This window comes from Sorex araneus, chromosome 2 (assembly GCF_027595985.1).
Source record: "Sorex araneus isolate mSorAra2 chromosome 2, mSorAra2.pri, whole genome shotgun sequence".
Lineage (NCBI taxonomy): Eukaryota > Metazoa > Chordata > Mammalia > Eulipotyphla > Soricidae > Sorex > Sorex araneus.
This window is the reverse complement of record NC_073303.1, coordinates 207,039,433-207,109,290: the sequence shown is the minus strand read 5'-3', so window position 1 is coordinate 207,109,290 and position 69,858 is coordinate 207,039,433. Positions and strand designations below refer to the sequence as shown.

The following is a 69,858-nucleotide window of genomic DNA, read 5'->3' as shown; positions in this document are numbered from 1 at the left end:
CCTTAGTTAGTTCAAACCATGAGCTTTCTAACTTTAAACAAGTCCACCATACAGACATCCTTTCAAATACAGAGAGAGAGCCTCCACCACCCCCCTTTATTTATTTATTTATTTATTTATTTATTTATTTTTTTTAAACCAACCTTTGATTTTAGCACAGAAAGAAAAAAAAAAAAACACTCAGACCATCAATGTTTATGGAAACATAAGAAAACTTTGTCTATTTTGGTGGTTTCTATACCTCTGTTGCTTTAAAAACAGCTAAATTTTTCATTAAAATTAGCTGAGGCTTGTAAGATAAAGCCTTGCATCCTCTGAATTGTTATTTCACTTTTTAGTTTTCTGGCTCTAGTTCTGTAGCTTTTTCTAGATAGTACAGATACTGGAATTCAAAAGAATTTCAACTGTTAATAACTATTATGTTCTTCCAATAAGAAATTTAGACTAAAAATTTCAATTTCGTTGTAGGCGCCACATTCTAATTAGAAATCTTTGTTTAACCTGATCTAACAAGTTCCAAAGATACCTAAATCTTTTAAATTGCTGGACTACATATCACTCTGACTCCCTTGATTTTGTTTGCTCAGTTCTAAGAATTAATGACTTCAAACTAGCTCTAACACTCGAGTGTTCCACAGACAGACAGACAGACAGACAGTCAGACAGACAGACAGACAATGAACTGACTAAAAAACACCACTACACGTGCACACATTTGCAGTTGATCGATCGATCTGACCCTTCAAAAACGGCAGGGAGAAAAACTGATAGACAGAGAAAGGAAAGAGCAGTCCCCAGGGCAAATTGAGCCCTGTCGGCCGATTGGGAACATTGCTCCCCGTTTCTCTGTCTGACCAGCCAGTTTCCTGCTTGTTAAAAACGGGTCAAGAAAGCGCTTTTGTTGATATAAGCTGGCAAAACAATCCATGACAAAGTTGTTGAAACCTAAGTTGTCAGATGTTACAATTTTAAGATCAAGACTACTTCTGAGGTGGATAGACCACCTTAGCGACACTCTTTTTCATTCCTGATATTATTAAACACTCAACCACATGATCTTGCATTTTCCTGACTTCTCTGCTGATAATAATAAGCATAACTAAGAGAAATATAATGAGACAAATATACACACACGCTAAAGGCACTCGCGCAAATCACACTCCTGCACTCATTCGGACCGGTCCTCTTTCATTCCGGTGCGCACCCAACACAGCACATTCACACAGAAATTCTTAAACCTGCCCTACGGGAGTCCACATTACCTTTGGTCTTGTCCCCCTGACAATGGGGTTGCTACAATGTACATCCGGCTCTTTCTAATAAGAAGCTAGCAATCTAGAGGCAAAAAGGGGGGGGGTCATCCTATCCCGGGCCAGTCTTTCAAGTAGGGAAATGGTATAATTGGCATTTGCCCCATATTTTCTGACCGCTTCTGCCAACTCTTTAATCTGATTGAATTCTACCTGAGCATGAACTCTTCCATTCCCATCTCCCTCAAAGACAGGAAAGGCTAGTCTCATCTGCTTATGTAGTTCAGCAGAAAGTAACGATGTTTGGGATGCATGGGCTCCTTCCGTTCCCCGTGCGTAAGGCGGGGGCGGGGGAGCCGAGGGTATGGGGCGCGGTAAGTGCGCTCTGCTGCTTCGGTTTCGATTACAGAGGTCAGGGGGGCGATAGCGTGCCGCTTCGTAGCGGTGTGCCGCTTTGTAGCGTGCCGCTTCCTGGTCTAGAATTTGCTCTTCTTCAGAACTCGAAAGGGAGTCTTCTGAAGAGCTCTCCTTGGGTTTCAGGCTGGCTGCAGCCATATCCCCCCAGGGATAGATTTTCCTCGGCCCACCCGGCCTAGAGCAAGTTGTGTAAACTGTGGGGGGAGGTGTGGCCTCCTCCTCTCCCGTCTCATTCTCGCCCCCTCCGGGCGGTCCTTTTTCCTTGGTTGCGAGAGCGGGGTGAGAACTCTCCCCTCCCCCTTCCCTCGCCCTTGCCTCCATCATCGGGCAATTTTTTTTTTTTTTTTTTAATCCCGGGTACCCTTTCATGCGCGCTTAATCTTTCCGACCGCTCGGTTTCTGACAGACTTTTAGTCTGCCTCTCCGAGTCACCCCTCGGTTTCTGACAGACTTTTAGTCTGCCTCTCCGAGTCACCCCTCGGTTTCTGACAGACTTTTAGTCTGCCTCTCCGAGTCACCCCTCGGTTTCTGACAGACTTTTAGTCTGCCTCTCCGAGTCACCCCTCGGTTTCTGACAGACTTTTAGTCTGCCTCTCCGAGTCACCCCTCGGTTTCTGACAGACTTATAGTCTGCCTCTCCGAGGCATCCCGTGCTGCAGTTCTGAACCCTCCCTTCGGAACGAAGGGGCCTTCCCCAAGGTGCGAATGAAACTTACCCGGCGTCCCGGGTTTCGGCACCAGTTGTTAATCGCGTTGTCGCAGTTTCCCTTCGCCAGCAAAGAGAGACGACACCGGTTGAGGGTCCTTCTGCAGCAGTTTATTGGAGATCTCCACACTTACACAAATGGGGGAGGAAGGCCCCGACCCTCAGAGCGATACCCTTTTTATAGAGAAGACCCCTCACTTCTGACGTGTTGCTCGCCAGTTGGCTGCCTTCCAATCACCCCATGGGGGGCGATGCCGGGGCCCGCGCTCTGGAGGTTATTTATTACCTAGGGCAGCCGGAGTCGGCGCCATCTTTGCTCCACGTGCTCTGGCTCCCTACAGGTGGGGTGCAGTTCCTCCCGCAGTGGGCGTGGCCGTGTCCTTAGTGCTCCAACATGGGAGACTCTTGGTACACGATCCGGAGCTTGGAAGAGATTCCAGAATCCAGCCCACGAGACTGGGGTCTGAGTTCCTGAGTTGCGGGTTCAGACAGTTGCAGCATCCACACCAAGGTGGGTGGGTGGGTGGGAGCAGCACCGCCTGTGAATGGGCAGGGGGGTGGGGGGAAGAGGAGACGAGCGGCATCAGTGAAGCAGGAGCAGCACCCAGCAGGGAGCACTCTCCAGGGAGAGTCAGCTGGGCAGAGACCAGGCGAGTGAGCAGGGCCGGAGTGGACGGCGCCATCCCACTAGGAGCGTCAGACAGAAGCTGGGTGTGCGCCACCTTTGGGGCCAGGGAAGACAGGAAGGAGAGGGCAGGTGAGGGACCGTGACAGCCGCAGAATGAAGGAAACGAAGCAGGGGGGTCTGTGAAGTCTCTTTCCTTGTGAGTGTGAAGAGGAGGAAAGGAGATGTTTTTAAGGAAGTGGCACGAACCCAGTCAGTTTCTTGAGAAGCCAGTGCGAGGCCGTATCCAGAATATATTAGGGACGGGGCTGGAGCGACAGCACAGCAAGTAGGGCGTTTGCCTTGCATGCAGCCGACCGGGGTTCGATTCCCAGCATCCCTTATGGTCCCCTGAGCACCGCCAGGGGTAATTCCTCAGTGCACAGCCAGGAGTAACCCCTGAGCATCGCTGGGTGTGACCCAAAAAGCAAATAGAACAATATATTAGGGATAATGGGGTCACTGGGGCTGGGGGCTCCCCAATTCATGGCTGCATCCGAAGCATTGTAAGTGGTGGGACCCCGCAGATACTGGGCTAACGGTTGCGTCTCTCGCTCAGGCCTGCAGCTAGCCGCGGACATGGCCAGCCTTCAGACCCGCATTGACCGGGGTCAGAGCCAGCTCCGGGAACTCCAGGAAAAACTCAGGCATCAGGAACTCAGGGCTGCACAGCCCGAGACTGCGGCAGCAGGGCAGTGACCGCTGTCCTTCACAGGACACCCATCTCAGTGACCACTGCCCTTCCACATGACCCCCCCCCTTGTCTCAGTGACACGGCTGTCCTTCCACATGACCCCTGTCTCAGTGAGTTATTCTCCCGTGTGACTCCCCCCCCTTGGTGACACGGCTGTCCTTCCACGTGGACCCCATGTCTGTAACATGCCACATGACCCGTCTCAGACGTCTTTCATATATTGTCATATCCCCATCCCATCTAAATCTCTAATGTTTCTTTTGTCTACACCTGTTCAACTTTGTTGAATAAACTTGAAAAGTTTAAAGACCAAGGTGGAAAGTCCTTATTATGGAACTCCTACATTTTTATTTTTCAGAACATACTTCTTTGGTTTTGGATTTTGAGTAACACCCAGCAGAGCTCCTGGCTCTGCACTTAGATAGGAGCCACTTCTGGTTTTGGGGGACTATATTGGGTGCCTGGAATTGTACCTGGGTGAACTGTGTGCAAGGCAAGTGCCTTACCCACTGTACTGTCTCCAGCCCTCAGGACACATGTGGGGCAGTTCAGGTTAATGAACAACTAGAACCACCTCCCAGAGGAATTAGCTATGCTTTGATTATGGGATGGATGGTGTCCACCAGGGCAAGGAAAGACAAAGAAGTCAGTTCTCATTTTTACTGGTTCTTCAAGACTGATTTTGGGGTGTAGAGAGATGGTACATCAGGTAAGGTGCTTGCCTTAAATGTTCATCGTTTATACTCTCCAGACAGGGCATTTAAATTCCCTCAGTACTCATATGTCAACCTTACGAAGCCTATCAACACCCCACTGTAGCACTGTCGCACTGTTGTCCCGTTGTTCATCGATTTGCTCTAGCGGGCACCAGTAACGTACCCATTGTGAGACTTGTCACTGTTTTTGGCATATTGAATACACCACAGGTAGCTTGCCAGGCTCTGCCGTGAGGGCAGGATACTCTCGGTAGCTTGCCAGGCTGAGAGGGACGGAATAATAAAACCCAGGTCGCCCACATGCAAGGCAAACATCCTACCACTGTGCTGTTGCTCCAGTCCTCAATAAAATTAAAAAATAATTAAAAAAAGGAATAAAAGTGGACATGGGGAAATGGAGAAACATCCCCTGCTCATGGATCAGGAGGATTAAAACTGTCAAAATGGCAATACTCTCCAAAGCATTACACAGATTCAGTGCAATCCCTCTAAGGATACCCATGACATTTTTCAAAGAAATAGATCAGAAGCTCCTGAAATTCAATAAACAAGAAACCCCCGTGGATAGCTAAGGCAATCCTTGGGGAAAGCAGATGGGAGGCTGTAGGATATTTGGTTTGTCCTTTCAGCCTTGCGTAAGGGAACTTAGGTTTATTGGGTTACACCAATCACAGTGCTCCCGAGTCACTCCCATTCCGTTCTTTATCTGTAAACTCTTCTCTGTACCCTCCTTCCCAACCAGTTAATCACCTTTTCCCTAATTAGATTCTGTAGCTTATAAGATCAAATCCTTCAGGGGCTGGAGCTATAGCACAGCGGGTAGGGCATTTGCCTTGCATGTGGCCGACCTGGGTTCGATTCCAAGCATCCCATAGGGTCCCCTGAGCACTACTAGGAGTAATTCCTGAGTGCAGAGCCAGGAATAATCCCTGTGCATTTTGCTAGGTGTGACCTGAAAAGAAAAAGAAGAATCAGATTCTTCTAAGGACAGTGAACTTGTAAGTTATATCTTTTGCATAGTTTACCTTAAAGCAATGTCCTTTCTGTATGGACACAGGAAGACAGTTAATATTATGCTTTTTAACTTGGGAGTTGATTGACTCCAATATTTACTCCTGGGCATCTGCTCTCTTGACTCAGTTGCCCTTAGTTCCTAGCACCCCAAAAGCAGTGTCCCGACACGGACTGAATGGACCCAGGGCAAGCTGTGAGCTACCCTTTCATTGAAATGGGCCAGGCGAGGGGTATAGCACAGCGGGTAGGGCGTTTGCCTTGCACTCGGCCGACCCGGGTTCGATTCCCAGCATCCCATATGGTCCCCTGAGCACCGCCAGGAGTAATTCCTGAGTGCATGAGCCAGGAGTAACCCCTATGCATCGCCGGGTGTGACCCAAAAAGCAAAAAAAAAAAAAAAAAAAAAAAAAAAGAAATGGGCCAGGCCAAAGCTCCACAATACTCAACTACAATTGAGAGAATGGACATGGACAAATGCTGTCATGATCCAAAAGTAACGACGAGATTAGGACCCTGCTGGGGTTAGGGAGACTAACCTGGCCTGAGGACTCTGGTCTGGAATATATAGTGAGATGTCCTCAGAAAGAATCAAACAAACAAGTCTGATATATTATCTCTTGCTGTGGGCTGGAGCGATAGCACAGCGGGTAGGGCTCTTGCCTTGCACGTGGCTAACCCAGGTTCGATTCCTCCATCCCTCTTGGAGAGCCTGGCAAGCTACTGAGAGTATCCCGCCCGCACGGCAGAGCCTGACAAGCTCCCCGTGGCGTATTCGATATGCCAAAAACAGTAACAAGTCTCACAATGGAGACGTTACTGGTGCCCACTCGAACAAATCGATGAGCAACGGGATGACAGTGATACAGTGATATCTCTTACTGTGCTCATAAAAAATGACATTGCTAGAAATATTAGAAGTAAATTTACTATAACTATTTAAGTGGATTACTAGCTGAGGAAAGGAGAAAGCAACACACCCTGGATGGGACCCCACCCTTAAGCGGATCTCCTAGTAATCCGGAATAATATCTTCAGATGATATTTTATTCTTGAGTTAATCTGGAGGGGGGGGCCTTACCTCTCTTTGTTGATTTGTTAATGTTCAACCCCACCTTTGTATCACCACCCTTTGTGATTGCTATATAAGGTGCGTGAGATGGGAGAACACAGAGATGGGTAGAGAGACTGGAAGAGATCAGAGGAGAGACAACAGAGACAGAGTCAGAGAGACAGACAGAAGAGAGCACAGCGGCACACACAGAAGCAGTGCATGAAGGAGGAGGTAGGGAGAGGAGAGCCAGTCAGAGGAGGGAGAAAAGGAGTCAGGGAGTCGTCGGAGGGAGAAGCAGTCAGAGTCAGAACCCAGGGGGTCAGAGTCAGGGAAGAAGAAGCAGAGAACGGGAAGTCAGAATCCTGAGTCAGAATCCAGAAAGTCAGAGACGGGGCCGGTGCTCGGCTCCGGCCGGCCGGGTTTTCGGCCCGGGTGCCCATGCCTCTGCAGAGCCGGTGGATGTGGAACGAGCGGAAACCAGAGACAGCTTTAGGAATTGGGGTTCCAGCAAGTGCTTGTACCCGTGTATGGAGACTGTGAACTAAGCTTTTGCCCCACGCTGGCTGACAGAGGAAATAACCTTCCTTCTTGGTCACTCTCCCCTCCGGGAGAAGGCGTGGTGTCCGACATTTTGTGGGTCCGTTCTATGGAGACTGTGAACTAACTTTGGCTACATGCTGTTCCAGGAAGGGAAATGATTCATTTTCAAACTTAAATCTTCGCGGACTTAATTACTATAATACAGAAATTGTAAACCGCAGTAGCGGCCGCGCGACATTTTATCTCTTCATTCTCATCAGTGGAAAACTTATCAAATATTTCCCTGTTAATAGAGCTGTATTCTTAGGGGATAAATTCCAACAAAAATAGAGTCTGTTTTGAAACTCTAACAGCAATAGTGAGTTATGTGTTGAAATCTGGAATGTAATCAAGGTAAAGAGAAAAGGAAGTGAAATTATCACTCACTACGGGGTGGGTTGGGGGGTGAGGGGTGGGATGCATACTGTTTGTTTGTTTGTTTGTTTTGTTTTTGCCTTTGTTTTTGTTTTTATTGGTGGTGGAATATGGGCACTGGTGAAGGGATGGGTGTTTGAGCATTGTGTAACTGAGATATAAGCCTGAGAACTTTGTAACTTTCCACTTGGTGATTCAATAAAAGAAATAATAAAAAAAAAAAAAGAATCCAGAAAGTCAGAGAGTCAGAGTCAGAACCTGAGGACCTGGGATGGAGGAATGAGGGGCTCGGAAGGAAGAGTGTGTGAGATGGGCGAGACGAGAGGTTAAATAAACGGCAACTAATCAGCAACCAGCTTGGTCCCTGTTCTTCCTTCGCCTGCCCACCGCCAACAGCCAGCCCGATCCAGCCCACACAGTGGCTCGAGAGCTTTCAAATTAGAGGGAGATGTGGCCGAGGGCTCAGTAGGCGAGTGGACAGAGGGTCCATTCTCGTGGGCTGGGGCTGTACCCAAGGACACGCGAGTGCTGGATGGTCTTACCTAAAGACTCAGCTACCTCAGTAACAGGCTCCCTCTGGAGGCTGTGGCGGAGAGGCTGGGCCCGCAGGCCGGGGAAGGGGCTGTTCAAGGTCTCTGTCTGGCCTGTAATCACCGCCCCCTAGCACCACAGCCCAAGCCACAACCGCAACCCGCCCTCCTTGGCGTTAGCCTTAGTCCGTCAGCTCTCGCGGTCACTGGCTCCAGATCTGCCCCTCGTGTCGACGTCCGCGTCGTGCACCCGTCAGACCTGCCGCGTGGGTCCAGGCCTTCGCTCCCCCCGCCCTCACAGCGTAGGGACCCTCCCATCTCGGCTCCACGGTCCCCACTGGATGGCGCCTGACCCACACCCGGCTGCCGGGGCTGAAACCGTGAGGTGTCACTGGCCCGTCAGGGCTGAGAGCAGCTCCCCACTGACTCAGCTCTTCCTCCGCCTCCAACGGGAGGAGGTACTGCAGCACCCACACAGGTTGCACCCCTGCCTCCCACTGAGCGCTGCGAGTGGCTGATCTTTCGCCAGTCCTGGCGGGTCCCTCCTGCCCACACCTGTGGGAAATCAGCCTCAGAACTTCCAGGAGTGCCTTGGGTGGGGCCTCCTGGAGCAGAGATTCATCCGTTGCGGCTAGTTAAGACTAGGACTCTCCAGGGTGGTTTGGTCAGGTGGGTTGTGGTCCCCGGGGGATCCAGTCACATTAACATCAGTCTCTGTGAATCAGATCGTAGTCTTTCGTTTATGGTTTTTTTTTTTGCTTTTTGGGTCACACCTGGCGACACACAAGGGTAACTCCTGGCTCTGCACTCAGGAATCACCCCTGGTGGTGCTCAGAGGACCATATGGGATGCTGGGAATCGAACCCGGGTCGGCCGCGTGCAAGGCAAACGCCCTCCCCACTATGCTATCGCTTCAGCCCCAGTCTTTCGTTTATGGAAGAGGTCTCGTTCCAAGTTTTACGGGCAGTCCGGGAAAACCAGGACATTATGTCCTCCTGTCTCTGACCCTGTGTCCAGAGTCCTTCCAGTTGTCTAGCTAGGATCTGCTACTCCATGAGCCCCTGGGACAGGAGTTCTCTCCCCAGAAGGCTTTCCCATGGGTTTGCACGAGGGTACCTGCCGTAAGGGAAGAGAAACTGACTGGTCTGCTGGAAGCGGGTGTGGTTTTAGCCACAACAGAGGATCTTCCACCAAAAATCTCCAAGAATGTATAGAGTTTGGCCCAGATGGTTATTAAAAACCTTTTCTTGAATTTGGGCGAGGGCAAATGTTCCTTCTGGGGGCCAACCTGTCTGGAACGTGGCCACTCTAATGGATACAAGATGGTCAGTTTTTCTGATAGACATTGTTCCCTGAGCCTTGAGTTGAAAATCTTTGAAATGTTGGGCGACTAAGGTCAGGGGTGAGAAAGTCCTCTTTGCGTTGGTCTGTCTCCTCTGGAAGATGATGCAGAGGAAGGCTGCAAGACAGACACACAGCGAACACCAAGATCTCTCTAGCGGGCCCACTCCCTAGTTCTCTCCCGGAGGGCAGGGGGGCGTCTCCTCTCCCAGCCCCGCCCTGGGAAGCAAGTCTTCCCTTTGGGCACCCGACGGAGCTCCAGACAGACAGACAGACAGACACCTTACTCCGGAGGATTCCCAGAGCAGGTGAGGCCTCAGCGCAGAGCAACCCCCAGTCGTGGAGCGGCTGTGCCCCAGCAGAGGGGAGCATGGCAGGCAGCCCCCTGCCACCGACACCCTGGGCTAGCACAGACACCGCGGCGTCCTGCTGGCTCCCTCCTGCCCAGACAGCCAACCTTCCCCAGGCCTCAGGAAAAGATAAAGCCCTGCATTTGCTCGGCTGGATCTGCAGGGGTTCGTGTGGAGTGTGGCCAGCCAGAGGGCACTCAGGATGGATGACCCCGTATGGGAGACAGAAATAAACTTCTGGGGCTGGAGCGATAGCACAGCGGGGAGGGCGTTTGCCTTGCTCTCGGCCGACCCGGATTTGATTCCCAGCATCCCATAGGGTCACCCAAGCACTGCCAGGAGTAACTCCTGAGTGCAGAGCCAGGAGTAACCCCTGTACATCGCCGGGTGTGACCCAAAATGGAAAAAAAAAAAAGAAGAAGCACACTTCTCAGAACATGAAAGGCCTAATGGACAGAAGGACAACCGGTTTCCAGTAGGAAGCTTGGCCCTGGGACAGGGGTGAGGAGGTGAGTTAGGGATGGGGACAGTGGGGGAGGGGAAGGGCCTGCCAGAGTCCGGCTGGGGACTGCAGGGAAAATGAGGACATTGGTGGAGGGTAGTGGGCACTGGGTGCTGGAATAATATACGCCTGAAACAATTACAAATATCTTTGGAACTTTGTAATTCATGGTGGTTCAAGAGAGAGAGAGAGGGAGGGAGGGAGGAGAGAGAGGGAGAGAGAGGGAGAGAGAGAAGCAGAGAGAGAGGGAGACAGGGAGGAGAGGGAGGGAGAGAGAGGGAGAGAGGAAGGGAGAGGGAGGGAAAGAGAGAGGGAGAGAGGAAGGGAGAGGAAGGGAAAGAGAGGGAGAGAGGGAGGGAGAGAGAGGAAGAGGGAAGGAGAGAGAGAGGAAGAGGGAGAGAGAGGGAGAGAGGGAGGGAGAGAGAGAGGATGAATTCCTTCACTAAGAGAAGCTGGAATTAGAATTACACAGACGCGGGTGTCTCTCAGAAGGGGCAGCTGAGAAGCAGCAACAAGGCGAGGCCTGACGTTCGTAGGAGACTCTTCCTGTCAGGACTCTGCCCACTGCTCCCGCCTGGAGCAGACATCACCATTCCAAGTCACATGACCTGATTTTTAAAGATTTTATTACATAATCTTTTCATGGCACCATCAGGAGTAACAGAAAACGTTATTCCCAGTTCCTAACCACGTCCTGAAAAATATACATTTGTATTTATATATTTATATCATACTCCACCCAGCCCATAATTCCACCACCTACTGGAGGTCTTCTGCTTAAAGCAAGAAACTATTCTCTCAGGTAAGAAAATATATGTGGCAGCTACGGGAGAGTTAGGGTGGCTGGGACGGCACGGTCGCGGGGGGAGGGCCAGAGGACGGTCACGGGGCTCCGGCGGAGGAAGACAAGAGTGTATAAAAAGGCAGCGTCGGGCAGGTGGCTCTGGCGTCCCTGGTCATTAGGAGATGGCCTTGGCCTCAGGAAGGAAGGCTTCCCAGTACTTGGCCAGCTGCAGAGAAGCAGGGACGGTGAGCAGTGCCCCCCGTGCACCCCGGGGCCCTGGGCCGCCCTGTGCCCCAAGCCCCTCCTCAAAGGCAGTGATGATCTCGGGACCCGCCGTTGTCCTGCCCCCGCCCCCGTGGGCCACGGAAGCCACGTACCTGCTGCTGCGAGGATAGGAGGGTCTCAAGGTACTTGATCACGTTGTTCTTGAAGTCCTTGGACTTCTCTTTCTAGGAGAGAGAACGCTGCTGCGCTCAGCAACCATGCGGGGCTCCGGCCTCCCAGAGCTGGGCAGGTGGGGCGGGGGCGGCGGCTGCAGCGAAGGCCCCGGGAGAGGCCAGGCCAGCGGGAGGAGTGGCAGGGCAATGCCCTGTGTCTGGGAACCCCTGCCAGCTCACGCGTGCCAGGTGCTGGCCCCCAGACCCAGGCGCACACCCTGGCCGCGGGGCCCTTCCTCACCTCAAAGCGGATCACTTCTTTCCGGACCACAGTCGAGATTCTCTCGAAGTCCCGTTCGTACAGAGTCACGCGAGACTCCCACTGGGAAGGGAGAGGGAGCAGAGCATGACGGCTCCCTGGCCCCGCCCGCCTGTCCCCGCTACGGGCACACAGAGTTCAGGCAGGCGTGAGACAAAGCGGGCTGGCCAGAGAACAGCCACGGTCCCGCAGTGCTCAGGAGCCTCAGGCAGTTCACTCAGGGTCCCGTGGGTGGTCTCTGCTCTGGCTGGGCCCGAGCGGGGGCTCACCTCTGTGATCTCGTCCTTGGCCTGCTGCAGCTTGTCGGGCTTGTTGGCCCAGAGCAGCCGGGCCTCGGCCTCGCGCTTCTTCTGCAGCATGGTCTGGGCGTCCTGCCAGCGCTGCCATGTCTTCATGCGCTGGTCAAAGGCGGCCTGTGGGCGACAGCACGGCCAGCGGCTCAGGGCCTCCCGAGTCACCAGCCTCACCAGCTCAGGCCGCGGGGGGCAGGGCCCACGGGCAGGACCCACGGGCCACCTTCAGAGCGCCCAGGACACAGCGCAGGGCGGCCCCAGGCCACTGGGGCAGTCGGGTCGCCAGGCCCAGCACGGGCCGGGGAAGAAACTAATCGAGGCCCAGCCCCAGCTCCGGGCCCGTGTCCTGCCAAAGTTCCGGCCTGCTTGTCCCCTGGGCCTCTGTGAAGCGCAAACCTTAGGGCCAAGCGTCGCCCAGACGCTGCTGCCTGCAGTCAGTCTCACGGCGTAAGGCAAGAGGGTTCGACAAGGCGCCTCCCGCGCGCACAGTCGCTCTCGGGTAGGGAAGAGCAGGAGCCACCGCTGTCACCCCAGCGGCCACATCCGAGAGCATTCCAGAGACCCCAGACAAGACCCAGTCCCCAGAGGGCCCTTCCCGGGGCTGGTGTCAGGCAGAGTCGCTGGCCCGTGCCAGGAGCCCCAACACTCCAGCCTCGGCCTGGTCAGCAGCAAACCAATGGCACAGGGAGGGGCACGAGGCTGGACGAGGCTCTCTCGAGGCCAGATGGGAGGGAAGCTCCCGGTGGGACACGCGGACAGAGGGGCAGGAGACCGGCCCACGCGGAGGCTCCCTGTCGGCCCCGAGCATCCAGCCGAGGGGCAGACCTGCGGTGACGAGCACTTAGCCCGGGCACCCCTCCGAGCACTGCCAGCCAGGCTGCCGGGGAAAGCAGAAGGGCAAGGGCTCTGAGCAGGCCAGCAGCGACACTCACTGCAGGCCAAGACAGAAGGGCCGAGGCAGCCCCTACTCGGACGGGCCTCGGCGTGGCGGCCCCGCCTGAGGCAGCACAAGCAGGGAGGGTCCGTGGGGGCCTCTCGGGAAACCCGACAGCGGTCTTTCCTCCAAAGCATTCGACAGACCGCTGCGGGTCTCAAGGTGATCCCGGCGTCCCCGGAGTTTACAGGGCAGGGTAGTGTGAAGAGGGGAGAGAGGGAGAAGGAGCGGCTCACCCGGACGATGGCCAGCAGGCGGATGTAGTCACTCAGGAGCTCGGCCAGGAGGAAGAAGTCGTTGTTGGCCTGCTCCTGATGCAGCTGCTCGATCTTCTCCTCCACCTCGGCCAGCTGGGAGAGGGCCCGCGACAGCGCTGTGTTGTCCTCGGAGCTGCCCAGCATGGCCAGGCTCTTGGCGAACTGGGCCGTGTTCAGCGCGAGCTCTGGAGGGCGGAGGACAAGGCCCCTGAGACTGCAGGGGACGCGCCCGTCACCCCCGGCGTGCAGCAGCCAAGGGGCACACAGCCCCGTCAAGGGGCAGGGAGAGGCCGCTGTTCTCGCGAGAACAAGGGGAGAGACCAGGGCCCAACTGGCGACACACAGCCCATGTACCTGCCCGGAGGCCCCGGACAGGCAGGGACCAGCTGAGACAGAGGAATGGTTCTGGCCACACCCGGCTGTGCTCGGGTTAAGCCCCGCTTTGTTCTCAGGGATCGCTCCCCGGTGCTCAGGGGCCTCCTCTAGTGGCAGGAATGGAATGTGGTCTGGTTGCACCCCAGGCACGCGCCCTCTCCGCTGTTTTCAGGCTTCTGCCCCGATTCTGCGTTCTGACTCCCCCTTCCAGACAGACGAGGCACGCACGCCTGCTGAGTCCTGCGTGGCTGAGAGCAGGACACACTCCTCTGGGAGGCCCCACACACTGGGGTTTGCAAACAACAAGTGATGTACTTTTTCTTTCATTCACCCTTTATGTGGGGGGAGCCGTACCCAGTGGTGCTCAAGGGCTACTCCTGGTTGGGTGCTCAGGGAATCCTGAGGTGTTGGGGATTGAACCGGGGCTCCCTGCATGCAAAGCATGTGCCCACTGAGCAGTCTTTCCGGCTCGCCGCTCACCCTTAGGAGCCACTCCTCCGGGCAGGCAGTTCCTGGGTTCGGCACTCGCCCTCACGCAGCCACCCCTGCCCTGACCCCAGCACCGCGTGTTCCCTAAGCACGGCCAGGAGCGAGCCTGAGGCAGCCCTGTCTGGCCTCAACACCCCTGCCTGCCCCGACAGAGCAGAAACCAAGCCTCAGCCTACCGGAACAGACCCACACAGGCGAGGCCCCGATTTGCCACACTTTACCCGCCCCATTCTGATGGCGTCTGACTTCCGTTTCTGATGAGGGAAGGAGGGGGTATCCAAACTGGCCTTTCAGAGAAGGGGAGGCCAGGAGACGTGCAGTTTTGCACACCTGCCTGGCACTGACTGGACCGAACCACATCAGGACTCCGAGCCCGGGGTCGAGCCGAGTCTGGGCGAAGACCCACTGCCTACCCGGCAGTCAGGGTCACAGCCAGGAGCGAGGGGCCATCTCTGGCCAGAGCTCCAAGGCCCAGTGCGCTGAGGCTGGGCAGGGCCTGTCCTGCTGTGGCCAGCCGTCCCAGGGCCGTTACCTTTCCTGTGGCTGACGAGTGTCTCCACGACCGTGTGCAGTTTCCGCAGGCGCTGCTCCTCGCACTCTACCTCCTGCAGCTTCTCCTCGAACCACTGCAAGAGAAGCACACAGCGTCGGCACAGCCGCCCCTGCCTGGCCTTCTGGGCAAGGGCCCGCACTGCCTCTACGTGTCACTGCTCAAGGGCCTGCGTGCTCTGTGTGCTCCCTGGGAGCGGAGAGGCCCACGCTACTCACAATGTCAGACTCGTTCATCTTGATCGTCATTTTGCTGACCGCATCCGTGGCTTTGTTGAACATCTTAAGGAGACCGGCACCACTCAATGTCTGGGTCCCCACAGCGCGTGGCAGCTACAAGACCAAGAAGGCGAGGGTGGCAAGTTATCTGCTGCCCTAGGTCAGCTTGGGAAGAACCGTTATCCTCCGGGTAGCAAAACAAGTGCCAGGTGCGCACGGGTGCCGTCAAGGCAGCTAGAGAAACCTATCAGCTACAGACGAGAGAAAGAACGGTCAAAGATAGACGCAGCAAATGGTCAGCTCTGGCTGCTGTGCACGGAAACGGGGCCTTTCCCCTGAGCTACAAGCACACTGCAGAGAAAAGGGTTCTGTGGATAAGCAGCTGTGCATTCCGCTGCACAGGCCTGAAGGCTTTGGAGCTCCATGCAGAGCCTTCCAGAACGAAGCCCGGGGTTTCGTCTCGGCTCCACACAGCACCACCACCAGAGACACCTGCAAAGCTAGTACAACTCCACTCAGGTGTTCCTTAGTAAACAAAGGTTCAAGGTTTCTGGACCAAAGTCCCAAGACAATTTAGTTTGAAGATATTTTTACGGACAATGCAAACACTTAGAAACTATTTGGTCAGTCTCATTATTTCTTTCCCACAGCAGGGACAGTTGCTGCATCTCCAGTCCACACAGTGCACCAGGCTGAAAAGGAGATTTGAATGCAGGACTCTCAGGGCAGTTCTCAGCTTGGGGACTCTTTGTCCCCTGTGGTCACTGGTCATGTTGAGATCATTCTGACCATTAAACCGGGGAGGGAGGGCCGGAGCGAGAGCCCCGGGGGCGAGGAGCTTGACTTCCACGCGGCCAGCCCGGTCTTATCCCTGGCACCTTATATGCTCCCCGAAGTCCTGCCAGGAGGGAGGCCTGAGTGCGGAGCCAAGAGCGACCCCTGAGCACTGCCTGGCGTGCTCCCTCCGCCCTCCTCCAAACAAATACCAAAAACCCAAACCTGCCCTCGCGCAGCCTGGCTCGGCTGCCGAGCATGGTAGAAATGACCCCCCCCAGCCCCACAGAGAGGGACGGAGAGACGAGGGTGCTGCAAGTCTCGTGATACGCAGGAAGCGTGTCTGCGTCAATCTTCTCTGCAGAGGAGCAGTGGGTGAGGGCGAAAGGAAAGCAGACATACCAACAGAGCAGGGGTAAAAACTGAGCACTATATTTTTAATTAAAATATTCCATTCTGGAGTGGAAAAAAAGCCATATATTTAGTGCCAGTTTTTCCTAGTAGAATAATAATTACTCTGTGCAGATTAAAGAAAAAAAATTTAAATGAAAAGCTTAGAAGAAAATGAGAGTCCTACTCTAGTCCTAGTCTTCCTTCCTGAAAGACGAGTGTTTTGTTGCAGCATTCCTGAAGCCACATTTACGATGTTTCCTTTGTCACTAGTCACAATTCCTGTAATACATGCTCCGGAAGACACTTTCTGTTTAAGAGTCAAGGGTCTGCTGCACTAGCTCCCTCGCCTGACTCTTCAACTGTCAGTTCAGGGACTGTCTTCGGCTCTCCCCGACTCCTGGCGCAGCCTCTGAACGACTGTCTACTTGCATCAACTCTTGCACTGCTTGGCAGCTCTGTGGCGTGTGGCTCTGAGCCCAGTACCCTCACCCTCGCGAAAGCAAGCACCAACTCGGTCCATCAGAAGCCCTTAGACGGGCCGGGGCTCGCTGAAGGGAGCATGGCGTGGACCCGGCCAGCACTCCGGGCTGGAGGTGACCTCGACGACTACCCACTTCTGATGAGGCTCAGCTGAGACAGGTGACAAACCAGGGCAGGCTCTACATATCTCGGATGTTCAAAACAGCAGCCGAGCGAACGTGCCCGATTCCACCGGGGCAAACTGCTGGCAATACTCACCTCTTCCTTCTCCAAGAACTCCCTGACATCGGGATCCTGTAACATGGTCGGGTGACTCACGATCCTCTGGAGGTACCTGCGGAGTCAGTGGTCACCACCTGGTTAGCCGACCTGGCCACAGAGCGGAACGCCACGCAGTGCTGGCAGGGTGCAATTTCTTAGAAATATCCCAGAAATACAGCACGACTCTGCTTCTTGTGGGGGACCAGTGCGTGTCTGAACCACACCCAGCGGTCACTCCTGGTGGTGCTGGGATGGAGTGGGGGTAGGACCCCTGCAAGGCAAGTGTCTAAGCCCCCCGCCCCGCCCCCCGCCCCCATCTCACTGGCACCAAGGCCCTGCTTTCAAGGTCACGCCGACTCATTCCGTGAATGACGTGGTCAGAAAGAGCCCCTAGGGCCCACCTGCTAATTCATAAAGGACACTATCACCCGCTCCCTGGGGAAGGAGCGGCGGTCCAGCTGGTCTGGCGGGAAGGGCTCGAGAGAGCGGAGACGTGGCCCTGAGGCCCACCCAGGCTCCTCTTCCCTGACCCGGCAGCCACGCCCCATCTCAGCCCCCATGTCTTCGAGCTCTGCAGGACGTGTGTGGGAGCACTCACCTTTCTAGCGCCGCCCGCCGTTTCTCAAGAAATTCTGCAGAAGAAGAATCTTCTTTCCCAACTTTCACTTTTGTCATTCCTACAATGGGAGTAGGAAAGGAAAATCAACCAGAAAACCATCAAGGAAAGAATAAACCTGATAAAAGTCCAAGTCCTCAGGTGGGAAGACAGCACTGCTGCGACACAGCCAGGCCGTCCCAGGGCGGGCGCAGGCAGCTGCCTCTCCACACACCGGGCACTGAGGTTCGGGCTCTCATGCCCGGAGTCAAAGCCAAAGCCACATTCCTGGATCGGGACTCGGTTTCTTATTTATCTGAATTAGACAGTTTTATTTAGAAAGAAAAGGGCAGGGAAGAGAAATTAAGAGATGGAAAGAGAAGGAGGCGGAAGGAGAAAGGCAGAAGGGGAGAAAAAAAGGAGAGGCAAAGAGAAGAGAGGAGAGGGGGAGAGAGGGAGAAAGATAAGGAGGAGAGAAAAGTGGGGGGGAGAGAGGGGAAAGGAGACACAAAAGTGGGGGAGGGAGAGAGACAGACAGAGACAGAGACAGACAGAGAGCATACAAACTGTGTCCAAACTTCAGAACTGTCTGCTTCACTGCGTGGAGGGCAGGCTAATCTGTTTCCGTCCAATTTTACAATTTTAGTGCAGGTATGGAGTGATTTTTTTTTTCTTTTTGGGTCCCACCCAGCGATGCTCAGGGGTTACTCCTGGTCTGCACTCAGGAATTACTCCTGGAGGTACCGGGGAGACCATATGGGATGCCGGGGATCGAACCCCGGTGGGCCGTGTGCAAGGCAAATGCCCTCCCCGCTGTGCTATCACTCTGGCCCCTATGGAGTGATTCTTAAAACTATGCTCAAAGTGACGCAGTTTCTGAAGTCCGGATTTGCCAAGCAAGGGGCCCTAGGACTAGAAGAACACGCAGCACCTGAGGAGACGGGACTCTCGCCTGCTTCCCAGGTCCAGGAAGACTGCGCCAGCACGTCTGACTTCCTCTGCAACTCAGGGCCCCAGGAAGTGCCGCAACTGTCCCTCTGGAGGGCGGGCAGGGGCAGGGCAGAGGTGGCAGCGGGCGGCGGGTGGCACCGGGCTTACCGATCAGGCTCTTCTCAGGCGGGGGCGGCACGATGAAGCCGTTCTGCGAGTGCTTCTCCGAGAGCTTCTCGTACAGGCCCAGGAAGTCACTGAACCTCCTCTTCACGGAGAACTGCCGACTCCGGAACATCGGCAGGCTCGTCTTAGGGCAGAAAACACAAGGCGGCTTCACTCCGGAGCGCGTGGTGTCTGGACAGCCGCCGGCGACAGAAAGGGGCCTGTTTCTCCCACCAGAGCTGAGTCCCTTCCCCCCGCCTGGACCCCACCTGACAGTGCTGGGGGCTCTTCCTGGCCATACTCGTGCGGCTCCTGCTCTCTGAATCACCGCCCCAGCCCCCCCCGGCTGAGACTCTTAACTTCTTTACAATTATTCTGCGAGTCTCAAGAGTCCTTTTCATAAGAATGATTATTTTTTCTCCTTTTTAAAATATAAGAGTACTGCTATAGTGACTGATTTTAAGTATATAAAATAAGAGATACAGGTTAACAAAGGTCATTAGACTCAAATACAGCTTCATTTCCAGGTTCAGAACCTTGCTTTAAGTGTCCAGAAACAGATGATGAATTCTAGCTTAACGCCAGACTCACTCATAACCTACTCAACCATGCAACCATGCTGATTCCTAGTGTCAGGCCCGTGCAGTGTTGGAGTCACACCTCAGGCTCAAGCTCCAGGCCACTGAGCTACGTCCTGTCCTCACTGACTCACAGAGCATATTCTCTGCTGTAACTAAAGTAACCGAACTAAAAACATGTAACTACACTCGGAAGGGATGGAGGGGGGGGGGAATCAGACAAAATGTCTCTGCTACCAACACTTAATCTCTAGTATCACAGCAGAACCAGAACTCACAGAAGTAGACCAAGAGGTGAGAGACTGCTGGTGAAAGGAACAGGCCTACATCATCATGAGACCGTCCGCTGTTCACTGCACAGGCAGAATTCAAGGAGGTTGGATTTGCCAATTACTGGCAAGAAATGAGAACCCTGAATCACTGCCACTGAGAATAAAAACTCGTACAAAGGCTTTTAAAAATCGCATGTTCCTTTTCTCCAACATTTGCACACGTACAATCCAGGGAAACGATTGCTGGGACTATACTGCAGAACAGCTCCCTCAACCAGCAGCACACACAGTGCCCTGTCGACCTCCTGGGTCACTTCAGAGCGAGAACTTGAGGGCAGGGATGTGCAAAGCACAAAACTAGTCCTAAGCCAACCCGGAGGCGAAGGGGCAGGGGACGAGGCAGAAGAAAGAGACGTGGTTAGGAAAGAACCACAGTCAGAGAAAGGACGAGAAATACTGCATTAGTGTCTCCAAAAGGGAGCCCGGGACAAACCAGAGGGAGCGACTGGGGGATGTTTTCTGCTTCTTCAATCAGATGGACTTCGAGGGGCCAGAGAGATCACGCAGGTGACAGGGCTCCCGCCTAACACGGGGCTGTGACACCCTAGTTCAAACTCTGGCACCAAGTCTGGTCCCCTGAACACCACCAGGGGTGACTCCTGAGAACTTCCAGGAGGCCCAACCCTGATCCATCTGCCTGTCTTGACAGATTTCCAGAGGTCACGGAGTCCATTTTTCCTGAAAGGTGGTGGGGCCAAGGAGTCTGGAACCGCTGTCCTCCAGGGACACTCCTACATGAGGCCAAGGAGCGACAGCTGCAGACACTAGGGATGGGCCTGAAGAACAATGGTGCCAGCACGGCATCCTGGCCCATGGAACTCGAGAACAGAGAAGAGTCTACTGTTTAGATAAACGTGCAAAGACTTCTTCTTCTTCTTTTTTTTTGGGGGGATCACCCTGGCGATGCAGAGGGGTTACTCCTGGCTCACGCACTCAGGAATTATTCCTGGAGGTGCTCAGAGGATCATATGGGATGGACCATATGGGAATCGAACCCGGGAAGGCCACGTGCAAGGCAGATGCCCTACCTGCTGTGCTATTGCTCCAGGCCCTGCACAGACTTTTTACAAGAAACAAGAGATTCTCAGACACTTGGTCGTCTGCGTGTGGTGGGGCCAGAAGGCAGGAGGAAAAAGCGTGAACTCTATGGTGCTCATCTCAAGACGGGGGGGGGGGGGGGCGCAGATTTGGGCTTCCTTGTTGTTACCGTCTGGGGCAGTGCTCAGGGCTTACTCCTGGTGGAGCTCAGGCAGCCAGACGGGGATGCCAAGGATTGCACCTGGTCGGCCGAGTGCTGGGCCAACGCCCTTCCCAGCTGGACAGTTGCTCTGGCCCCTGAGCTTCATTTTTTTATGCTTCATAACCTGCACACAACACTGCAAACGTTTTGTATGCACTACTGTTATATAAAAAAGAAGACCAAAAGGGGCAAAAGGTTAGGAAAATTATTGTAAAAAGCTCCTTAGAGGAAACCTCAGAAAAACTGGCTGTTTTTAAGCAGGTGGTTCGTGTGGGCATGCAGCTCCTAAGCGTGACAGCCTCTCAACACACTGCTCAGAAGATTTACATGGCATCGCAGCCAAGGGCCAACCTTTTGGAAGCAGCTCCGATGAGACTCCCATGGGGAGGGCAGGCTGGCTCAGAGAGGCCACAGAAATACCCAGACATGATCTGAACAACGACTTTCTTGGTATCTCTGCTCAAGTCTCTGACAGGAGTTCCAGAAGGGCCCCTGGGACTTACCTGCGTTGTGACTTTGTAGGCTACGTAGGCATTCATACCATCCCCTGTGGGAGAAGATCAAGCAGAGGAGTGAGCTGGGAGCCGCGGCCTGCCCATCCTACTCACTGTCAGCAGGAGCCCAGCAAGGAGCCCCGCCGTCTCTCCCGCCTTCTACGACCCCGTGACCCGCGCTGGACTGGGCCACAAGACCTCAGTGGGGAGTCTCGTGGCCCCGCAGTGCCGGCCGAGCCCAGTGTGAGCTAGAGAGCCCTGTTCTAGAGCAAGGTCCCATTTATAAGCCCCAGAGAGCAGCAGCAGATGCTGACAATCCACTGGTTGTTACCATGCCAGTACCCGGGCTGCTCTGCACATCTGTCCCCGGCCAAACAACTCTCCTGCTGTGTAAAGCACGGGGAGGCGGTGGCCACTGACGTCCAGGGAAGCAAGCAGCCCTGCCTCGGCTTTCAGAAGCGTGGGCCTGCCCCGCCACTGGGCCTCCCCAGGGACACTGACCCCTCTCATCTCAGGCTCGCCCAGAGCAAAGGGCCTGGCAGGAAGAGCCCAGCTGTCTGGTGTCACACAAACCTCCCTTTCCTGGAGGACTCAGTGTTCTGAAAAAGTCTTTGACTGTTCAATAATTTGGGATTCAGGCAACTGTCTTCCTCTTCAGTCGAGTTCTGACCCAACCACTGTGGGACATAATTGCACCATTGATCCCTGGGCACTGGACAGACAGGCACTGAACTCTGGATGGACGCAGCTCCAGGGGAAGACGCCGGGGCTGGGACCGCTCCCTTCCCTACCTTTCCTCCTCAGTCCTTCCGCATCACCAGCGGGAAACCAATGACCAGCTGCTAACACTCCTGAGCTCTTCTCTGGTCGAGGGCCGGGGCAGAAGGGGCACACACTGTACCGTGGTGGCTCAAGTCCCTGCTCCTCGTGAAGGGCACACGGGGAAAGAACCTGTCATCCCTACTTCTCAACCCTGACCAGAAGAGAATACATAAAATGGCGCAACTGACTCTAGGCCTCGGGTTCTAGTCTAAACTTATACGATTAATTGCCTAATGCCACTAAAGACACATGAGTTGTAGGACCAGGCCCTGAACATGAACATGCTGTAACTGGTAACTGTTTTCTTGGCACCAGCGTGACTAGGAAGACAGACTGGTGCGCAGGGATGGAAGCTTACCGTCAAGTGCACTCTGCGTTTAAATAGAGCTGATCCACGGGACGTGTGAATTACTTTTATGAGATGGACTGTGTCCTCTTAAAAAGTCCTAGACCACAGTAGCGCAGATTGTGACCTTATTTGAAAACGAGAGTCTTTATAGAAGCAATCAAATAAAAATGAGGTCATTAGGGTGGGCCTGATTCAGTGTGTCTGTGTCCTGCAAGGGGAGAGTTCGGGCACAGAGACGAGAGTCGGGTAGAAGGATGCCGTGAAGCGCCTAGAAGAACGTGAGGCAGCAGCAGTGCGGACCAGAGCCCAGTGAGCTGAAGTGTATGCCAGGCTCACCCGCTGGCACTGCCAGGTGTGGCCCGGAGTGAAAGAAAACAAGAGCAGAGTGAGAGCCCTGTGAGACAGGAAAGCCCGGGGCCATGGAAGCTGGGGCGAGGCAGGGACAGTGGTTCCTGGGGCCTGAGAGGGGAGCAGTGCTGAGTGCAGGCCCAGCTCCTGCGAGTGAGTGCGGGGTTGTCGGTGCCACCCAGCGTGGGGGAACTCGTTAGAGGCCCTAGACACTAGTGAGTCCTGCCAACTGCTGGTTCAAGCATAATGCTGAAAGATAAAATAATCAGTATTGCTTATGTATCACTGCCTAATTCTATAGAGGACCAAGTGTGTTCGGCGGTCACGCTGCTCCTGACACTGATAGGGGACCAAGAAATCAAACCTGGACATTGCGATTCCTCCCAATTGGGCCTTTAGTCTGTACCTATGACAGAGGTAAACTTACTTACTTCATTAGATACCTGGAGTATGTGATAAATGATTCTTAAATACAAAACCCCTGAATTCAGAAATTGTGTTTTTAGGATATTTTAGTGGAACCTATTAATTTGTAAAGGGTTCACTGGGAAAGGCAACGCTTGGGTTTTATACAGGAATTCTAATTTTTCTTCCTACAGCAAAGTCTCAATAAAACACGGGTAGCAGCGTCTCCTGGCCTCAGAAGCACAGCAGGTGACTACGGGCCGCGCGCCCAGTCACCTCCGGACGCCCCGAGGGACAGAGCTGCCGGGCTCTCGGGCCCAGCAGTGCCAGAGCTACCAGGTCTGTCCTGGCACTGCCCCGGGGTCACGGGGGCCACTCGGCTATTCTCAGCAGTGCTGGGGGGCCTTGGGGGTGGCGGGAGACACGTTGCTGAGGGTCCAGCCCGGGCCTCACACAGCAAGCAAGGCACATGCTCCAGGCCCTGGGCTGCCCGCCGAGCTCAGCCGCGATTTTCCAGGACAGACACGTGACCACTTAGAAAGCGCTGCCCAGGCTCTCCACACTCACACCACAGAGGGTTCCAGATACTGACCTATCTTCTCAGGGTCAGTAATGCCAACTGTCAAATCAAAGTCATCTTCCTGTTCTTCTTCCTCTAGCTTTTCAAAGAGAAGACAAATCATGAGCGTTGACACAAGAAAGGAAAGTCTACTATTTGTACCCTGTTAGCCCTGTGGCAGGGAGCGTAATTCAGACCCTTCTCGAAAGGATAGCTCCTTTCAGGCATCAGCATTCAGTCACGCCTCTTCTCAGCCGTCCCCAGGATATAAACAGAGCCTGCTCGACGGTCTCTGACGGGTCCATTCTCCTAATATCTAATTTTGGTCAATGACAAATCGTTAGATGTGGGATGAGCTGCCTCTGACGCGTTAAGAAGGGAATGAGGAGATGCCAGTCTCCCAGAGGGTAACAGCAGCACTGGCAGCCATCTAGCTCGGTTTCTGTATGTCCCCTCTGGGCAATACAGACTCTGCCTACAGGCACCGTCACTGGATCCTGGCTGTCCGGGACCACAAGGATTTCCGACAACGGTCATGCTTTCTCAAGGCTCAGCCACAACAGAACAGGCTGCAGCAGTTCTAGAAATCCAAAATAACTAAGACTAATGAGGCTAGCACTAGGCCGCATGCCCTGTGGGTGGGGGCCCCAGGAATGTCCCCGCTTAAAGACGGTCAGAAAAAAGAAATCAGACAAACAGGACAGACTCTCACCTCCTCATAGCTGGGTAAGTGGAGCTTAGAAGAATTTGTGGCTTCCTGTGATGGAGAACTGAGCGTTCTGGCTGGCACCTTCTGATTATTCTGTGTGCTGTCCAGGGATAGTTCCACAGTGGCATCTAAGAATAGTATCACAAAAAAGGAAGGTTGATGATGGGGCCATGATGGCCAAACTCAATTTTCTGCGAACAGATAAAAACAGCAGCAACCACCCTCCATCCCTCAGGGTTCTCAGGTTACAGGAGAAGAGTAAGGGGCACGCCTCTGACAGGGCCGAGCAAAGTGCCTCACTGCCTTCCAAACAGTCCTTGGCTGCTGCTCCTTCCCGAAACCCGGGAAGAACCAGGGGTGAAGGAAAAAGTATGCAGTTAAAATAAGAGTCCTAATCAATTCTACTGAGGAGTATTCCTTTATAGTGCTCCAGAGTTTTCTATAATAAGAGGGTTCATACAGGTCTTCCTTTAGGACCTATAAGAAGCCTATTTATTCTTGTGGAAATCTGCTAGAAGCTGCACAACAGAAGGGACAGGGATACTGGGAGCGAAAGAAAACGAGAGAACTACAGCAAAAGAAAAGTCACGAGAAATGAAGCCAAGACGTGAACACAGGAAAAAGCACTGTTCTCTGAGCAGTTTAAAACTGCTGTTACAGGGGGCTGGAGCAATAACACAGAGGGGAGGGCGTCTGCCTTGCATGCGGCTGACCCGGGTTCGATTCCCAGCATCCCATATGGTCCCCCGAGCATTGCCAGGAGTAACCCCTGTGCATCGCTGGGTGTGACCCAAAAAAGCAAAAAACAAAACAAAACCCAAAAAACCCTATTACAGGTACAGTTTGAGATCAACGGGTTTTTTGGGGGGAGGGGGTTGTTTTGGGGTCACACCCAGTGGTGGTCAGGACCTACTCCTCCTGGCTCTGCATTCAGAATCACTCCTGACAATGCTCAGGGAACTATTTGGGATGGCAGGGACTGAACCTGGGTCCGTCATGTGCAAGGCACGTGACCTACTTGTTGCACTATCACTCTAGCCCACCATCTTGGAAAGATTAATACTTAATATACGCTGTCCAACAGGAATAAAAAAGATGTGTGATGTCTGTACCTTTCAAATGAAAAGTTTTTAAGAATAGTGCTTAAGAGCTCCCTTGGTCTATCTGGGAAAATCTCAGTTATCAGAATAACTCATTCCCAAGTGTTCTAGAGACTTGGAAAGGAATCTCTGAAAAATGCACTTTTTTTAGGCATCATCATTTTCCTGGAAAATAAGAATACACTTTTAATTTGGAGCAATAATGCAACCGAAACAGCCGTTTTTCCATTTAAATAAGTGAAAACATAAATATCCATTAGGAGTTTATCTAATCAATAAGCATCCAATTGTAGCCTCTGGGAAATGAAGGAAAATCTATTTCGTTCCTAGACTTAAACTGGCCCATGAGGCTGCAAGGTATCACAAAATGGGGGTCACTGAATCCAGACGCTATAAAGGAGGAAAAGGAGGCGATACTATAGCCTGAGCTGGCTGGCATGGAGGCGTGAAGCGGAAGGAGATAACGAATGAGGGGAGGAAGGGAAGCGGTGCTCACTGGAGACTGAGGCTTACTCGAAGAAGAAAGATGTTCCGAGTTAAAGCACCATTAAGATTAACCGAGAGTGCCTGAGAAAGTACCCTCTAACGCGTCCCTCAGTCGAGCTACGAGTGCTTAGGGGGAACTCATGGTCAGTTCCAAAGGGCGAGGACGGAGGGTTTCTGAAGCGGGCCGTCAACTCACTGGGGATGAGAATGTTCCAGGTGCAGACATCACGTGGGGCCTGAAATAATGCATCTGGAATCAAGCAGGCCATCCTGCTCACTAGAGACCTGACTTATTACAAGCTGCCGAAAGCCTTTTGAAGAGCTTTTAGACGATGTTGGTGTCCCACGGGGTGGGGCAGGCGCGATGCAAGGCCAACACCTTCGCCCTTTGAAGGTCTCTGGCCCACCTGGATCTGAAAGTCTAAGACCTTGAGTCTCACTTCAGACTGGCCTGCGCTCTCGTGACCAAGTGGCTGCCCTGGCACCCCTTCCCTCGGCAGTGTCAGCCTTCTCTTAGGTGGTGCCAGTCCGGGTCAGGCTTCAGCCGCACACGCCAGGGGCTGTACTGCAGGCCAAGTGCTCATACACCTTGGCTGGGGTGTGCCAGAGACCACACCCTCTGCGGCAGGGCAAGGCCGTCTGGGTGGGCCACGAGGCAGGCCGATGCTCAGTACCTGCAGATGGCACCTGGGGTCACTCCTGGAGAGAGGCACTCTGTCCACGGAACCAACCTCCAGGACCCAACTCAGCATTTCTAAGTGTTCTTCTAATCACATTTACCTCACCATTTAACAGGCTGTCTCACACTCTTACAGGGACGTGTACAGTAACCTCAAAACTAACCACCCGCCAACTCCGTACTCGCCTGCAAAGAGATCCTGAGGCTCTTGGTCCTGCTCGTCATGGATGCCGTTTTCCTTAGAGCCGTGGGAGAAAGGCAGAAGGGAAGCAATGCTCTTTGGAGACTGGGGCTTACTCTGAAGAGAAAGAGACGCTCCGAGTGAAACTACCGTTAAGACTGACAGAGAAAGAGCCCTCTCACGCGTAGGGGAAGCAGGATGGCCAGGGACCCAAGGGCTGCCCGACCAAGCCGAGCTCGGGAACTGCACCCCGTGAGCTCCTTCCTGACCCCACAACCTTGCCCAAACACCCAGTCCCAGAGCACACAACGCCGACACTGACGTGGCCCAGACGATTCAAAGAACCCGCCCGTTTCTCTCTCCTGCAGGAGGGGTCGCACTCCAGTGGCCAGGCCCTACCAGGAGCTAGAGCTAGAGCTGACGCCGCTAAATGTTTCACTAGAGCCCTGCTGTGTGGATTACCTCACCCCACTGCTCCCCGCCCTCCCTTCGTCCCCCCCAAACACACACACACAACGGACAAAGAAGGGGAAACACTTTATCTCCAATGCTGTCTGGAAATTATCTTCCATCCTTGACTCACACAATTTTCAACCATACCAAGCCATGCCAGCAGAACAGAAACCAGCCATGCTGGGCCCAGAGGGACAGGGGAGGGCTGCAGGCCTTTATCAAAAGCGCAGTGACCAGCGCAAACAAGGGCGGGGCGGGGCCGGACAGCCCCGGCAGGAACAAGGCAGGACTGTGCAGGAACAGGAAGAGAGCCTGAGCGTCCGCAGGGCTTTTAGTCAGACCCCCCAGGCAAAGGCAGTTTTGAGAGACCTGACTTGAGGATTTTCCACGAGGCACTTCCTTCATGCTGGGGTCTGTGCCACTGGGTCCTCGAGCACAAGGACCTGCTACTGACCCACGAGCACACAGGAGAGTAACGAGAGGAAAACGGTCACCAGTATTAGATTTATACTGGCCAACAATGCATCTCGTGGAACTTCTTTGTATGAATAAAATGTAATGGGCATGAACCTGTATGTGCTTAAATGTTTCACCAATCAGGCAGGGCCCCTGCACTGCATGCCCCCAAGCCAGTCAGGAGTGTTCCCTGAGCTCAGAGCCAGAAAGAAGCCCTGAACACCAACAGGTGTGGCCCAAACCCAAAATAAACGAAAAACATATTAAGTCACTTCTCTCTCTAAGAGATACTGATTCTTCTTGCTTTGTACACTAATCTGACCAAACCCAGGGCCTCACACATGCAAGACAAGTTCTCCACTGCTGAACTACAATGTCCTGTTTCCACTACCTTCGAAACCAAAAATGACTGCAGGGCCAAGGATGCGGCGCAGGATCCCCTGGTCAGACCCCTGATCCCAGAAGAGGAGGAGGGGTAAGGGAAAGAATCAGGACAGAGCAACAAACAGGGTACAAACAGCAGCCCAACCTTTACACACACACACACACACACACACACACACACACACACACACACACACACACACACACACACACACACACACACACACAGAGCAAAGAGTTTCCCAGCCATCGATCAAGAATGCGGCTCAGGATCAGAGTACATGTGTTCTTAGGATGTATGTAAAACACATATGTGTACACACATATGCATGCACACATACGCGCGCGCACACACACACCCCAGAGTTGGGTACAAACAGCAGCCCAACCTTTACACATACACACACACACACACACACACACACACACACACATATACACACACACACATACAGCAAAGAGTTTCCCAGCCATCGATCAGGAATTGGGCTCAGGATCAGAGTACATGTGTTCTTAGGATGTATGTAAAACACATATGTGTACACACATATGCATGCACACATACGCGCACGCGCGCGTGCGCGCGCGCGCACACACACACACACACACACACAGACAGAGCAAAGAAGAATTTCCTAGCCAGTGATCAGGAATGCGGCTCAGGATCAGGAACATGTGTCCTTAGGAATGCGGCCTGAGGGCCAACCCACAGCACCACAACACTGAACACGGCCCTTCCCCGCCCCCGCCCAACACAGCACCTCATTCCCGATCTACTCACAGGAGTGACAGAAAGAGGCAGGTGTGTGGGATACTGCAATGAGAACCGCACCGCCAGAGCCCCTCACATGTAGGCAACCTGGTTCCCCTCACTCCAAAAGCAGGTGCGACTCCAACAGTCACAGTAAAACTGAATGACCCTTACAAAGGCTCTGCGGAGCGGCCTTCCAGGAAAGATCACAGGACTAGGCCCACAGCCACATTAAGCAAGTCAGCTGTTAGAAAACTTGCCAGACTGGTACGATATTGTCTTGTTTTTACATAAAAATTTTATTTTTTTGCATTGCGGTCACATGTGGTAGTGCTCAGGGCTTACTCTTGGCTCTGCACTCAGGCTCACACCCGGCAGGGCTTCAGGACTGTGCTAGGGACCGACTCTAGGTTCCATCAGTCTGGCTTCCTGTTTCTACCTATTTAATCTAAATCCCTGTAGCTGTCTCAATGCTTTGCCCATTTTTCAGTGCTGCCAGCATCATCTTGTTAGAGCGTACAGTTTTCTATTTTACAGGGGTCACACTTGGTAGTGCTGGGGGAGGCGAGCTTGGCACCAGGGATGGACTGCTGGGAGTCTCCTGTCGGTAAATGCCCTGCCACTCCCTGAGCACCCCTACCCTGAGGCCCGCTTCCTTCCCCGCTAAGGCCGACAGCCCTCTCTCACAGTACAGGACCCTCTACCTGAGGGCACAGGATCCTCCCCAGCTTGGCCCTTTCACACTTTTTTTTTTTTTGGCTTTTTGGGTCACACCCAGCGATGCACAGGGGTCACTCCTGGCTCATGCACTCAGAAATCAATCACCCCTGGTGGTGCTCAGGGGACCCTATTGGATGCTGGGATTCGAACCCGGGTCGGCCGCGTGCAAGGCAAACGCCCTCCCCGCTGTGCTATCACTCCAGCCCCCCTTTCACACTTTTCATTCGGGACCTTCTCAAATTTATTTTCAGTTGATTGATATGGTATGGACAAAATGCTAATTTCTTTAGGCTTCAGGACAGGTGAACAAGCACACAAACATATATGCCTGGCCCAGCACAGAACTGGCCCTCAAGGCAGAATATTCTAGTTTTACTGAGAATCAAATTCTAAAGAAGCGAGTAGAAATATCTGTAGAGGCAGACACTATGGATCCCTGTTCATGGTATCCCACACTCACAAGGAGACTAGTGGCTGTAATAATAGGGTACTTATCACCAAAAACATACTCCTTTAATTACATAACCACAACCTATACTCAAACACTTATCACATAAACAGCTTATCACCAAAACACACATTCACAAAACACATACACCTTTTATATGCTATGTCAAAGGTTAAAAAGTTAAATTATAATCAATATTAAGGTATAGCAATAGTTAAAACCTAATCCAAACCAATTTAAACTTGTAGGGAAGTCTAATTTTGGAGGAAAGGAGACATACCAAGCGGCAAAATATTAAACATAGACTTTTGCTCAATACTGGAAATAAGTCTTGCTTTATAAGTCATGAAAACGTCGTAGTGTTAAGTCCTGAGACTCCCCCCCCACCCGTCTGAAGGGGACTAGATACAAAGCCACAGATCAAGTCCACCCATGAGGAGGGCTGGGGAGAAAGTTCTGGCCTGAGCACAGGCCCCAATGCAGCCAGGAGCCGCCCACACCACTGACGGGCCCCAAAGCAGAACTTCAATAATCCGTGATGACAAACTAAAACAGCAGCCCCGCCTACACCCCCACACGCATTCGGGGAGCACGGGGCCGTACCTGGCAGTGCTCAAGGGACTAGACACAGTGCTGGGGATGGAATCGGGGGAGAGTCAGAGTCAGCGCCTTGACCCCTGTCTTCTGCGCCCACCCTCCCCTCCCCCAGCTGGCAAAGAGAATTTCTGCCTCCAGCTAGTAGATCCTTGCTGGCTTCCTTTGGCCGGTGACTCTAGCAGGTGGGGCCACTGATAAGGCTGTCTGAGGGCTCAAGTGCTTCTCTCTAAGTACAAAAAAGCTCACAGCGTCTGATCCGATTCTCAAGCAAGGGGTACCACAGTGAGGGCTAAGCCCCCTCGTCCCACTCAGCCCAAGTGTTTTCTCTGGCGCAGGCTGCCCGGGCTGGCCCTCCGGCGGAGGCTGGAAAGGCGTTACAGCAACTCTGCCTAACTTCCCCTCCTGGGAGTCAGTTCTGATTTCATCCTGTGTTGCTTAACTGCCCTCTGCTCTGAGCAGAAAACCCTTGATTTTATTACATTATGCTCAAGGGACCCCAGAACAGCAACGCTGGTGAACTCAAAGGCAGTTAGAGGCCCAAAGCCACACTGCTTCTGGGGGAACGGGAGCACTCATTTTCAGACATTTCGGAAAAGGAGTATGACTTAGTTAAGGCCAGAGGGAGTATGGACTAGTGAGTTCACCTAAATGTTACTAAGGCCAAGGCAGAAATAACCCAGAGGCGATATTCTGATGACAGGTGTCAGAAAACACAGTCACGATGAGGCTTCCAAAAACTGCCTTGTGGCGCCTTGCATGAACTACTGCTCTCTCGGCCTTCTGTAACTCCAGGAGAAATAACAAGGAAGGTGGGGCAGAGTGTGAGTTCACGGAACAGTGTGTGGGTGCTGTGTGTTTGGTGTGCAAGAGCTGTCTCCCAGCAGAGAGAGAAGGGGAACCACAGCCTGATGTGGAAATGCCGGCATACTCACAGAACATCTGAAAGGCCCAGAGGCCCAGGACTGCATGTCCACGTGTTTCACAGACGTAAAGCATTCCAGCAGAGGCAATTCTCCGGGGTTTAAACTCAATGAGGCCTCTCGTCATACATATATCAAACAATTAAGTCAAACAATTCTACTTCTTCTTCTTTTTTTTTTTTTTTTGCTTTTTGGGTCACACCCGGCGATGCACAGGGTTATTCCTGGCTCTGCACTCAGGAATTACTCCTGGCGGTGCTCAGGGGACCCTATGGGATGCTGGGAATCGAACCTGGGTCTGCCTCGTGCAAGGCAAACGCCCTACCCGCTGTGCTATTGCTCCAGCCCCCTTAATTCTACTTCTTACCAATACTTGCAATCGTTTTGATAAACACAGTAAGAGATACAGATCCCAAAACTTAGTTCTCTGGGCTCTGAGAGCAAGCGAGGCTTTCACCGTAAATCCCAGACTAAGTTCTCAGGCCAGTCCAGCTTGTCCTTCCCCATGGGGGTCCTGTCTCTTAAGTCATAACAGCTTGCATCAAGGCCATGCTTTCTAGACTGTCCCATTTCAATGCCTGGGTAGCTTCGCCACTCACCCTGGGCCATCCCAGTCCCACCACCGGACCTACAGCTACCGAAGCCTGAATCAAGAAATTATGACAGATGCCCAGGAGTAGATATATTTCAGAGTCAATCATAACTCCCAAATATTAGAAGTACAGCATGCATTAAGGCCTTTCTGTGCTTACGCAAAGAACATTGCTCTGTTGTAAAATATGAAAAGGCTATCGGGAAAATAGAAAAGTTATTCACTACGAATACAAAATCCAGAATTACCAGAAAGTTTTGGCTTATAAGTAACCAAGACTGACTTGGGGAACTGTGATAATGAGGTGTAAAACACAAAGGAAAGGTTAAAGATAAAGTCAGGGGATTAGGGACGCTCAAAAGAGCACTGTAAGCTTCACTGGGAGGAGGAAAAGGGGCAATTTACTGATGAAGCCTAAGACACTTATGGTTAATAGCCAACACAGGGTATTGTTTTTCTTTTGCTGCTGCAACCACTTATCACAAGTTTAGCAGCTTAAACGATTTAAAATCTAAATTTTACTAATTTATTATCTTACACTTCTGTAGAAGTCAGCACAAATCTCAATGAACTAAAATTGTACCAGGATTGTGCTCCTTCCTGGAGGTTTGAGGGGAGGATCCATTTCCTTCCTCTTTTTCGACATTAGAAGTTGCCCTTTTGGAGGCCGGAGCAATAGCACAGCGGGGAGGGTGCTTGCCTTGCATGCAGCTGACCCGGGTTTGATTCCCAGCATCCCATATGGTCCCCTGAACACCGCCAGGAGTAATTCCTGAATGCAGAGCCAGGAGTGACCCCTGTGCATCGCCGGGTGTGACCCAAAAAGCAAAATAAAATAAAATAAATAACAGCAACAACAAAATTACTTAAAAAAAAAAAAAGCTGCCCTTTTTTCTTGGTTCATGCCTCCTTCCTGCACTGTGAAAGCTAATAACACTTGAAGCAAAGAAGAAATACCAGGACCCTGCGTACACATGCAAAGCAATCTCTCACCCCAAAACTCAGCATTTTTCAATTAAAAAAAAAAGAAAAAAAGAAAACGGATCATAGTAGTAACAGCAGAATCTGCAGCTAACAAATATAATTCAGGTTTAAAACAAGTATTATGGGGGCTGGAGTGATAGCACAGCAGGTAGGGCATTTGCCTTGGACGCGGCCAACCCGGGTTCAAATCCCAGCATCCCATATGGTCCCCTGAGCACCACCAGGGGTGATTCCTGAGTGCATGAGCCAGGAGTGACCCCTGTGCATTGCTGGGTGTGACCCAAAAAGGAAAAAAAAAAAAAACAGAAAAAAAAGTATTATGATGATTACAGATATATCTCAAAGAATATTTATGCTCATCTCTAAAATCTTTACAACTATATTGTACCTGTCCCTAGATCCTATTAAAGAATTAAAGCATGCGCTATTAACATGAAATTATAGACTTAGGTAACTACAGATTAATTAGTAAATTACATTAGCTAAATTAATTAATTTTGTTACCTAAATCAGATTTAGGTAACTGCATTTCAGTATAATTGGTCTCAATTTTAATCTTCTATATTTTGTATTAATTTTCTATTGTAGTTAAGGTAACATGGTCACAGTGTTCTGATGTACCAAGTTCCTGCATCTCCACCTCCACCAAAGCACCCGAGAGGGCCTCCTTCCCCGTCCACACTGTCCTCAGGACACTCAGTTCTCCCGGCCCCCCCACCCCCGCCCCTATTCCACACATATATAAACACCCTTCTCGGCCAGTAGAAGCTCAAGGGTTGTAGCTCTTGCTCTGCAAATGGGAGGCCTGGGTGTGATTCTCTGCATCATAGCAGCATCTGCTCGCAGTGACTCCAGAGCACTGGGGCAGGAATAGCCCTGAGAGACACTGGGTATAGCCCAGAAACAAAAGTAAAAACTAATTCTAGGGCTGGAGCTGTGGCTCGGCAGCAAAGCACCGCCCTTCACGCAAGAGCCCCGAGTTGGATTCCTGGCACTGCAGAACAGAAAAATAAACCACTGCTCTAGAAATGGGTCCCACGGTTTCACCAGAGGCTGAGGGGCCTGGGGCCTTGAGCTCTGATGGACTGGAAGGGCAGCACGGGAAGGGGGAGTGGAAGAAATGGCCGGAGTCTGACCACTCCGAGCTGGCTAAAGAAACCTCGGCTGAACATGCAGACTGGGATCTACCAAAATCCAGCTACGGACGTTCCACTGAATTCCTCTCTGTGGTCTCCCTAAAAATCTTTTTTCAGTTTCAAACAGAACTTCAAACCCGCAGAAGGGCCAGAAAAGCAGAGAGTGCATTCACTTCTGAAGAGAAAAAGGCACAGCCTCTCCCCGCCCCTGCAGAAGCTGTGCCCGCTAAGCCAGCAGAAAAGCATCCCTCCGACAGGCCCCTGCCCCAGCACTGCGGGACGGGACGCAGCCACCAAAAAGAAAAACAGCAGATCCCGGGATGGAGCGACAGCACAGCAGGGAGGGCATTTGCCTTGCACGCAGCCGGCCCGGGTTCGATTCCCAGCATCCCATATGGTCCCCTGAGCACCGCCAGGGTAATTCCTGAGTGCAGAGCCAGGAGTAACCCTGGTGCATCGCCAGGTGTGATCCAAAAAGAAAGAAAAAAAAAAAAAACACCAAATCCCATTGAAATCTGCTTTAGAGGCAGAATGAAGCCGCAGGCGTCCACCTGACTAGCAGGAGCGGCCAGGAAAAGTTGTGCGACAGGCTTTTCCTGAAGCTCAAGTACTTAATGGCTACTCTACCGCTCTGCCAGCATCTCCTTGGGATATATTTATGCTAAGTTATGTCAGTGGCTTTCCGGGCCAACAGAGAAAGCAGTGTCTGCTGCCTTGCCCCATGTCCACCTGCAACCCCACACACGGGGACTGCCAAGCCGCCGGTTACGATACCCACCCCAACAAACGTGTGTCTGACTCCAACCCTGAGGCTACTTCTCTTACAGCCCAACTGAAAGGAAACTTTACTTCTCTTAGAGCCTGAATTCTTAGCCTGTCAGTTTTCTCTATTCTTCACCTATTTTCCAACAGTATTTAGGAACTTCTTTTGTTTGTTTTTCCTCTATAACCTTGAAAGCTAGGTTAACCTGTAGTACAGCTTTACGGTCAAGATAACAATCTGGGGCCCCCTAAAGGGCTCAGGGGCAAAAGTGCTACCTCCCAAGCGAGGGGCCCTGAGTCTGACTCCCGGTGCCACCCACATGCTATACCAAAGCTCAACCCTGGACTTTCTTTTGGAGGCTACACCCGGTGATACTAAGGGCTTATTCCTGGCTCTGGGTTCAGGGATCCCTCCTGATGGGCACCGGGCACTGTCTGGTTCCTTGGTGTAAGTGCTCTGGAGACCACCAGCGCTGCTGAGTGGGTTTCCTGGACACTGCATCGACTTTGTGTGATCATCGTGATTGCTGCAGCTAAATGTGTAAGCACTATAGCCACGTGTGTGATACCCCACCACCCGGAGTACCAGTCACAAACTCTCAATCCACAGGCATCATAACAAAAGCCTGGGGGAGCGAAACTAACTAGAATAATGCTTGCTTCCAATTGGAGCTGAGCATTGAAACAAATATTTTGGTTGCTGAATTCTCCAAGAATACCTTCAGAAGATCTATGTGGAAAAGGTGAAATGTCAACTTCTGACCTTTTGTTGCTTTTCCTTCTGTGTGGTGCTGAGGACTGAAACTGACGTCCCACATATACAAGATCTTGCTTTACCTCTCAGCTAAATTTCTAGCCCTTTAACTTCTAATCTTTTCACCCGAAATTACCAATCATCCAAAATCTGGTGTTTGCAGAAAATGTGGCTAAATACTGCATATGAGGACATTCCCCTATGATTATACACTATTAGTTATAAGTAACTGCACTAAATTAGTATAATTATTATATTATACTAATAATTACTCTAACAAAACCAATCAGTAAACGTTGTTTAAAGCCGCTCCCAGGTGGGTGGGAGAGACAGTCCTGAAGGGAAGCTGATTCCCGTTCTGCCTCCCGTCCCCAGGAGTGACGCTTGCACGCGCTGGGTACGGTCCACCTCCCCCACAGAACACTGTTCGGGTTGCAGCGAGAAAGCTCCGAGGGCTGAGCACCTGCTCTGCAGGAGGGAGGCCTGGGCTTGCTCCTGGGCCAGCAAGGTCTCCCGAGCCCCCCACAGCCCCCCGGAGCCACTGGGCAAGGCCCTCTTGGTACAACAGTGTTCTAAGGTACAAAGGCTGATTTTCCCAGAGAATCAAAAGTAAAACCCTGCCTACAAACAGCGAAGGGACAGTTAGCAGGAAGTCCACTGGGGCCAGGCCAAGAGCGCAGCAAGAAGGGCCCTTACCCTGTCTGCAGCGGGTCTGAACTTGATGGTTGGCACCCCAGAGGGCCCCAAGCACCAGCAGGAGTGATGCTTGGGGACAGACCCAGGAGTAAGCCCTGAGCACCGCCAGGTACAGCCCCAAAGCAAAAACAAACAAAAAGAAAAAAGGAAGAAAAAGGTACTGAGGGGAGAGGGAACCAGCACAACAGGCTGAGCAAAAGTCAAAAAAATTAATGAAATAAATGAACCTCACTCAGGGGCAGGGAGACGGCTCCAGAGGACTGGTTAGAAGCTTTTCACTCAGGGAGTCCCAAGTTCTACTCCTATCAGCACATCAGTCAGGAGCAGCCCCCTCCCATCCCCCCCTTGGCTTAAAAACTAAACAAAGAATGGAACTTACTGAGTACAGAGTACCCTCTGGGATCACGTGATTTTTGCAAACCAGAAAACTCCAGTATTAGGGAAGGAAGATCTAGTGCGGACGAAGGCACACGCAGGGACCCTGGCAGCCCCGAATGCGCCTGAGCCCCAGCACAGGTGAGCTTGGCTCTCACAATGAGCCGCCTGCCGGGTCGGCCAAAAATCCTGACAGTGGCCCCAGGGCCTCCGGAGCTTCCCTTGGGCAGCTCCTCCCCAAATAAATAAATACAAGTATTATCCTGACAAACTTATACAACAGGCTTTTAGGACGACAAAATTCTGTCCTATAAACTACTCTTTTAAAGAATTAATAAATAAAGAGCAGGAGGCCCGAGAGACAGTAAGAGTGCAGGGGTTAGGGGTGTGCCTTGCACCTGGAGGGCCCTGGCTCAGTCCCAGCACTGCCAGGAGCGCGTGATCCCTGAGCACGGCTTATGCGGTCCTGTCCCCCCAAAAGGGCCACGGGGGCCCAGGGCGCGCTCAAGGCGCCACGGGCACGCTTTCATGCGGGAGCACAGGGCAGCACACGCGGCTCTAAGCACCACTGGGCCTGCGCAAACACAAACCAAACAGAAAACAACCTACAGACACCTGAGCGGGCTGGAGCACGTGCCCAGCGCACAGGGACCCCAGGCCTGTGCCCAGCACTGCCAGGGCCACACACACTGGCCGCGGGGCCCTGGTGGCCGAGTTCCACCAGGCCCAAGCAGCACTGGGGCGGGTTATCACTGACGAGGCCCTGAGCCCCGATGGGACCCTAAAGGCATGGTGACACGGCCCCGATACAGGAACGGCAGAGCCCCTCAAAGAGAAGAAAAGCCATCACACGCCGCAGCACCCCACTAGCCAGGAGGGGCCTGCACAGCCCGCCTGGCCGGGCACACAGCTGCAGCAAAAGGAGGGAGGCCATCTGGACGTCTGTGGAGATGCTGAAACGTGGTGTAAACATCCCCGAGAATACTGCTCGGTCTTAAAAGGAAGGAAATCTGACGTGCCCCAACACGGGTAAGCCTTCGGGACTTCATGCTAAGTGAAATAAGCCAGTCCCGAGAAAGACTTGGTCACTACATAAATGAGGTCCTCCAAAGTGGCCAAATTCCTGGGGCTGCAGTGATAGCACAGCGGGGAGGGCCTTTACCTTGCATGCGGCCGACCCGGGTTCGATTCCCAGCATCCCATATGGTCCCCTGAGCACCGCCAGGGGTGATTCCTGAGTGCACAGCCAGGAGTGACCGCTGGGTGTGAGTCAAAAAGCATCCCTGGGTGTGACTTTAAAAGCAAAAAATAAATGAATAAATAAATAAATAAATAAAATAAAGTGGCCAAATTCCGGCCAGAGAGAATGTCAAAGGGGGGCGAGCTGGCTCCATGCCCCGCTGGGTGCAGTGCTGGAGGCCCCAAACACGCTGGGGTGGTCCTGGTGGCCCCCAGTTTCTCACGGGCCCCCGACTGAACAAGCCAAGTTTGCGAAGTACTGTAGGGAGCGCCCCGCCCCCCAGGGCCTCCAACACTCCAGGAGAAGAACCCGCCCAACTTTAACAACAAAACAAACTGTCAGGATGGACCTGTTTTGCTTTTGTACCAAGGATCAATCCCTGAGCCTCACACAGGCAAGGAGAACAAGCCCCTCGCCCTGAATGTGTTTCTCATAAGACACACACAAAAGCTGATGGGCACATACCTCCAATACATGCTATAGTGACCACAGACGTAGGACTAGAGTCTAAAAATACACCTTTCCTGTCTAAATGGGAATACATAACATGTTTATACGATGCTCAGTAGTTTATAAACACAGTCAATCAGAAGCCAAACACTAAGATTTAGGAATACCAATAAAGGATGTACTCTATTTTAGTCTTAAATACTGGTGGGAATCTGAAAAGAAATGATTAATCAAAAGATTTCACGATAAATCAAACATTAATATTCAACATGACTTTCCCTGTTATCGCTTCTGTATCCTATTTTTGTCTGGGCGTTCCTCTACTTGCTAAGGTTCCAATTCAAGAATAGTAGTGTCGGGAAAAAAATCCTTATCACCAAAATCAAAACTGAGGCTACCATAACTATCTCTGCTTTTCTCCCACTCCTCGGCTTACACAAGGACTCCCAGGTTACCCTCTTAGTCAGAGGGCACATCTAACTGTAGTCCTGCACACTGCTGTAAAACTAAGAAGACACACATAAAAACTCCTGGAAAGGCAAAAAAGAACCTGAGTCAGTTCTGTCATTCAGGTATGACAGTACGCAAGTAAGCCCAGGACCATCAAATGAGGTGTGAAGATAGGATGCCACTTGTAGTTTTGTTTTTTTGTGTATCTGTGGTGCCAGGGGTCAAATCCACCATTGAGGCACATCCCTGATTTTAACATAATGTTATGAAATAGGAAAGCCAATAATTATTCTAACTTAGCCTTCCGTTTTACTAAGTGAAAAGTTAATCCTAGCCCAGAACTACTACAGTTTTAAGTAAAACGGTCCATCTCAGACATTCAAACAATGTGTTTAGAATTTGAGGATACTGGCCAGGGGTGGAGCTCAGAGGCAGAGCACTTGTCTCGCCTTGGAGGCCCTGGCTTTTGATCTCTGGCACAGCCCCCAAAAAGGACTTGAGACTGTTTTCTTAAAAAAAAAAGACCCACAGAGGCTGGAGTGATAGCACAGCGGGGAGGGCCTTTGCCTTGCACGTGGCTGACCCAGGTTTGATCCCCAGCATCCCATATGGTGGCCCAAGCACCGCCAGGAGTAATTCCTGAGTGCATGAGCCAGGAGTGACCTGGGTGTGACACAAAAAGCAAAAAAAAACAAAAAACAAGAAACAAAAAACCCCTACAAACCCACAAAGAAAGAAAAGGGCCAGGCTCATTAATTTTTGATTTTTAGGTCACACCCGGCGATACTCAAGGGCTACTGCTGTTTCTTCACTCAGGGATCACTCCCGCCATGCCTGGGGAACACATGGGGTGCCAGGGACCAAAATCAGGTCGGCTGAGTGCCAGGCAAGAGTCCTTCCCACCGTCCCACCAACTCCAGCCCCCAGGGGTCAGAAGGGCCGTAAGCCCTCCTCCGCCTCTCTGCAGCGCCAGTGCTCACACACGCAAGACATGGTTCTGGGGTGGAACCGCATCTCCAGCCCTAAGTACTGTTTGCTTTGTTGTTCCAAACCCAGCTGTGCTCAAGGGCTACTCCTCTCAGTGCTCAGGGGATCGAACCTGGGCCTCCTGGCCCTCCGGAGTGCAAAGCTCCAGTCCTCTGAGCTATCTCCTCAGGCCCTAAGTATTCCTTTTTGTTCTGATTTTGGGCCACACCCAAAGGTGTGCTCAGGGCTCGGGGGATCTTCCCAGAACCCTCGTCAGCAGCAAGCAAGGCAACGAACGACCTGCCTGCTGTAGTATCTCTGTAGCCCCAGGCCCCCATGTGTTCTGAAGAAACAAACCTTCTACAAGCTGGTAAACTAACAACTTTAGATTTAACAAGTCTATTCTTATCTCCAGTTCAAGTAAGTAGTTTTTGGACTCTGATGTGTACCATGGACTTCTTTTATGATTCTATGTCAAGTCACATTTTTATCACTTCTTACAGTCTCATGGGCTGTAAGAGAGAGCAGATGGGATCATTAACAGCAGCAGCTGTTGCTTCAATGTCCAGGAAATTTGCACACCATAAATGAATTTCAAATTTTATAGGCTGCCGCCAGTCTCCCATTTTTTTTGTTTGTTTGTTTCTGGGTCACACCCAGCCATGCACAGGGGTTCCTCCTGGCTCATGCACTCAGGAATCGCTCCTGGTGGTGCTTGGGGGACCATATGGGATGCTGGGAATCGAACCCCAGGTCGGCCGCGTGCAAGGCAAACGCCCTACCCACTGTGCTATCACTCCAGCCCCCCCCCCTTTTTTTAGCCTCCCATTTTTTAATGGATCTCTGTATCAAACAAACGAATCAAAACACAGTATGAAGATAAATTTCAGTAAGATGATACTTAAGTCATTAATCCCAACTTTGATGTGTTTTCATCAAATTAATCTTACTCAACTTTGACTTTGATAAACTATATTACATTTATAGTATTTTGAGTGTCAGGGATCAACCCTAGGACCGCATACATACGAAGCTCTAACACTGACCTATATCCCTGGCTCCTAAACCAAGGGTTAATTTACCTTTTCTGATCACTAAGTTTCTGTAGGTCTTCTGATTCTTAGTATGCCAGTAACAAAATACAAAACTGTCTTTTTTTTTTTTTTAATTTATTCTTGCTCTCGGGGTCCTATCTGGTGGTGCTCAGGGGCTGTTCTGGCAATGTTCCAGGGACCCTGTGGGCCTAACCTCTCCCTCCAGCCCAGGTTTCAAGGCTCTCCAACTTAACCCTCACTGTAATGGTGCAGGTGACTACTATTATTCATATTACACACAGGAGACACTACAGAATAATTAAGCACCGTGCCTAAGAATAAGCTAGCAAGAGAAGGAAGAGATTCAAGTCCAATCAAAGCCCCCTTTAATTACTTTATTCCTCAATTCTGCTCTTTAATATACTGCAATACCCTAGGTTTCCACACCGGCTCACAACTGAACACTGACTGGAATATAATTTGCAGTGAGTGACTGCTTAACAAGAAAATCAGTTTAACTTGTGAGGAATTGGGGGAGGGGGGTGGAATGGCTTCCCGGCATCTCTGCCAGCAGCCCCAAGAAGGGCTCACAGGTAGCACTTCAGTCTCCTGAACTCTATTTCCCTAGACCAAAATCTAAATTAAAAACAGGCCTCTGTGGTGGTGCAGGATCATCCCGACACTCTCCTGAAGGTTTTTTCTTTTTTTAAACCACACCCAGCGTTGCTCAGGGCTTACTCCCAGCTCTGCACTCGGGAATCGCTCCTGACGGCACAGGGGACCACACAGGATGTGGGACCAAACCGGGCCAGTCTCGTGCAACCCAAACGCCCTATTTGCTCGGCTCCAGCCACTCTTTTTTTTGGGGTGGGGGAGACTTTGGGTTTGGGTCACATTCAAAAAGTTCAGGGGCTACTCCTGGCTCTGCACTCTGAGGGTGCTCGGGGACCCTATGGAATGCCGGGAATCGAGCCTGGGTCGGCCACATCGCTCCTGCCTCCTCCTCTTCCAAGCTGGAAATGAGGCAAAGGACTTTTTTTTTTTTTTTGCTTTTTGGGTCACACGCAGCAATCAGAGGTTACTCCTGGCTCGTGCTCTCAGTAATTACTCCTGGTGGTGCTTAGGGGATTATATGGGATGCTGGAAATTGAACCCGGGTCGGCTGCGTGCAAGGCAAACGCTTTTATAACCCCGCGAGACGGACCAAATCACAGTTGGACTTCTCAGGACTTCTCCAAAATAATGCCTCGCTCTCCCCAGGCGCTTGCTGGAAAGAAACTGACCTGCCCGCGGTAACCAACCATTTCCAGTTTCAGAGTCCCCGTTTCTTAGGTCGTCTGAGTCACTTCCACCCGGGCACCCAGCTGCCTGCTGTCTTCTGCCCAGCAGCTTGTCAGAGAACTAGACTTGTCTGAAATGCAACAGGGACGGAGCTGGCAGCGAAAGTCATTGCTTGGGATGAACCTGCACCGGGAAGCCCGGTCCGCGCTGCAGTCATGAGCTTACTCTGAACCCAGTACCGGGGGAAACATCTACCGTCAGAGGCCGGGTGATGGAAACGCAGCAGGCAGGGCGCTGGCCAGCACTGGGCCGGCAGGTGCCACCCCCAGCTCTGGGCAGTCCCCGCCACACCGGGACGGGGGCACAATACAACCAACCAAAGAGCCCAACCACTGGAAAAGGAGGCAAGTTTAGGAACATTTTCTTTTTCTGCTTTTTGGGTCGCACCCGGCGATGCACAGGGGTCACGCCTGGCTCTTGCACTCAGGCATCACTCCCGGCGGTGCTCGGGGGACCCTCCGGGAGGCTGGGACTCGAACCCGGGCCGGCTGCGTTGCAAGGCAAACGCCCTCCCCGCTGTGCCGTCGCTCCAGCCCCCAGAAACACCGTTTTCTGCCGCGACACAAGCCTCAGACGCTCCCCAAGCGCCACGCACGTCACTCCGGGGTCTTCCCCTCAGTCGCTCGCAGCCCACCCGCGCCCCGAGCCGGAGGGAGTTTCGGACCCGGGACAGACCCGGCCGAGCGGCACCCGTCGGTTCTCTCGGAAACGTCCCCCAGCCTCCGCTTGCTGCAGAGCCGGCCTCCCCCCGCCGAGGGCAGGGACCCGCGCGCCCCCCGCTCGCGGCCCCGCACCCCGGGACCCCCCCCGGCCCCCGCTCGCGGCCCCCGAGACCCTCCGGGAGCCTCGTCCCGGCGCGAACTCACGGCCGCCGCGGCGCCGGTGAAGATGTCCTCGCCCTCGGTGTCACTGTCCCCCGCCTCCGGCTCCGAGCCGCCGGCCGCCCCCTCGGACTCGGGCTCCAGGCCGGGGAAGGGCGGGGGGAGCCTCTCCGAAGCGCTACAGCCGCCACCGCCCGACGCCATCTTCCTCCAGCCGCGGCGGAAGCCGCAACAACAACTTTATAGAGGCCGCGCCGCGAGCAAAGCGCTCCGGAGAGCCGGGCCGGGGCGCGGGGCGGGGCCGGGGCGCGGGGCGGGGCCTCTGTGACGCGAGCCCGGCGTTCCAGCTGGCCGGAGGGAAGTGGCCCGCGGTAAGGGGGCGGGGTCAGAGCGCGGGGCGGGGCCTGTATGCCCCAGGGAGCCCGAGACGGAAGACCGCCTCCTTGCCCCGGGCTCCCGGGGGCGGGGCTATGAGTGAGGGCGTGACCTGTGAGCCGGAAGCAAAGCTTTCCAGCGGGTCTGAGAGGGAGGGCGGGCCGTTTCCCAGCCCGCAGGCTCCGAGGGCGGGGCGAGCGAGTCCTACTCGGGGGTGGGCCTGCGCGCTGGGGGTGGGGCTTACGCGACGGGGGCGTGGCTTATGCGCTGAGGGCGGGGCCTGCGCCTGGGGCGTGGTGGACAGAACCGCCTTGTCAACCACCTACACTACAAAGTCGGGAGTCGGGGCGCTAAGACCCTAAACTGGGGAGCTAAGGGGACATAGAACGTGCGGCTTAACCTAAGCCTCGGTATCTCGCAGTTCACCGATGCTGAACACCGTGCGTTTATAGACGTAAACCCAGATTCCGGAACCGAGGACTGGCACGACTGTGACACAGATCTGGCATGTCACGGTGAATCCCTCGACCACAGGAGCTGCGGTTGGCGGGCCTTGTCCTGTCTCTGTACCCGCGACACTAAAAACCTAACAGAGTTAGCAGTTTGTTTGTTTTTTTTAATTTTGGGGAGGATCAAACCCAGCAATGCTCAGGGGTTCCTCCTGGCTCTGCACTCAGGAATTACTCCTGGCGGTGCTCATGGGACTCTATGGGATAGCCAGGGATCAAACCCGTGACGGCCGCGTGCAAGGGAAACGCCCTCCCCGCTGTGCTATTGCTCCAGCTCCGGAGTTCGCAGTTTCATCTGAACGGGGGGACGAAATTTACAGCACCCACCCTGCCGCTGTCTTTCCAGGTCGCGGACTCCTGGCTTTGGGGCTTTTTTCTTTTTTCTTTTTTTAAGTTTTTGGGTCACACCGGACGGTACTCAGGGCCTACTCCTGGCTCTGTGCTCCGGAATCTCACTCCTGGCGGGTTTGGGGGGCTATATGGGGTGTCGGGGAGCGAACCAGGGCCGGTCACATGCAAAGCAGAGGCCCGCCCCGCGGTGCTACGGCTCCGGCCCCACTCTGGGGCATTCTTGGTGCTGTTGGAGAGCATGCCACCAATGGACGGGGCAGCTGTCCCTTCAAAGGCTTCAGGGAAGTCGGGGTGGCCGGGACTCTGACATGAGAAAACCAGAGTCCGAGTCCGCGGAGCTGATGCATCAGCACCCGAGTCCTCGACTCCGCGCTGCGGGCCTCGAAACTCACTTCCGGCCGCGCGTGGAAGTCGAGAGCCGGCCTGGGCGTCTTGGGTGACCGGCCAGCCCACGCCGCACCCCGCTCTGGAGCCCACGTTTCTTTCCTGCAGCCTCGGGAGGCACGATGGGCCAGCCGCGGGGGCGGGAGGGGCACCGCACACGCGCGAACAGACACGGGGACACGGGCGCACACGTGGGCAGACACGCACCCACGCGGACAGACATGCAAACACGGATAGACGTGTACACAGGCGCTCACGGACACGCGTGCGTGGGGAAATACACGCACCCACGCGGACAGACACGCACCAACACGGAAGAGACGCGGACAGATGCACGTGCACCGTCCCGGACTACACTTCCCATAATGCACCGCTCCGGCCCCGGCCGCCGCGCGCCCTGACGCTCGCTGCGGGCGCCGCCGCGCTGCCCGGAAGGCCGGCGCGGGGCACGCTGGGACCTGTAGTCCGGCGCCGCCGCCCCCGGCTGCTCGGCGCCCGCGGGTCCCGCCCGGCGCCGCTTCCCGGCACCTTCGCGCCGCCGCGCGCGGGCTCCGAACAGGAAGTGGACTGCGCGGCGCGGCTGCCGTGCGGGACGGTGGCCCGGCTGGGACAGTCGCCAGGGATGGCGGAGCGGGAGGATGGAGCGGGTGTCCGGGCTGCTCTCCTGGACGCTGAGCCGAGTCCTGCGGCTCTCGGGCCTCTCTGAGCGGAGAGCGGCCCGGCAGCCCCGGACCATGGAAGAGAAAGCGCTCGAGGTTTACGGTAACTGCCTGTACGCGGGGTCGGACCCCGGGCGGGGGGCGGGGCGGGGAGGGCCCCGGGCGCCCCCCGGACTCCCGCGGCAGGTGCGCGGGCGCGTGGGTGCTCGCGCCCAGGGCTGGGCGGGTGGGCCGGGCTGTCGGGGTCGCGGACCCCGCTTCCCATCCTCAGCCCCGCACCGCGCCCGCCCCGGCCCGGGAGGGCACTGCAGGGCCACCGCCCGCCTGGCCCGGACCTGCCCAAGGTCACGGGCGCGCCTCCGGCCGCAGAGGCGGCGTGCGGAGGTCTCGGGGGCGGAGGGGCGAGGCCGGCCTGGGGTGGGCTCGCACACCCCCTGCAGATGCAGTCTCAGCCCCGGGACCGGCCCGTGGAGCAGGGAGGGAACGAGGGGACCCGTAAGGGACCCAGAGGCATGCAGGCCCTTGCACAGCTGCCCCGGGATTCTGCCTGTGAACCAGGCTGACCCTGACCAACACAGATTGCTGGGACCAGAGGGGCGGGACGGAACCAGAGCATGCACAGGTTGGGGCAGGATGGGCAGCGGAAGGACGCAGGGATGGAAGCTTATCCTGGAGCTAAACCGTTAACCTCTAGCTAGAGGCAGAACTTTTTTTTTTTTCCTTTTTGGGTCACACCCAGCGATGCTCAGGCTTTGCACTCAGGAATCACTCCTAGCGGTGCTCAGGGTCCTTATGGGATGCTGCGAATCGAACCCGGGTTTGCAAGGCGAACGCCCTCCCCGCTGTGCTATTGCTCCGCTAGAGGCAGAACTTAACCCCACCAGCTGATAAATAGCGCATAGGGTGGCCCCACAGAGCTGCTGCAGGCTTTTAGGACTGGCACTGCACACCACCAGCTCTGCACTTCCTGTTTCCCTTTACCCGCCTAATTCTTCCCTGTGCACTTACAACTTGATGGGTTTTCGTGCATCTATGTGTGTGTGCTCGGCCTTTCCCCTCTAGGATGTAAGCTCTGTGAAGGCAGGAGCTTTTTTGACTAGGTAGAGCACTGGTGGTAGGGCAGTGGGTATCCTCTTTTTGAAAATACCGCCCTTCCCTTTCCTTTTGTTGGCGTGTGATCAGTGGCTGGCTGAGGGGTCACTGGGTGTCACACTTGCTTTGGCACTTGCATCTGGTTGCAGCACTCGGGGTCCGCACAGGGTCCACCTGATCTCACTCAGCTGTGGCGCTGGGGATAGTTCTCAGACTCCCCGTGCCTAAAACATTTCTTTTCTTTTTTTTTTTTGCTTTTTGGGTCACACCTGGCAATGCACAGGGGTACTCCTGGCTCTGCCCTCAGGAATCAACCCTGAGAGTGCTCAGAGGACCATATGGGATGCTGAGAATAGAACCCGGGTCAGCCGCTGTGCAAGGCAAATGCCCTACCCGCTGTGCTATCGCTCCAGCCCCCCTGAAACATTTCTGGGTCGCCTGGAAAGTAGACTTTTGGTGGGAATCACAAGGTCTCATATGTAGATGTTGAATTATGATAAACTTTTTGGGTTTTTTTTTTCTTCTTTTGGGTCACACCCGGCGATGCTCAGGGGTTACTCCTGGCTCTGCGCTCAGGAATTACTCCTGGCAGTGCTCGGGGGACCATATGGGATGCTGGGAATGGGTTCGGCTCCATACAAGGCAAATGCCCTACCTGCTGTGCTACCACTCCATCCCCCTATAATAAACGCTTAAGGCACATGAACATACTCCTGTTAAACGTTGTTATTTGAGCGGGGGGCACCCCTGGCAATGCTGGGTGGTCGCTCATGCTCTGGGGGATTAAACCTGGGCTCCCTGTCCTGCCTCTGGCAGAACTCTGACCTGCACCGCCAAAAACACGAGGGATACAAATTTGGGGTTTTGTTTTTGTTTTGTTTTGTTTTAACAGTTTTTGATGGGGGGCACACACATCTGTGTTCAGGGCTGACTCCTGGCTCTGCACTCAGGAATCACTGGAACCATATGCAGTGCTAGAGATCAAACCTGGGTCAGCCGCGTGCAAGGCAAGCACCCTCCCCACTCCTCCATCTCTCTGGCCCCTGGGATGCAACTTTGGAAGAGAGTTTTTGTTTTTAAGCTTATTTATTTATTTATTTATTTATTTATTTTTAGGAAAACATATGTACCAGATGTACTTTTTAATTATATGTATTATAAGTAGGAGGCTAAACACCTGAATAAAAGATAGGAAAATTTGGAGGAAGTGATGTCGGTGGGCCCCACGGGTGACTTACGTGAATCGGGGAGAGGAAAGACGGTCACTTTCTCCCCATCCGCCTCTGCCACCAGGACCCAGGGTTACAGGAGTAAGCGAGCAGTGAAATCAATAGACTTTATTTGGAGGGTTTTAAGGTGTGGAGAGAGAGCGTGAAAGAGAGAGAAATGAGCTCAAGAGAGAACCCGGGCTTCCCCAAGGGCGGAAGAGCCCTGGACACACCCCAGCATTAGACACGAAAGCATGGAAGTCCCTCAAGAGGGGAGATGCGGGCCACACCTGTGCTCGGCCAGGTGGGCACGAGCAGCACATGGGCTGGGGCAGCATCTGCGTGCCCGTCCTCTGTCCAAGGGGCTTTTACAGGGTTTCTCCAACCTGCCCCCATGTGGGGCTTCTTCCCAGGTGAAAGTCCGTTGCAAAGAGGTTACCAGGGGGACTGGGAGTGGTGATTCTTTGGGCTGGGTCACTAAACTTAAGGAATTTTCTTCATGGGGCATGGAGAAATCTCAGGGTCGCTGCTGCTCAAGGTCTTATCAGGCCTTAGTTCCTGCTTTTCCTGTTTTCTGTAAGGTTGGCTTTTGCATTGCCTTGGGAGCGGCCTGCCCTGTGCTGCCTGCATCGGAAGGGGGGGTACCCGTGTCTCTAGCTGGGGATCTGAAAAGATTTGAAGGAGGAGTCCTTGGGGTGGGCGTGAAGTCTAAGAGCTTGGTTGGCTACTCAGAGGCAGGAGGAGGACTCAGTAGGAGAAACGACAAGAGGGTGGATGGGAGAAAAAAAATCCCCTGTTGGGGAATGGCACGTTGTCTGTGGGGAAAGCTGGAGGCGTGATCAAAAGAGGCCTGACATGGAATGAAATACTGAAGGTTTAAGTGTAACTGAAGAATTTAATGTTGGCGCAGAGACAGTAGAATCTTACCAGCCGAGTCATGTGACAAGAGCCACATTGAACTTAAACCCCAATCTTGGATCGCCAGAAAACAGGATAGCTTTAACAGGTTGCGCCCGAGTAAGGAATGTCACAGGGCTTGTGTAAGTGACCCTGGGGGGGGCGTGGTCAGGACAGCAAATTCCCTTTGTCTTGTCTTTTGTTTTGGGGCCAGTTGTGCAGGCTTACTCCTGGCTCTGTGCTCAGAGATCACTCCTGGTGGCATTGGGGGGTGAGGGGGTCGTATGTGGTGCCAGGGGTTGAGCCAGGCTTGGCCATGTGCAGAGCAAGTCCTTACCCCCGGTACTGTCTCTGCAGCCAGGATAAACCCACTCTCACAGACCTGCTTCCCAGAGCCTTGCAAGGGAGACGCTTCACTCCTTGGCCTATGATAAGCCCCGCAGCTGGGGAGAAGGTAGAATTTGATCGACTTGTTTCTCCCTGCTGCATTTTTCTCTTACTGGGGTGCGTGAAACCCCAGGCTCAGAGCGTCGCCCCGTCCTAGGCGAACCCCGCTTCTCTCCTTCCAGCCTCACCACTTCTCCTGCCATCGCCCTGTTTCATCTCTTCCTTCCCACTCTCTCCCTTCCTTCCCATGGCTGTGTCTGTGGTTGTGAGGCTCACGCACCCCGTGTGCTGTGCTCAGGGGCCGGGGAGGGTTGTGTGTGTGTGTTTAGGTGTGTTTGCACACCGCTCGCTGGAGGCTTCGTGGTGCTGTTCCCTGGGGCTCTGCCTGGCCCTGTGTTGTGAGCACCCGGCAAGGGGCACCCTCTCCCCGCCAGGCGCCGTCCCCAAGGCTCTGTGAGGCCCCACTCCGGGTCCTTCCTGCGGTTGCCCTCACTGACTTCCCTGCTCCGTGAGCAGTGCTCTCTCCCTCTGAAACCCACTCACTCTCGGGTCCCCTATCCTTGTCTTCCCGCCTCGCTGCTTCGGATCCCCGTGCTGGCCCGCCCACTCTGCCCTGCCTCGCCTGGTCCCGCGCCCAGCAGCCCGACCTGGTAGGGTCGGCCTTTTCCTCCTTCTCTCGGACCCTGGAGCGAGCGGCTGCCCATGGGCGTGCGCTTGAGTCTCTCTCTGAGCACTGGGGTTTCTCACAGTGTGTTGTCGAGTATGCTGAGGAGGTGGGGGGTGGAGGGGCACCCAGCGGAACTCGGGGCTCACTCCTGGTTCTGCGCTGAGGAACCCTCCCGGCGGGCTCGGGGTGCCAGGGTCAGACCTGGGCCAGCGGCCACATCAAGGCAGCGCCCGGCCTGCTGCACTGGCCAGTCTCAGGATTCATGAAAAAGCTGCTTTTATTTTTTTTGTTGGGGGCAGGAGGGATGCGGCGCTCTGGAGCCCCTTCTGACACTATCTAAGGGGCACTCCTGGGGACGTGAATTGCTGGGGTTCGAGCCAGGGGTAAGCCTCTGGCCCGCAGACACCTAATCTGCAGGGGCAGCTCTGCAGCCTCTCCCGGCCTCGGGGACTTTGATAACTTCAGTTGTTGCTGCTGTTGCTGTTGCTGTTGTTGTTTGTTTTGGGGACACCCAGAGGTGCTCCGGGCTTGTTTGGGAGTGAATGGCTGCGTCTCTGCAGGGTGGGGGACCTTGTGTTTCCGGGTGAGCCCCCGTGCCCAGCACACGGCGTTCCCCAGGCCCTTGGAGCTGTCTTCCCAGCCCGATGTCAGGTTTTCGTCCTGCCTTTTGGTTCTGATTTGATTTTGATTTGTTTTTGCCTATTTTTAATTGAATCACTGAGATAAACGGATACAAAGTTGCTCATGATTGAGATTCAGTCATAGAATGTTCCCACACCTGTCCCTTCACCGGGGCACATTTCCCACCACTAATTGCTCCTGTGTCCCTCCTGCCCCTCCACCCCACCTCTATAGCCGTCACTGTTCTTCTCTCTCTCTGTCTTTCTCTGTGTCTCTCTCCTCCTGCCCCGCCCCCTCTCTTTCCTCTTGGACGTTACAGTGTGAAATACAGGTACTGAAAGCTGTGTTTGTTCCTGTACCTACTCCCAGCATTCAGTTCTTGTCCAGAATGACCTCGTCCAGCTACTGTAATCGTCATGGTCCTTTCTCTGTCCCAGCTGCCCTCTGCTTCCCCCGCACCTGTGGCAAGCTGCCAACCGTGGACCAACCCTCCTGGCCCTGTTCTTTCTGTCCTTCAGTATTAGTCTCATACTATGTTTGTATATCCCACAGCTGAGTATATTCATTCTACATCTGTCCCTTTCCTTCTGACTCATTTCAGTCGCCATGATACTCTCCATCCCCTTCTCCTTGTAGGCAGATTTCATGATTTCATTTTTCCTGGTGCCCACATATAGTATTCCACTGTTTAGATGTACCATGGTTTCTTTACCCAGTCGTCTGCTCTCAGGCACTTGGGTTATTTGCAGATTTGAGCTATTGTGAATAGTGCTGCAAAGAACACAGAAATGCAGATGGCGTATCTGCTGTGTGGTTTTGGGCCCTCAAGGTATATTCCCAGAAGTGGTATTGCTGCATCAAATGGGAGCTCAACGATAAACCCCTACAAATAGATGAATAGATAAAGCAATCCGTGGGAAGAAGATGGGAGGCATCACCATGCCCAATTTCAAACCGTACTACAAAGCTGTAATAATTAAAACAGCATGGTATTGGAATATAGACAGAATCACAGACCTTTGGATTAGAATTGAATATCCTGACACAGACCCTCAAATAGACGATCACTTAATCTTTGATAAAGGAGCAAGAAAAATAAAGTGAAGCAAGGAAAGCTTTCTCAACAAATGGTGCTGGCAAAACTGGACAAAGACCTCCATGCAAAAAAAGAAAAAAGAAAAATTCAGACCTCTTTCTAACACCAGGCACAGAAGTCAGATCAAAATGGATTGAAGGCCGCAATACCAGACCTGAGTCCGTAAGGCACATGGAAGAAAACGGAGGCAGAAGCCCCGGTGACAGGAAAGCTAAGGACAGCCTCAAAGACGAAATGCCACCGACCAAGCAAGTGGAAGCAAACGGGACACATTAAACTGAGACGCTTCTGCACCTCAGAAGAAACTGTGACCAAGATGCACACACAGCCGTGGAAGGGGAAAGATTGTTTTGTTTTCTGTGACATTCCCAAGGACTCCTTTGTGGAAGGTTAAACTCTGCTGCTTATTCTTTGTGGCGTTCCTGGAGACAGAACTATCCTAGCCTGAGTCTGTTCTCAGAAACCTTGTGTCACCGTTCACTACGTGTCGAATGTTCTATTAGGTCCCCCTTAAGCACCTCAGAACCAGTTCATCCGAAACTGGACTTGTCTGCCTCCACCTCCACCCCCTGTTCTGTGTAGACCAGACCCGACTGTGCCTAGCACTTAACCCTTGCTCTGCTCGAGGACTGCTCCTGGGCCCTCAAGGGGCCATGTGTAGCGCGGGGCTCAAACCCGGGTTGGATGCATCGCCCGCTGTACTACCTCCCTGGCCCTGTTCTCTTTTTTCCTTTTTGGAGCACCTGGCTGTGCTCACGGCTTGCTCCTGGCTCTGCCCAGGGCCTCAGGGGACCATGTGGATGCTGGGGATTGAACCCGGGTTGGCCGCGTGCAAGGCGAGCGCCCTACCCTCTGTGTTGTCACCCCAGCCTTTGTTCTTTCTTTTCGTTACCAATTTTTTCCCAGACATGGAGATTTGAAACACGGGTCCTCCTAGGTCTAGGCTGTGGCTCAGTGGTCTCCTTCCTACGTGAGGCCCTGGGTCAGTTCCCTGCACCCCAAAAAGCAAATCTGAGTCATCTTCCTTTCTCGTCTTCCACTAAGCAGAGCTGGGGACTCAGGCCTGGAGCAGCAGAACCCCTTCATTTATTTATTTGCGTTTTAGGTCACACCTGGCGATGCACAGGGGTTACTCCTGGCTCTGCACTCAGGAATTACTCCTGGCGGTGCTCGGGGGACCCTATGGGATGCTGGGAATCGAACCGGGTTGGCCGCATGCAAGGCCAACGCCCTCCCCGCTGTGCTATCGCTCCAGCCCCTTCTCTCCCTTCTTCTCTGTTACCTTTGCCATGTTCATCTTTTTTCTGTTGGTTTATTTTGGGACCACACTCGGGGCTCGCTCCTGGCTTTGCTGGAGGACCGTGAAGTGCGGGGAAATCAAACTTGGGGCTCCCACATGACAATAACATCGAGTCTCTGCTGGTTCTCCAGATTTGATCCGTACTATCCGAGACCCGGAGAAGCCCAACACTCTCGAAGAACTGGAAGTGGTAACGGAGAGCTGCGTGGAGGTTCAGGAGATGAATGAGGAAGATTATCTGGTTATTATAAGGTTCACTCCAACAGTACCTCATTGCTCTTTGGCGACTCTTATTGGTAAGGTTTGCTTGTAGTTTCTCGAATCTAAAGTATCCGTACTTGTACTGATGCAAAATATCAGTCAGCATCCGCAGTCAAAGCTTAATGGTATATAGAGAATTTCCAGCTATTCACCTCTTGGAGGTCCCACACTCAAAGCTCTCTGGGGGCTGATGCATTACTGTCTGCGTTTTATAGTCTCAGAGGGTTGTGACTTGCCGAGGCTCGTGTCACAGGAAAAGGGTGAGTGGAACCGAGGGTCAGATCCGGGTCACCCCCTCCGGATGTGTCACTCCACGCGGCTTCTCTGAGTGGAGATGTGCAGGCATAGTGGCTGCAGTGGGCGAGATTGTGAGGGTCTCAGGGGACCCCTGCCGCCCTCCCAGCCTTCCCTCTCCGCTGCTGGCAGTGTGGTAGCCCGCTAGAGGCCCTCGGAGAGGTTTGGAGCAGGTGGTTTTCTGCCCGACACTGTGGCCCTACCACTGCAGGGCAGTGAGCAGGCCTCCCGGCCCAGGGACCTGCTCTGCGGGGCTCTGAATTCCCACCCCAGCACCGTGTGATGTTGGATATTGTATATGTAAAACTCTGTCATGAATAGCTTTCATTCACGGTGACTCAGTAGAAAAAGCGAAAATAAAGTTCCAGTGCTAGAAAAAGTATCATTGATTATATCCTTTTTTTTTTTTTTTTTTTTTTGCTTTTTGGGTCACACCCGGCAATGCACAGGGGTTACTCCTGGCTCTGCACTCAGGAATCACCCCTGGCGGTGCTCAGAGGACCATATGGGATGCTGGGAATTGAACCCGGGTTGGCCGTGTGCAAGGCAAACGCCCTACCCGCTGTGCTATCACTCCAGCCCCTATGTCCTTTTTTTTAAGCTCCTGCTGGAACCTGATTTGAAGAAGATGTTATAAAATGTATCATATAAAATATAAATCACATAGGAGTCCAGAGATTCAGCGAAGACCTCTGTCACCTGTTATGTATTTATCATTCAAACTCACTTCTTGTTTAAAATGAAAATAATGAAATAGTAACTAATGACATTTGTTGGATATATATGTGCTGGGAATGTCACACAATTTATTTACTCATAACTATTAATTCTTATAGATAATGGTACTATTATAATACCTATTTCATAGAATAGAAAAATGAGAAATAAATCGAATTCTGATTTGGGATTGGAGTAGTAAGCTGAACTTGAAGGAGCTCGTTTAAGGGAAATGTCCCTGACTTAGTAGGGACAGAGTCAGATGCGGGAGGGCTCTGGTCCTGTGAGTTGCTCCTGACGGGGGCGGTGGGTTCAGGACCCAAATCTGCCATTTACTAGCTTGGCGCGTTTCAGTGTGGCCGAGGCAACATACATGTAGAACCAGGCTGGTCTTGCTGAGCGCTCTGGGCTTTCTCAAGCAGTGTGTGAGGTGATCTGTTGACATGCCTAGTGTGGCCGGGGTTAGGGAACACTGGTGAGGGGGTGCAGCTGTGCCCCCAGAACCAGGAGGAGGCAGTAATGGGCCTTTGTTTCCCTTCACAGGACTGTGCCTGAGAGTAAAACTTCAGCGTTGTTTACCATTTAAACATAAGGTAAATAAAATGGATTTGGGTGTTTAATAACAGCTTCGTTGAAGTTTAATTCGTATACAGCTCACCTGTTTTTTCCCTTTATTTAAAATCATGGTTTACAACGTTGCTCACGATACACTTGTTATTCAATATTCAATATTCCAACCCAGTCCCACCACCAGTGTGACCTCCCCTCTTGCCACGGTCCCCATTTTCCCAACCACCCCCAAGGCTGCCCCCCACCGCCCCCCCCCCCCCCGAGCAGGCGCAAGATAATTCATTTCAGGTTGCTTGTTACAACTAATGGCTATGGGGATTGTCAAAAAATATGGCAGTAAATGAAAAACTTTGAAAATTGTTCTCACCGCGGGGTCAACTGCAGTTGTCTGCAGCTCCCCCATTTAAAGTACCACCTGGTACCCCGGGAGGCCTGTTGGCCGTGGCCCCCCCGAATTTAAGTGCTGATTTGAGAGGAGAAGGTTGAGTGCAGAAATGCGATATTCATGTGTAAAAGTATATGAGAGCTCGTTTGTATAAAATTCTGTTTGTATCAATACTGGGGTTACTATCCCACCAGAGCTTCCCAGGTACCCCTAAGGAAAAATCCAGTTCATTTCAGGCCGTAAGGGTTTGTCTTGAAGGCTTTGGCATTGGAAATAGGATTTAGGTTTTCATCCCCAGACTCCTTACTGCACTGAACATTCCCCCTCACTCATCTTAGAACGCTCTAAATGTTTTTGCTGTTTTCCTCCTAGTTGGAAATCTACATTTCTGAAGGCACCCACTCCACGGAGGAAGACAGTAAGTGAATCGTGAGTCATAATTGAGAACAGCTTCAGATAATGCCGGATCCCAGAAACCAGAGATTCTACCAGCCAAGTCTCTACTGCGTGATTTCCTCCCCAAATGTTTTTAGAAAATACAAAATGATTTACTAACTTCCTCGAGGTGGGGAGACCTCGATACTTCAAGGAAGTGGTTTGGCTAGCAGGAGCCCGGGAAACTGGAGCCAGGCCTGGTGGGTTTGGCCCCAGCGAGAACTGCTTTAATCCTGCCGTCTGGGCTTTCATACTTGGCAAACTGAGGGGCTGGAAAGGACAGGGGAGAGGGAGAGATGCTAGTGGAGTAAGACAGGGAAGGAACACGGTGACAGAAGAAAGCATTTGCAGAAAGAGAAGCCCCCCAAACAGGAACCCCAAGGCCCGTGCTGAGCAGACCCGGTGCTTTCTGAGGAAGAGGTGGTCCCGGAAACCCACCACGTGCCATCAGGAAAACAACACCATGTCCCCCTTCAACCGTTTCAGACAGATTATTTCATTCTCGTGGGCAGAACTTATGCCGGCCCCAAAGTTACTGACTTTTTTGTCGTAATTTATGTGATCAGAGAGCTCAGGTGCCCTGATTCCACACAGACGGGGCTTTTTTTTTTTTTTTTGCTTTTTGGGTCACACCCAGCGATGCTCAGGGGTTACTCCTGGCTTTGCACTCAGAAATTACTCCTGGCAGTGCTTGGGGGACCATATGGGATGCCGGGGATCGAACCCGGGTCGGCCGCGTGCAAGGCAAACTCCCTACCCGCTGTGCTATCGCTCCGGCCCCACAGACGGGGCTTTTGAAATCCCTCCTGACCTCAGGGTTATTGAATAAGGGTAGTACTAAGCTTTTGATGTCTCACTTAGCAAGGCAGTATTTATTAAGTGCCTTCTACATGCAGCTCAGTGTACCTTTGAAACACATGGTTGCCCCGTGCACCCACCCTTGGAGAAGGAAAGAGCAGAAATGTAGGAGTAGCTGATGCTTCCCGCCCTGTCAGTCTGCAGTCAGGCTGTGGGCATTTCCCCTTGAACTCTTCCATCAGGAGTACTCTTTTTTTTTTGGGTCACACCCGGCAGTGCACAGGGGTCACTCTTGGCTGTGCACTCAGGAATCACTCCTGGAGGTGCTTGGGGGACCATACGGGATGCTGGGAATCGAACCCAGCTCGGCTGTGTGGAAGGCAGATGCCCTACCTGCAGTACTATCACTCCAGCCCCCTTCAAAAGTACTCTTTTTTGGTTTTTTTTTTTTCCACTTTTTGCATCACACCCGGCGGTGCCTAGGAGTTACTCCTGACTTTGCACTCAGGAATTACTCCTGGCGGTGCTCGGGGGACCATATGGGATGCTGGGAATCGAATCCAGGCCGGCCGCATGGACGGCAAACGCCCTCCCCGCTGTGCTATCGCGCCAGCCCCCCAAGAGTACTCTTAACAAAGTTTGACACCAGGTAATGGGGTGATGCCTTTATTACTTGTTGCTCAGTGTAAACTAGTTTAAAACAAGGGACCTGGGGGGGGGGGGGAATGAGCTAGAAGCGTAGGGACAGTGCTGAGGGGGTTGGTGGCGGTGAAGCTGCAAGGACTTTGTACATCCAAACACGGGTGTGTGGGCCGGAGCCCGAGCAGCGTGGTGGGGAGCCTTGCACGACAGACCCAGGGCAGTCCCCAGGGCTGGGGACCATATGCCAGGAGTAACTCCTGAGCACAGAGCCAGGAGTAACCTCTGAGTACCGACAGGTGTGGCCCCCCCCAAATATATGCAATTACAAATTAAGACAGACACATAAACACACATAAAACAGTGCTGGAAATGGCTCTAAAGTATTGTGACTGTCACTGTCGTCCCATTGTTCATCGATTTGCTCGACCGGACACCAGTAACGTCTCCATTGTGAGACTTGTTACTGTTTTTGGCATATTGAATACTCCATGGGCTCTAAATTATTGTAATTTATAATTCTTTATTAGGAGATAGAGCCTTTCCCCATATTTATCAGTTCTTCACATGTGAGTTTTCTGTTCAGACCTCTTCCCATTACCCTACTCACTCCTTTTTTAGTTAACTTCATACAATTTTTACTTTTGAGGTAACTTCATAACTTGAGGTACCTTTTTTTAATTAACTTCATAAAATTTTTACTAGGTGAGGTAACAGGATTCCAGTAGTTCATGGGAACTACTGTTGCCTCAACTACAGTAAAAATGTTATGAAGTTAATAATAGGAAATAATTTGGTGTGAATCAAGCCTTATCCGTGCACTGACCTGCTGGCCGCCAGACAGAGTACCCCTGGGCTTCCTGAGACCGCCTGGGATTCAGCCCCTGAAGGGGGATTGCTGAAGTTGTATTTACTCTGAATGTAATTATACAGAAGTATGTTTCTGGACAAAAACTGCAAAAAAGAGAAACAAATAGTTGTGGCAGGTGGGATAAGGAATAGGGTCGCAGGCGGTATTTTTCTCTGAAGTCTCCCCAGTTGGCCAAAACTCTCGTTTCTCGAAGAACAACACACTCTCTCTCCAGGAGCTCAGCTCTGCTATAGCCCTTTCCCGCGGGAGGTGACGGAGAAATGCTCTGATAGGCTGGTAAAACACTCATGCCCCGGTGACTGCTAATGTTCGCTGTGTGTTTTGCAGTCAACAAGCAGATCAATGACAAGGAGCGAGTGGCAGCTGCCATGGAGAACCCGAACTTACGGGAAATCGTGGAACAGTGCGTCCTCGAGCCTGACTGAGGGATCTCTCAGGAGCCACAGAACTGCTGTTTGCAATCTGTAAAAGACTCGTGTTTCATACATAGGTGGTTTGTACCTCAAAGCATTTTTTTAGATTATTTCCAAACAAGAATTAATTTAAAGTATTGCCTACTTTGTTTCATGTATAACATTCTCAGGATTTGTAACACTTAAATGATCAGAGAAAAAAAATATTTTGTAGTTATTACGTGTAAGATGAGTTGCTATTTTTCTGATACGACTACTTTTCATGTTAACTATTTACCATACCTAATTGTATTCAATTTAAATCATTGCTCTGTAAAATAAAGCAGAGTTGATTCTTAAAATGAGGTACCTTCGAATTTTTTAAATTGAATTTACAATACAGATGTAGCCTTGGAGATATTCCTAACGCTTTGTTTTTGCTGAATTCCAGTACAGAATTAGAGATCCGAGAACCAAAAAGGAACACTGTGTCACACTTGGCCCTGCCTTCCCCCGGGGACAGCAAACGGGGGAGGGATGAAATGGAGGGGACCTAGTGGCAGTGCCATTCGTGGGGGGAGGTTGCGGGGTGCAAGCCATGAGGCGAGGCTCAGGGACGCTCCTGGTGGTGCCAGGAATCGAACAGGATTTGACTGTGTGCAAGGCAGGTGCCTTAACCCTCTGCCCTCTGTCTAGCCTCAGGACAGTGGAACTGTGAAGCACAGGAAGTCCCAAGCAGAAATTTCATTAAACCAACGTCTCCTCTTTATTTGTCCTGTGTCTAACTGAGAAAGTAATGGCCCTCTGACATGTGACAGACTGTGGTGGGCGGGCTCCAAGGCCCTCCAGGACCCTCACTCCTCGCTCCTGCCTCGAGGGGCTTGTGTGGTTAGTCCCTCCCGCCATGTAACGGCCGGCAGCTGGGCGGCTGCCCCTGCCCCCTGCACGGGCTCGCTCGTTCTGTGGGCATTCTCCAGCCCGTCACCGGAGCGCAGGAGCCTCTCGGGAGGGTTCCACACAGAGGGAGAAGCCTCCGCCACAGCGCCACCAATCTGGACACCACCAGGCGAGTCACGCTGGAAGGTTCCCCCAGCCTCAAGCCCAGAGCGTGACTGGAGTCTCGGGAACCTCTGAGCCAGACACACATGGCTGCTGGATTCCTGACGGGGGGCGCCCTCTGGGAGCGAACATACCTGTTGCTGATGCCGTGAAGTTCGGGAGTAATTTACGTAGCAATAAAAAGACCCCGCATGCAGGGTGTTCGCTGAAGGTGGCTACTGGAGGGGAAGCTGGAGAACCCTGCATCTGCCTTGGGTGTATGAAGGTTTCGGAAAACAGGACTCGGGAAGGTTAATGCGATTTCTTTGGGTCAGATGGTTGCTGTAATAGTGTTGACCCCTCTTGGCACCTGCTGCTGCTATATGCTGAGCAGAATCAGGGGCCGGGGGTCCCACATGTTGATGCTCAGAGGCTACTCCAGACGCCAAGCGCAGGGTTGCTCCCAGCGGTGCTTGGGGGGGACTGTGTGTTTCCAGAATCAAACCCAGACCTGGGTGCAAAGCATGCACGCCAGCCTGCCAATCATCTCTCTGGTCCAGGGAGGAGAATTTTCGGACAATGCAGAGTTTGAATATGTGTGCACTCGGCGGGCCCAGAAAACTTGTGTCTGGCACTGCACTGGAGCACTGTCCCGTTGTTCACCAGTTTGCTCGAGTGGGCACCAATAACGTCTCCATTGTGAGACTTGTTACTGTTTTTGGCATATCAAATACGCCACAGGGAGCTTGCCAGGCTCTGCCATGCAGGCGGGATACTCTCGTAGCTTGCCGGGCTCTTGAGAGGGGCAGAGGAATCGAACCCGGGTCAGCTACGTGCAAGGCAAACGCCCTACCCGCTGCGCTATCGCTCGAGTCTGGCACAGGCCTGAGAAAGTGAAAGTGTACTCAAGACTGGTGTAGGGTGCCTGCCCACGAGATCCAGGGGACAAAACAAGGCAAGGTCACGGGCTGATGGCAGAGCTTATGTGCCCCGTCCTAGAAGCACAGGGCCACCTGAGCAGGAGAGAGGGCCGTGTTGGCACGAGGTAGGCTGAGAGGATGCCCGCCAGCACAGGCTGGAGGACGGCTAGAGGGGACACAGGGTCTGGTTTTATGCCTGGGGGACGTTGCATACTCATACTCAGGAAACAGAAAGGCCGGTGAGCATGCGCAATTGAAGAACCTAGAACCCATGTCACATGTACAGAAAATGGCATCATAGTGTCATCCAGGGTGTGTGTCTTGTGTGGTAATGAAGACCAAGGGGGCTAGAGGTCAAAACAGGTTCTACTGCACAGTCTCCACTGGCCGATACTGGACAGCCAGGGGCCTGGGGTCCTGGAGAGAGAAAAGCTCTAAAGGCTCCTCCTTGGGCCCATCTGAGCCAATAGGATGCAACAGAAGAGTTTCTCCAGGGAGCCCGTCACACCCTCTATGGCCTCGGGCTATGGCCTCGGACTGTGGCCTCGGGCCAGTCTGCTGTCTCCCAGCTCCAGACGGTGCTTGTAAGCTTGGGAGGGGCGGGGTTTGTAAGCACGGTGGGCGGGATGCTTGCCCTGCCCACAGCTGACTGGAGTCGTTGCTCTGCACCCTGCAGGGCGCCCTGAGCCTGCCAGGAGTGATGCCCGATTGCTAAGCCCGGAGTAAGCCCTGAGCACCTCCGGGTGTGGACCCCAAACAAAAAAAAAACCTGAATTTGGGAGAGGGAAAGAGAAGGGCTGAAGTTGCCAAGAGCTTTGACAGTCTTGAGGGATTTATGAGCCATGCTGTGGGATCAAATTTGACTCTAGGCCGGGGTCAGACCCCACGAAATGGCATTGGGTTATTCAGCGGCATAGTAGTAATAGCCCTGCATGTTCGAGGCCCAAAGCAAGTGACCAACACATCTGCCATGGCCGAGGGGTAAGTGAGACCTTGAGAAAGGTCTAGATGTGCCCAGAGGGGACGAAGCCAACCAGCCGAGTAAGAGCTATCCCATCTCAACCCTCCCTCCGCCCTCAGAATAACTAGCAAGTGCAGTTGAAGAGAAAGAAGATAAAACAGAACTCTGTCCCAGTGCTCCCACTATAGGTGGGGTGAAGGGCAGGGGGTGACTTGAGCCACACACACACACACACACACACACACACACACACACACACACACACACAGTGTTCAGGGCCTACTCCCAGCTCTGTGCTCAGAAGTCACTCTTGGCAGTGCTCAATGGATCACGCAGTGGCAGGAATTGAACTGGGGTCAGCTACAGGCAAGGCACGTTTGCCTCTGCTGTCTCCAGTGCTCACTGTTTCACTCCAGATTCTCCAGTTTTCTTCCAGATCCTTAGAAACAGGTCACCTGCCCTTGAGAATTCAGACCCAAAGTAATAATACCTGAGTTTCAGCCATCATTGCGATCCTTCCGCTCTGCTACAAGTCCACTATAAATGGGTCTTAAGATCCACAGTAGGATTTTGTTTTGTTTTGTTTTCATTGATTGGTGTTTGCCTTGCATGTGGCCGACCCGGGTTCGATTCCTCCATCCGTCTTGGAGAGCCCGGCAAGCTACCAAGAGTATCCCGCCCACATGGCAGAGCCTGGCAAGCTCCCCGTGGCATATTCGATATGCCAAAGACAGTCACAAGTCTCACAATGGAGACGTTACTGGTGCCTGCTCAAGCAAATCAATGAGCAACAGGATGACAGTGCTACAGTGATACATGATACAGATATTCATGATTGAGTTTCAGGCGTACAGTATTCCAACACCAATCCCTGCACTGGTGTCCACTCCCTGACTCACCTCTGTGAAGGCACTTTTCTCTTCCACCGCTGCCCTGGTGCTCCCTTCCCTGACTTATTCCCAACCCCACCCCAGTTTCAAGCTTCCTACCGAAGAACAGTTCTCCTGCTCTTTGTTTCTCTTGCCACTGGGCATTTTATATTTCTCCATGAAGTTCTTATATCCCACATGTGAGAGAGGTCATTCTGAGTCTGTTCCGCTCCCCCTGACTTCACACAACGTGATGCTCTCCAGATCCATTCACATAGCAGGCCAGACAGTCAGAGTCAAAGAGAAATCCCTGCCTCAGGACACAACAAGAGCACCCATTCTCACCACTTCTATTCAATATAGTATTGGAAATACTTGCTATAGCAGTTAAGGAAGAAAAAGATATTAAGGGCATACAATAGAAAAGGAATAAGTCATGCTCTCACTATTTGCGACATACTATACTTAGAACATCTTTTAAAGACTACAAAAAAGCTCCTAGAAACAATAGATTTGTTTAGTAGAGTGGCAGGTGACAAAATCAGTATCCCCAAGTCCTTGGATTTCCAATATGCAAATAATGAAAGAAAAGAAAGAGATATTAGGAAAACAATCCCGTTCACACTTGTGCTTCAGAAAATCAAGTACCTCAGAATCAGCTTGACCAAAGAGGTGAAGGATGTGTACAAGAAAGCTACAAAACACTACTTCAAGAAATAAAAGAGGGGAGTGGAGAGATAGCACAGCAGGTAGGGCGTTTGCCTTGCATGCAGCCGACCTGGCTTTGATTCCCAGCAACCCATATGGTCCCCTGAGCACCGCAAGGAGTAATTCCTGAGTGCAAAGCCAGGAGTAACCCCTGCGCGTCGCCAGGTGTTATCCTCCCCCCTAAAAAAAAAAAAGAAAGAAAAGAGGACACAAGGAAATGAAGATGCATCTCCTGCTCATGGATCAGGAGAATTAACATTGTCAAATGGCAATACTCCCAAAAGCATTATACAGATTCAATGCAGTCCCTATAAGGATATGTGTAGGATAACATTGGGTTTGACCTTTCAGCCTTGCCGCAGGGAACTTAGTTTACCTTAGAGCAATGTCCTTTCTGTATGGACACGGGAAGACAGTTAATATTATGCCTTGTAACTTGGGAGTTGATTGACTCCAATAATATTCACTCCTGGGCATCTGCTTTCTCAACTCAGTTGTCCTTAGTTCCTAGCACCCCAAAAGCAGAGTCCTGACGAGGGACCCAATGGACCCAAGGCAAGCTGTGAGCTACCCTGGCATCGAAATGGGCCAGGCCAAAGTACCACGATACTCAACTATATGTTGAGAGCATGGTCATAGACAAACGCTGTCATGATCCAAAAGTAACGATAAGACTGGGGCTAGGAAGACTAACCTGACCTGAGAACTGTGGTCTAGAAAATATAGAGAATGTCCTCAGGAAGAACCAAACTTTAAGTCTGATATATCTTTTACTGTGCTCATACAGAATGACATTGCTAGAAATATTTGAAATAGATTTACAACTATTTAAGTGGATTCCTAGCTGAGGAAGGAAGGAAGCGACACACCCTTGTTTGGATCCCACCCTTGAGCTGATCTCCTAGTAATCTGGAGAAATCTCTTTAGATGAGATTTTGTTAATCTCCTGGAGGAACGGTCTTACCCCTCTTTGTTGATTTGTTAATGTTCAACACACCTTTGTGTCACCACCCTATGTAATTGCTGTATAAACTAAGAATTTAGGAGAAAAAGGGAAGGCACAGAAGCAGAGATAGGAGACACAGAAGCAGGGGGGAAGACACAGAGAAGACAGATAGAAGAGAGCACAGCGGCTCACATAGAAGCAGAGCACAAGGAGGAGCCATCCTGATCCGGTCCATACACAGCGGCTTGAGAGCACTGAATGCGAGTGGCGGAGAGAGAGAGAGAGAGAGAGAGAGAGAGAGAGAGAGAGAGAGAGAGAGGGAGCCGCCCCGAGAGCCCACAAACAACACACATCACATCACCCTTCCATATGCGCGTTTGTATTTTTTATGACTCTCTCTTTTTTTTTTAATTAATAGAGTAAACACTCCTGAAATTCATATGGAGCAATAAACCCCCACGAATAGCTAAAGCAATTCTTGGGGAATAGAAGATGGGAGGCATCACCTTCCCCAACTTCAAACTGTACTACAAAGCAGTAGTACTTGAAACAGCATGGTGTCGGAATGAAGACAGACCTGCAGACCAATGGAAGAGAGTTGAATTCCCTGACACGGACCCTGGAAAGCCCTGCTCGGGTCCAAGGTGCAGCCAGACGGGCCAGGGCTGGCCCCCAGCCCGCTGCGCCTGCACCTCCCATGTCACCATGGTCTTGGTGCTGCCACCATCACTCTCCCCCGTCATTCCAGACACTCACTGGGGCCTCATAAGCCACTGGATGGCTTCAGTCCTCCCAGCTTTGTGGTTCTCCATCCCAGGTGACCTGATTCTTCCTTGGCTGCTGGAGAGGCGGGAGGAAGGAGAGTGTGTCCTCTCGAGGGCCCTCTCCCCAAGCAAGCCCACCCTGTGGGAATTCCCCAGCCACAGCGAGGAAGCTGTCCCCATGCCCACCAAGTTAATCATATACCTAACTGTATCCGTACCTGACTGATCTTAGCAGCATCGACATATAAGTGAAGAAGAGGTCCACATAGTCACAAAATGAATTATCTAGTTTCAATTCAGGGTTCACACACTTTTTTGGGAAGACTATTTTAGGCTTATATTTTGTCTCTGTTGATATGGCAGAGCCTGGCAAGCTCCCCGTGGCGTATTCGATTTGCCAAAACCAGTAACAACAAGTCTCACAATGGAGACATTACTGGTGCCCGCTCGAGCAAATGGATAAACAACGGGACGACAGTGCTACAGTGCGGTGATACAATTCATGTTATTCATGTCTGTTCTCTGTAGTGCCGAAACAGTGGTGGCAGTTTGGAAATAAATGGATGTGGCTGTGTGCCAATAAAACTTTATTTACAGGGGCCAAGGACATAGCTCAGTGAGCTGAGTGAGCCCTTGCTTTGCATACAGGAGACCCAGGTTCCTTCTGCTCCACCTGGTCTCCCAAGCACTGCAGGAGCCACCTCTGGGCACAGCAGGATATAACCACAAAACAAAACTAAACACCCAAACTGATTATAGTCACAAATTCCAATTTTATGTAATTTTCATATATGTGAAGCCTGAGAATTTCCTCCAACCATTTAAAAATGGTGAGACTTGTTGTTACTGTTTTTGGCATATCGAATATGCCACGGGGAGCTTGCCAGGCTCTGCAGTGCGGGCGGGATACTCTCGGTAGCTTAAAAAAAAAATCATTCTTAGTATATAGTCTGGCTTTTTGCCCGAAAGACCATTTGTCCTGATTGCTAGGGTTGATCTTTCACCTTAAGGAAGTCTCTGACTAGGGGCTGGAGCGATAGCACAGCGGGTAAGGCGTTTGCCTTGCACTCGGCTGACCCGGGTTCAATCCCCGGCATCCCATATGGTCCCCCAAGCACTGCCAGGAGTTATTCCTGAGTGCAAAGCCAGGAGTAACCCCTGAGCATCGCTGGATGTGACCCAAAAAAAGCAAAAAAAAAAAAAAATGAAGTCTCTGACCTCTCTGAGGATGCTAAAAGACTTGCTAGTGGCAGGACCCAGGACAAAGAGGACAGGCTGCATTGGAGGTGAGCTTTTGACATTCTTTTTTTTTCTTTTTGGGTCACACCTGGAGATGTACAGGGGTTACTCCTGGCTCTGCACTCAGGAATTACTCCTGTCAGTGGTCAGGGAACCATATGGGATGCTGGGAATTGAACCCGGGTCGTCCAAGTGCAAGGCAAACACCCTCCCTGCTGTGCTATCGCTCCAGCCCCGAGCTTTTGACATCCTTATTCCTCAACAAGCGGGGGCTCCGGCCGGGGCTGGGATCCACTGTCATCTTAGGCTGCAGGTGAGGCCCTCACCGTCCCTGTGAAGCAGCTGGCTTGTTTCCCGCACACAGATGTTGTCAGCACCGTGTGAAGAAGGGAGGACGCTTAGTCGGAAGGGGAAGTTTTTCTACAAAACCTGTGTAGCTTTCCAGCCCCGTTGGTGTCCTTCATGGCTTCCCTGCTATGGCGGAAAACAAATCCTTGAGGACTGAAGGTCAGCTTCCCCTGACCGGAAATGCTCTCTGCTTTAGGTTGACTCTTGTTTGATTTAGTTCATCCATGTTTTCCCCTTTCCTTTTGTCACAGGTCGAGTGTAGGAGGGCTTGGCCATGTGGATTTGGAAAAGACACTGTCTGGAACCCAAGCCATTTCAACTGGAGACTCATCAGAGGGGCTGATAGCACAGCGGGGAGGGTGTTTGCCTTGCACGAGGACGACCCGGGTTCGATTCCTCCACCCCTCTTGGAGAGCCCGGCAAGCTACCGAGAATATGTCGCCCGCAAGACAGAGCCTGGCAAGCTCCCCGTGGCATATTCAATGTACGGAGCCATCTTACAAAGCTTGGCTCTTATCTTCTGAGTAAACAGAGGCTTACTTGAATTCCTGTAGCAAGGTTGCCACTCCTGATCTTACTGATCTTATCCTATCGCCAGTTGTTTATCATTAGCTAACGCCCATGCCACATGCTGCATTTCTATTGGGGGTCCCGGCATGCATACCATACCACGTCCTCCCAGCAGAGAGGGATAAATACTGTAACTGCCATAGAATAAACGCTCTTTCTCTCTCCTCCTCCTTCTGGCTCTGCGTCTGTTCATTCGGCTGCGTCCCCTACTCAGTCCCACGAAGGGTCCTCCCTGCTGGACAGGACGGGACCACCACAATTCAATATGCCAAAAACAGTCACAACAGTCACAAGTCTCACAATGGAGACATTACTGGTGCCCGCTTGAGCAAATCCATGAGCAACGGGATGACAGTGACAGTGACAGTGACTCATCAGAGGAGCCCGGAAAGCCATGGAGGGGCAGGACTTTGGGATCGGGTCATCTGCTAGAACCCCTGGGCAGAGGAGCTGTGCTGCAAAGGCCACCCTATAGCATCCGAGAAACTCATCACAGCACCAGACCTTGGGTGTGGCCCGGGAAAACTCTCCAAACCCTGGAAGAGACCAAAGCGCACATTTCCTTTACATCTGCCCAATTCCTTGCTTCACGCTGTTCTCTGGGGAATTTTCCCACAGCTCTACTTGGGACTTGTCCTCCACACCGGACCTTCTCCCTTGAATTCTCGAGCCTCCTTTTCTCCGCTCACATTTCCCAAATAGCTGGACCTTCGGTATGGGTCTTCTTCCTGAAGTTCTGTTCTGCAGGGGCAGATGGCAGGCGCGGCGGGAGAAGAGCCCAGGCGGAGATCAGGACTGACCTTCCCCTCCCAGCAATTCCTGCCTCAGCCGGAGCGCACGGCTTCCTGAGGGATCCTCGGAGATTCATTCTCCGGGCCCTGCGGCTCAAGTGGGGCGGGCGATGTCTGGTGACTGCTCTAAGGCCCGTGTCATGAGGGTGCTGGGAGCTGACCCTGTGCTTCCTGGGTGCCTGGGGAGGACGAAGCGAAGGCTGTCCCCCCGCCCCCTTCTGCTGGTTCACTTAAGTCACCTCCAGCACCTGCACGGTCATTGCTGCCGTGCTCAGGGACCTGCTGGACCCCAGTCCTGGGGATGACAGTGACAGAGCTGGAGATGACCGAGACGGTGGCCAAGACAGAACTCGAGACTCACATCTGCAACCTTAGTGCATCCGTGTACATCCCCAAAATCAAGAGGCTAGTTTTTAAGCTATTGGTGGTTCTAAATATCTGCTGTTATTCCTTGAATTTTATGTATGCAATAATTTACAAGGAAAATCTTTTTTTTTGTTTGTTTGCTTTTGGGGTTACATTTGGCGATGCACAGGGGTTACTCCTGGCTTTGCACTCATGAATTATTCCTAGCGGTGCTCAGGGGACCATATGGGATGCTGGGAATCGAACCTGGGTCAGCTGCATGCAAGGCAAATGCCCTACCTGCTGTACTATTGCTCCAGCCCTGGAAAATTCTTTTAAAAATATTATTTATGTATTCATTTTAGGGCTGGAGCGATAGCACAGCGGGTAGGGCGTTTGCCTTTCACGATGCCGACCTGTGTTCGATTCCTCTGCCCCTCTCGGAGAGCCCGGAAAGCTACCAAGAGTATCGCGCCCGCACGGCAGAGCCTGGCAAGCTACCTGTGGTGTATTAGATATGCCAAAAACAGTACCAATAAGTCTCACAATGAGAGACGTTACCGGTGCCCGCTCGAACAAATCGATGAGCAATGGGATGACAGTGACAGTGACAGTATTCATTTTGGGTCACACCAGGCAATGCAAAATTCCTTGAATTTTATATATGCTATAATTTACAAGGAAAATCTTTTTGTTTGTTTGTTTGTTTGCTTTTTGGTTCACACCCGGCGATGCTCAGGGGTTACTCCTGGCTCTGCACTCAGGAATTACTCCTGGCGGTGCTCGGGACCGTATGGGGTGCCGGGGAGCGAACCCCGGTTGGCCACGGGCAAAGCAAAGGCCCTACCTGCTGTGCTATCGCTCTGGTCCGGAAAGTCCATGTTGAAACTCACTGGACCTAGCCGGGACCACAGTGGCCCTGACTCAGGTCGGGCTTCTGCTGGACGGAACCCAGCCCAGTGTGAGCCCACCTGGGACAGAGTGCCGGTGCCAGGGGGTGCCAGGGTCTCTTCCGAGAGCATCTTGCTTTGCCCCTCCAAAAGGAAGACGTGGGAGCACAGACTTGTGCCAGCATACGGCCTTGTGCTAATCCTGGACGTGCCAAGGAGTCGCTGTGTGACACAAGCTCTTTTATTCCTCCCAGGCAAAACGAGAGTGAGTCAAAGACCTACTCCAGGGCCGCGTGGGAGAGACAGAGGAGGAAGAAGTGCAGGAAACCCTGTGTGAGAACACGCCTGTGGATGACTTTTGAGGAGACCAGAGAAGGTCCACGAGAGGGCAGCAAAGCACAGTCGTTGGTGATGGGTCCGTCACTCTGTGCCCAGTGCCTGCCAGGCTCGCTGACCCCTCACCAAGGGTGTGTGCTACCTGGGACCAGCTCGCTGCACATTGGATTCTCCGTTGTTGTTCATTCTTGGCTGATTCTCAGAGAGTTTGTTTGCTTGGAGGGTCACTTCCACCTGGGGGTCCCTCCTGGTCGTGTTCTGGGCACCATGTGGTACTGGGAATTCGCCCTGGGTCTCTAGCCCCAGAAGACGTATTCTGTTTGTTTCTTTGTTTGTTTGGGAGCCACACCCAATTGTACTCAGGAATCACTCCTGGAGGGGCGCAGGGGGCCACGTGGGTGCCAGGGATTGAACCTGGGGAAGCCGCGAGCAAGGCAGGCACAGGACTCCGTGTTCTGTCTCTCCAGCTCCTGGCCCGGGAGACTTTGATTAGTTGTGGAATTAATTGAAATTGGCATCACTGTATCACTGTCATCCCATTATTTCATCCATTTGCTCGAGCGGGCACCAGGAACGTCTCCATTCGTCCCAGCCCTGAGATTTTAGCAGCCTCTCCTTACTCGTCTTTCCCAACGATTGGAGGCTTCTTTCGGGGCCAGGGGAATGAGACCTGTTATTGTTACTGTTTTTGGCATATCGAATATGCCAAGGGGAGCTTGCCAGGCTCTTCCGTGTGGGCGGGATACTCTCGGTAGCTTGCCGGGCTCTCTGAATCACCTCATAATATACACAAATACTGAAAGAGCACCTGGCATAGTTTTAATATGGAATTTTAAAATTTAATATGGAATTGAATTCAATTAATTTAATATGGAATTAAAATTGGTATTCCACCAAAAATAGGGGTTTGTGTCCCTGCCTTGGTGCGATTACTACTAGTAGTAGTAGTAGTATTACTAGTACTACTTACTGTAGTTCCAGCATCAAAGCCCGGGTTCTAATCACGTGGAGCTGGGACCCAGCCGGCACTGGCAGCACGTGAGGCAGCGCCTTCACCTCTGCACTGTTCCTCCAGACCCCAGCATCGCTCTGTTTGCTTGTCCTAACTTGTCCCAGTTAAGGTAACGTGTGAATAGTGACATTGAAGGTTCCGGTCTTGGTGTCCATGGTCACCTCACGTCAGCACCAGCACAGACCACCCGCTCCCACCGTCAGCTTTTCTTCTGAAAA

At 52.6% G+C, this 69,858-nt stretch overlaps 3 protein-coding genes across 4 annotated transcripts in view; 2 read left to right on the top strand and 1 right to left on the bottom strand.

Moving 5' to 3' along the window:
• The window catches only part of CCDC115 (coiled-coil domain containing 115), a 12,708-nt gene extending 8,664 nt beyond the window's left edge, over window positions 1-4,044 (top strand). Inside the window, exon 5 of the mRNA XM_004615336.2 lies at window positions 3,597-4,044. Within this exon, the coding sequence (XP_004615393.2) occupies window positions 3,597-3,736 (140 nt within the window). The 3' untranslated portion in view covers window positions 3,737-4,044. The remainder of the gene's footprint in view (window positions 1-3,596) is intronic.
• A 6,754-nt stretch (window positions 4,045-10,798) lies between these two features.
• Window positions 10,799-43,286, bottom strand: SNX1 (sorting nexin 1). The gene is made up of 15 exons (XM_004615286.2): window positions 43,041-43,286; window positions 26,671-26,782; window positions 24,223-24,347; window positions 23,544-23,610; window positions 21,037-21,080; window positions 18,387-18,528; window positions 17,292-17,370; window positions 16,691-16,766; window positions 14,786-14,899; window positions 14,550-14,643; window positions 13,133-13,338; window positions 11,939-12,082; window positions 11,652-11,732; window positions 11,351-11,422; window positions 10,799-11,199 (listed from the first exon to the last, which is right to left on the bottom strand). Exons 1-15 carry the CDS (start codon window positions 43,197-43,199, stop codon window positions 11,149-11,151), a joined length of 1,566 nt encoding a protein of 521 aa, XP_004615343.1. The 5' UTR covers window positions 43,200-43,286; the 3' UTR covers window positions 10,799-11,148.
• A 1,804-nt stretch (window positions 43,287-45,090) lies between these two features.
• Window positions 45,091-58,285, top strand: CIAO2A (cytosolic iron-sulfur assembly component 2A). 2 transcript variants are annotated; one of them, XM_004615288.2, is made up of 5 exons: window positions 45,091-45,376; window positions 52,673-52,837; window positions 54,357-54,406; window positions 55,141-55,186; window positions 57,839-58,284. In XM_004615288.2, exons 1-5 carry the CDS (start codon window positions 45,253-45,255, stop codon window positions 57,934-57,936), a joined length of 483 nt encoding a protein of 160 aa, XP_004615345.1. In that variant the 5' UTR covers window positions 45,091-45,252; the 3' UTR covers window positions 57,937-58,284. The 2 variants fall into 2 exon arrangements, with proteins under 2 accessions (XP_004615345.1, XP_054985580.1); XM_055129605.1 differs by lacking the exon at window positions 54,357-54,406 and having other exon boundaries at window positions 57,839-58,285.
• The last annotated feature ends 11,573 nt before the right edge of the window (window positions 58,286-69,858 follow it).

Bases quoted from the DNA above. Each gene is read 5' to 3' on its own strand.
- CIAO2A (XM_004615288.2), top strand. From the start codon at position 45,253: ATGGAGCGGGTGTCCGGGCTGCTCTCCTGGACGCTGAGCCGAGTCCTG. The intron at 45,377-52,672 runs GTAACTGCCTGT...CTGGTTCTCCAG, and splicing joins GAAAGCGCTCGAGGTTTACG to ATTTGATCCGTACTATCCGA. The intron at 55,187-57,838 runs GTAAGTGAATCG...TGTGTTTTGCAG, and splicing joins CCACTCCACGGAGGAAGACA to TCAACAAGCAGATCAATGAC.
- SNX1 (XM_004615286.2), bottom strand. From the start codon at position 43,199: ATGGCGTCGGGCGGTGGCGGCTGTAGCGCTTCGGAGAGGCTCCCCCCG. The intron at 24,348-26,670 runs GCGAGTACGGAG...TACTATTCTTAG, and splicing joins GCCTCAGGATCTCTTTGCAG to ATGCCACTGTGGAACTATCC. The intron at 13,339-14,549 runs GTAACGGCCCTG...TCCGCCCTCCAG, and splicing joins ACTCGTCAGCCACAGGAAAG to AGCTCGCGCTGAACACGGCC.